General features: G+C 38.7%; 1 protein-coding gene and 1 long non-coding RNA gene across 5 annotated transcripts; one reads left to right on the plus strand and one right to left on the minus strand.

Annotated features, from left to right (window-relative positions):
• Nucleotides 1-14,894: 14,894 nt before the first annotated feature.
• On the minus strand, nt 14,895-44,938 carry IIL1 (isopropyl malate isomerase large subunit 1). The gene is made up of 15 exons (XM_010264157.3): nt 44,725-44,938; nt 44,482-44,613; nt 44,204-44,374; nt 43,760-43,912; nt 43,405-43,473; nt 43,195-43,311; nt 37,814-37,888; nt 36,807-36,884; nt 36,618-36,713; nt 36,406-36,455; nt 28,669-28,723; nt 28,385-28,516; nt 15,817-15,864; nt 15,523-15,681; nt 14,895-15,120 (listed from the first exon to the last, which is right to left on the minus strand). Exons 1-15 carry the CDS (start codon nt 44,770-44,772, stop codon nt 14,980-14,982), a joined length of 1,524 nt encoding a protein of 507 aa, XP_010262459.1. The 5' UTR covers nt 44,773-44,938; the 3' UTR covers nt 14,895-14,979.
• Nucleotides 44,939-54,363: 9,425 nt separating this feature from the next.
• On the plus strand, nt 54,364-60,758 carry LOC104600980 (uncharacterized). 4 transcript variants are annotated; one of them, XR_016083748.1, is made up of 4 exons: nt 54,364-56,132; nt 56,332-57,584; nt 57,663-58,068; nt 58,149-60,758. It is a non-coding gene; the product is annotated as an uncharacterized LOC104600980 (long non-coding RNA). The 4 variants fall into 4 exon arrangements; XR_016083749.1 differs by having other exon boundaries at nt 56,350-57,584; XR_735805.3 differs by having other exon boundaries at nt 54,370-56,395; nt 57,309-57,584; nt 58,149-60,757.
• The last annotated feature ends 11,331 nt before the right edge of the window (nt 60,759-72,089 follow it).

Here is a 72,089-nt window from a genome sequence, read left to right on the forward strand (position 1 = left end):
TACTAGACTTTGTCTCTGATTATATTTGATTATTCTCTCTTACATTTTTTCATTAATCAAATCAATAGATTGATATGAGGGAGATTAGTAGCTAAACCTCAAATCGTTTTAGGGCTTTGTGATTTTCTCTCTCTAGATTGAAATAGTAAAGTGTTTTGAGTATTCTAGAGAGTAAATCTGCATGTTTCAGGGTTTCATTTAATCCAAACAAGCGTCTGCTTGTTTTCATTTATGAAAATTTGGGCTTATTGAATGTTAATTTCTAATTATCTAGAACTAATTAAAGTGATTACCTTCTTGATAGAATAATTTTGGAACTTGGTTTAGCATTGTAACCCTATTGGATTGAATCAACTAAGCTTTTGGAATTAGCAGAGGAATGAAAAACAAGCCTCAGTTTCGGATATATGCAAGAGATATGTTCCCTTACCTTTTCTTTATTTTCACATTCGAAATGAGGGTTGTATTTGCTTTGTCTCAATGACTAAGTAAGATTGAGAAATTACGTAGTACAAATTTTCCAACTTGGATATGTAGGATGATTCGCATTTTAGAAGAAGAAAAGGTTGATTTTGTTTTAAGAAAACCTGTTCCTATTGTTTCATCTGATGATGATCCAGTGAATGTTATACATTTATATTAGAAATGGAAAAAGGACAATAGGAAAACTATATCATGCTTGTTAACCTTCAAAGGGAAAGAAGTTTTAGAAAAATAATAAATTTAAGTTCTCAGAATTTTAAGAAAACCAAAGGAAAAATTGCTATGAATGTGGGAAATCAGGCCATACAAAATATAACTTCTTGGAACTAAAGAAGAAAGAAAATGACAGGAATTATGGAAAGAAAGAAATTGCATGTGTTGTTTCTGAATCTTTTCATGTTGATACTAATTGTATGAATTGGTACATAGATCTATCTCTTCTTGTCATGGTTGCAATAATAAAGAAATTTCAGAGAGTTGAAAGAGATAAAAGTTGAAGAACATAGGGTATTTATGGGAAGTAAAACTTACTGTGATGTACTTAGCGTGGGAACAGTTAAAATTCCTATCAACAATGATACCATTTAACTTTAACAAATGTACTGTATGCTTTCAATATTAGGAAAAATCTATTATTTGTAGCTTCTCCTAGATGACAAGGGTTTTGATGTACACTTTTGAGGTGGGAGAGTATCTCTTGGAAAGCATGGGCGTGTATTGTTTTATGGGATAAGGGATGATGCGTTGCATTGCCTTAATATTAATAAATTTATGAATCTTTCTACTTATATTGAATGTGCAAATGTCTAGAATTCCTTTTGGTTAAAGGCAATGAAGTCATATTACCCGTTTTGGGCATATTACCTAATTAGAAGAAAACGGAAAGTGTTAGAAAAAGTTAAAAGAATATAAATTAGAAGTTGAAAATCAACTAGGTAGCAAAATCAAAATACTAAGAAGTCATAGAGGAGCTGAGAACATATCTGAATTATTTGAGAACCTCTACAAAGAAAATGGAATAATCCACCGATTTACTATGGTTTACACTCCCCAACAAAATGGGGTAGCAGAATGTAGAAACAAAACTCTACTGGGCATGGTTAGATCCATGTTAACTCACTCCAACTTAGGAACTAACTTTTGGTGAGAAGATTTAAGTACAACAATATAGATACTAAATAGAATTATTGCAAAAATTTTAAAAGAAAGCCCCTTATGAGCTCTATAGTGGAAGAAAACCAAATATATCAAATGTAAAAATTTAGGTGGCAATAGCTTATGTTAGGGTCCCTACACGGTTAAGAAACAAATTAGGCAACAAAAGTATAACATGTGTTTTTATAGGATACCCTAAAAGTAACAAGGATACAGGTTTACTAACCACAAATCTGTTGGAGGTGTAGAATTAATAGAAAGTAGAGATGCTATTTTTCAAGAGGATCAAATAGATCCTAAGAACAAGAACCAATTGAAGGAATTGTTTGAAATAGAATAGGAGAAAACTAATGATCCCCAAGTTGCTAAAGCCTTTACACCTCCAAAAAGAGACACTAACCAGATTACAAAGGGAAAGAATGCCATCATCTAGATTAAGAGACTACTATACTATGTTAATTGAAGAAATAGAAATGTCAAAAGACCCAAACGACTATGAACAGGCTATGCAAACTCCAAACAAGAATAAATGGGTAGAACCAATTAAAGAAGAGATAAACTAAATGAACAAGAATGAGGTTTGGGAATTGGTAGACTTGCTAAAAGGCAGAAAACTCATAGGCTGCTAGTGGGTCTTAAAGAAAAGGCTATAATTATATGGAAATATAGACAAATACAAGTAGGCTTATAGAAAAAGGGTTCATTCAAATAGAGGGAATTGAGTATGAAGAGACTTACTCCTCTATAGCTAGGTTCATCTCCATAAGCATAATAATGGCATTAGTTGAATATTTTGACTTAGAACTATACAAAATGGATGTAAAAAGAATATTCTTAAATGAAAAATTAAGTAAAGAACTTTATATGATACAACCAGAAGGATATATCTTAAAAGGAAATAAAAAAAGGTATATAAACTGAAGAAATCCTTATATGGTTTAAAGCAACTTGCTAGAATGTGGTATTATAGTATCTATGCTATTATTAAACTAGGTTTTGTTCCTAATCCTTTTTAGCACCGTGTATATTACATGAATACTAGGAGCTCCTTTTGTTATTTTGTCAATGTATGTGGACGATATACTAGTTGCTTGTAATGATTCAAAGATGGAAAATGAAACTAAAGAATGGTTAAAAAGGAATTTTGAAATAAGAGACATGGGTAATGCAGATTATGTTCTAGCTATAAAAATTAAAAGAGATAGAAAATCCAAGAGATTATGTCTTTCACAAGGAGATTGTATAGAAACCATCCTAAGAAGGTTTAACATGGGAAAATTTAAAGGCATTGAAACTACCATTTGCAAAGGAACAAAGCTAAATAAAAATATGTTTCCTAAAACAAAAGAAGTCTAAGCTGAAATGAATAAAATCCCATGTGCCCAAGCTATTAGTAGTCTAATGTATTTAATGATTTGTATAAGGCTTGACTTATCTTTTGCAACAAACCTCATTAGTTGTTTTCAGAGTAATCTAGGGAATTTCTTATTGGACACTAATTAAAAGAATATTGAGATACCTACAATTAATGAAGAATTTTAAGATAACCTATTGTTGTAATGGATTAGAATTAATATGTTATTGTGATACTAATTTTGAAAGAGATCTAGATGATAGAAAATCCACTACTATATCTATATTCTTGTTAGGAGGAGCAATCTCATAGGGTAGTAAGAAATAAGGATGTGTGGAAAAATACACAAAGTGAGCTAAATATATTGCTTGCAGCACTACAACAACTGAAGTGTTTGGATCAAGAGCTTCATAGAAAGCCTAAAAATAGATGGTGCACCACAAAGACCGATCACACTATTCAATGACAATCAAACAACAATTCACACCATCAAAAATGGTGAAATAGTGTAAGGCGGTATCGGGAATGAGAAATTTTTGTATTTGCTTATTGTGATATGGCGGTATTTATAATTACAAAAGAGGTGGTTGGTTGCGGTGTAACAACCCTACTAACCAACCAAACTACAAGTGGGCCATGTGGCTAAACCGCATGTGGGCTCAAGACTCTAATCCTAACACCCCCCCCCCCCTTAAGTTGGAGCATCAAAAGGCATCAAGATGCCCAACTTGGAGCAGAGATGACGAATTTTTTTTTGCAGGAAGAGCCTTTGTGAGGAGATCAGCTAGTTGATAAGATCTCAACAAGTGATGAGTCTATAAGGAGCCATTTTGCACTTGTTCACGGACGAAATAACAGTCGATTTCAATGTGTTTTGTTCTTTCTTGAGAAACTGGATTGACTACTATGTGAAGTGCTGCCTTGTTGTCACAATGCAGTTGCATAGGTGATGAAAGTTGAATGGTGAGATCAGCTAAGAGGCGTTGAAGCCAAACTAATTCAACTATGACGGAGGCCATAGCCCAATATTCTGCTTCTACCGAGGAGCGAGAAACAATTGATTGCTTGGTTTTCCAAGATAGAGGAGACGCGCTGAGTAAGGTGATGTAGCCAGTGGTTGATCGTCTGGTGACGAGGCAACTAGCTCAGTCGGAATCAAAGTATCCATTGAGAACTAGACTGCTATTGCTCGGAAGAGATATGCCATGTGATGGAGTGCCTTTGAGATACCGAACAATACATAAGGCAACATTAAAGTGCTCTTAACGAGGTTCATGCATATGTTGATTGAGATGGTTTACAGCAAATGAGAGGTTAGGCCTAGTTACTATGAGATAAACTAAATGTCCCACCAGTATTCGATATGACGTTGGATCAGACAGGATGGAGCTGGAAGTGTCATCAAAATGGCGTTGGGCCTCCATGGGTGTTGGTGATGGTTTGTAGTCTTGCATCCCAGTATCAAGGAAAATGTCACTGTTGTATTTATGTTGACTGAGAAATATGCCATCAACAAAACGGTGGACTTCAAGTCCCAAAAAATATTTTGAGGGGCCAAGACCTTTGATTTTGAACCTGTCGTCCATGATCTTCTTGAGAAATGTAGTTCATGTAGAATCATTTCCAGCAAGGAGAACGTCATCAACATATACTAGTGTGGCTATGAAAGAGTCACCCGATGTCAATGTAAAGAGAGAATAGTCGGCATGTGATTGCTTGAAGCCCAGAGAAAGAAGGGCTTGAGTAAACTTTCAAAACCACATGCATGATGCTTATTTGAGGCCATAGAGGAATTTTTACAATTTGCATAATTTGTGTTCTCCTTCACGAGCAAAACCTTGAGGAATGGTCATGTATACTTCCCTCATGAAGATCACCATGTAGAAAAGCATTATTAACATCGAATTGATGGATTTCCCAATTTCTTATTGCACCCATTGCCAATAGACACTGCATTGTGACTAATTTTGCTATTGGTGCAAAGGTATTATGGTAATCCAATCCTTCAACCTGGGTATAACCCTTAGCCACAAGACAAGCTTTGAACCTGTCGATAAAGCCATCCGCTTTATATTTAGATTTATACACCCATTTTGAACCAATTGGGTGCTTTCTTGGGGGTAAGTCCACAAGAATCCAAGTATTGTTGTGTTCTAAGGCTGAAATTTCATTTGCCATGGCTTTGCGCCATCGGGGATCCCTGTTGACTTGAGTGAAAATGGTTGGTTCAGATTCTATCTATGGAGAGATAGCCTAGGTCTGATGTGCCAAAGATGGTGGTAGGTTGATGACATAGTCTTGGAGGTAAGTGGGGTTTCTAATTAAGCACTTAGGTCGGGTATTGTGCTGAATATTATCAGCAGTAAACGGTTGGTTGTTGGCTATGGGTTGGGGATCAACGAATGTTGGACTGGGTAATATGATGGGTTGTGTTTGGTCAACTATGGGCTGGACTTCAATTTGTGGAGGTGATGGAGGTGGTGGAATAGGTGTGTCATCAAATGTGAGGTTAGGGGATGGAAAGAGGTGTGGTTCAAGAATGGTGGTGGGAGATTGTTGGTTTTTAAAAAAGAATTAAGACTCATAAAATATGACGTCCCATGCAGTAAACAGTTGGTGTGACTCAAGGTTATATAATTTGTATCCCTTTTAGCTATAAGGATATCCAACAAAGGCACATCGAATGGCTCTACTAGCAAATTTATCATGAGGTTTGGAGCGAACCTACACATAGCATAGACACCCAAAAGATTTCATGTGATCATAACAGGGTGGTTTTTGGAACAGGACTTCATATGGTGACTTGTTTGAGAGCAAAGGGGTTGGTAAGTGGTTGATAATGTAGACTGTAGTTTGTAAGCACTCACCCCAAAATGATATAGGCACGTGGACATGGAAGCGGAGGGTTCTGGCAACTTCTAGTAAATGGAAATATTTCCATTCAGCAACGCCATTCTATTGCGGTGTGTCAACACAGATGCGTTGGAGTTCAATCCCTTGTGCGACAAGGAATTCTTGCAAGGGGCATGAACGGAATTCAGACCCATTATCTAAACGGAGAACTTGGAGTGTGTATCCAAACTGCCAAAGCACCATTGCACAAAATAAAAAAAGAAAAGTTACAACATCTGATTATTTCGAAGTAGATAAACCCAAGTACATTTTTGCTAAAGTCATTGACCAATGTAAGAAAGTGTCGGGCTCCACTATGAGATGGTGTCTTATAACCTCCCCAAATATCGCAATGGACTAATTGAAAAGGCTGAGAAGACTTGGACGTAGGGAATGGTAGCCGTGTTTGTTTGGCTCTATGACAGGCGTCACAACAGTGCTTTGAAGAGACAAGAGGCATTCTGGAAATGAGTGACAGGTATTTGCGAGATGCATGTCCCAAGCGGTGGTGCCATGTTGCTGAATTTGTGGTGGAAGTAGCGTGGATAGATGCGTGTTGAGTTGTTGTGAATGAGAATCGGTAAAGTCCCCAATCACTGTCTTGGAGGCGAAGTCCTAGATGATGCAAGATGAAGAAGAGAAAATCACATCACAATTGAATTGTTGTGTTAGCTGACTAATGGACAAAAGATTGCAAGAAAATTCTGGTATGTAGAGCACATCAGGAATAATCAATGATCCTAAGGATATTGATCCTTGCATAGTGGCTGGAACCAATAGTCCATTTGGTAGCCGAACTGGTTTAGCAATATCTATGGAGGTGTAATCAATGAAATGACATGGTGACGAGATCATATGATCTGAAGCACCATTGTTAAGTATCCACTCGACATTAGAGATGGTCTTACCAACAACATTGGCAGATACAATATTGGTTGATTCTTTGCTCAGTAAAGAGAGAAGCTGAGTATATTGTTGAGGAGAAAGGCCAAATAATGAAAGGTTGCTTGAAGGAGTCTTGCTAAGAATCTGATATGTGGTTTATGAAACTGCACGAGAACTTGATCGTTGGTTCCCTTACTCGTTCTGTCGATTTGAATGAGATTTATCCTAGCCGGGTGGATATCCTACTAGTTCGTAGCAATGGTCCTTGGTGTGGCCATTGTGTTTGTAGTGCTCATAGTAATACTTCGATCTTGATTGCTGATTAGGTCCCATGGTACTTGAACGAGGCCCTTGTCGGGAGGAAACAGACATGGCTGATGCTTCTAGTGTAGGTCCTTGTAGAGAATACATTGCTAAGTGGCGTTCTTCTTGAAACACCAGAGCATAGGCCTTATTAAAAAATGGTAAGGGTTCCGATCCAAGAGTGTTTGAGTGGATGGTGTTGTACGACTCGATGAATCACATCAAGAATTGATGGAGTCATTCTTTTTCTTGTTCAACAATGAAAATCTTGGTTGTGCCTCCACAAGAACACTCAGGTAAGCTAGTGAGTGTGGCCAATTCATCCCAAATTATCTTTAATTTGGTGAAGAACAATGTTACGGTAAGGTCCGCTTGTTTGAGCATCGCCAAATCATGCTTGAGTTGTTGTGTTCTAGGAATATTTTTCTGAGAGAATCGCTCCTGAAATTCCAACAAAATTTCCAATGCAGATTCAATGAAGGCAACACTCCCGTACAGTTCCTTTGAGACAGAGTTGGAGATCCAAGAAGCAACCATCATGTTGCATTTGGACCAAGTGCTTTCTCCCGGCGATAATCTTCTAGTTGAGGCAGTGACCCATCAACAAAACACAGTTTATTCTTTGCTCGAAGTGTTGTTCTCATCGCCTACTGCCACACTGGGTAATTTTCTCCGATGAGCAGATAGGACACCAAGACCATTCTAGGATTGTCGGAGGCATGCAGAAACTACGGGGAGCTAGGATCCAAGAACAGGGACACCATGGAGTTGATGCTAGTTTCTGACGCCATGACAAGACTGAGACCGGTTGAGTTTCAAGAAATCCAATAATAGGGTTTCTTGAAAGAAAACCTTGGGGAAAAAATTGAGTTATGAAAAAGGTTAACCACACCCTACGAGTGTACGATGAAGTAAGGGTACTATGATAAAAAAAGGGTAACAAAATGCCATGGGCGAGCGATGAAGGAAAGGGAAAGAAAAAATTAATGAGAAAAACTACGATTAGGTTTGGCTTTGATACCATGTAATGCGATATCGGGAATGAAAAAGTTTTATATTTGCTTATTGTGATATGGTGGTATTTACAATTTCAAGAGAGGTGGTTGGTTGCAGTGTAACAACTATGCTAACCGACCAAACTACAAATGGGCCACATGGCTAATTAAACCACACATGGGTCCAAGACTCTAATCGTAACAAATAGGACCCAAAGGGAATCACATAGAGTTGCAGTATAGATTTTTTTGGATGTCTACCAACGGAAAGAGATAGCAATAGAATATGTGCCCACAAAGTATATGGTTGCCAATTCACTTACAAATTAAAGCCCATCGATGTGAAAGACTTCACACCCATCCTCAATGGGGCTGAAAGCACCTTGATCATCTCGAGCCTTGATGACCAAGTGGGAGATGAAGGAACAAGTGACTATAGCCCCTCGAGATCCATGGTTGGGAGTGGAAGTAATTTGGCCAATGTACACACACAACACAAAATGTTTCAAACTATTTTTTCTTATTTCAAATAAAATTGTTTTTAATTATAAATACATGTGTTTTGATTTAATCACATAAAGAAACAAGACTGTTTAAAGACTCTTGTGAAGCCAACATGAATCGGCTTGGCTTGGATAGAGTCAAGGACTAATGACAAGTTCTTAGAGGAAGCCTAGTCCTTAGAAACACTTGTAAGAGGGAGTGAACTAAGCCAAGAGACGTTCAGGTTAGTTGTGAACCCCAACTTTCCAACAAAGAAAACAATATAAATAGGGATCAAGGCCCATAACTCTCGTGCAAGTATATGGTCACATCACTCCAATCCTTGTTGTATCTGTATTAATTTGTCATTTTCATTTATTTTCCATTTACTAACATATGTTTTCAAGTCAAGACTTCTTGAAATTTCAAAAACCAAACCTTAAGGCTGTGTTTGGTTTAAAAGAAAAAGTAGGGAAAGGAAAGGAAAGGTAGGGAAACCCATACAAGGTTTGTAAAGGTTTCCCTGCCTTTCCCTTCCTTTCTCTACTTTTTCCTTTAAACCAAACACAGCATAATAGTTTGATCTCCACCCCTGAATCTTGTTTCTTCAATTGTCCTTGTACATGAAACTTGATGTAGAGCTACTGTCCCTATTTCAAATTGAAACAACTTTCACCAAATATTAAGGGTGAGCATGGGTCACTTTGGTTCGGTTCCATGGCAGAACCTAGAACATACCCTGTACTGTAGAGATCAGTTTCAAGTTTTCGGAACTGAAACCTACCTTCAGGGTCAATTCTGGCTGTGGTGGTTCATAGGTCGATTCCAGGGTCTACCTGTGGAACCTGTTCTTTCTAATGAGCAATGATAAATATGTAATTTTGTTTTCTTATTTAATGTTTATCATGAAATGACTCTTCTTTCTCATTTAATGCTTCTTACAAAGAAGGCACAAAACTCCATTATTTTCGTTCATAATTGTAAAACAAGCCAATGGCAAAAATGTTACTTAACATTCTCATTTAATGCTTGTTAGGAAAAACACACAAAAATCCCTCTTTTTGTTCAATAATTGGAAAACAAACAATGGCAATTGCTCAAACCTCCCTTGAAGTTTTTGACCATTGCACAAACTTCCCCCAAGTTTGGTAATTACAATCACCTCCCCTAAACTCCTTGGCACAATTGCAAATAGACCCCCTTTGTAAAATCCTCTAACAAGAGGCATGAAAATGTCCAAAATGCCCATGTAATTTTTATTAAGGTTGATTTATAAATAAAACAATATAAATGTTATTAACAACAAAAAAAGAGAGTTTAAAGTTGCAATTTTACCTTTGAGCAATTGATATGAAGGGAAAATTTAGAAAATACATCAATTCCGAAAAAGAGATTAGAAGGGTTGGGGTTAGGGATGTCAATTGTACTAGATTTGGTACAATCCAATCCAGTCCAATGTGAGTCCATTACAAATGGACCAGGTCCAATCCAATCCAATAAATAATTTGGACCATTTTGGACCGGTCCAATTCAAGGTTCGGACCATCCAATTTGTTCAAATTCATTTTAATTTAGATTGGTTTCAACCCAAACCCAGTCCATTGACACCTATATTCTTATCTTATATCAATGGACCAGATAATGGCTTAATTTAACCAAATCCAATATAAATTTATTATGGATGGACCAGGTCCAATCCAATCTAATAAATATTTTGGACCGGATTAGTCCAATCCACTATGTCTTTTTGGTCCATCCAATCCATTCAAATTGATTTTGGACTGAATGGGGTCCAGTCCAAAACCGGTCCATTGACACCCTTAATTGGGGTAGTGATTGATACGAAGAAAAAAATTGGAAAATAAATATTTTGGTCAAAAGTAACTACATGGGTATTTTGGACATTTTTTTGCTTTTTATTAGAAGATTCTAACAAAAGGGTCTACTTGTAACTGTGTCAAAAAGTTCATGGGAGGTGATTGCATTTACCAAACTTTAGGGGGTGTTCAGCAATGATCAAAAATTTTACAGGAGGTTTTAGCAATTTATCCTTTCATTTATTTAAATAAAAAAAAAAACTGAAAGTACATCTTATGCTCTAAATAGCCAATGTTGAACTACATTAACCACCATGAAGAGATTTCCAACTTGCAAATGGATGAGAAATTTATTCTTTAAACTATTTCTTGTTTTTTTAAAAACATATTTTCATTGGTTCAGTTCTTGATCATTAAGGTATCAAATGGTTTTCTCTTCTTTAGTTCCAACATATGGTGGATTAATTTTTCATTTTCATTACCTTAAATCCCACATCATTGGATGGCAAGATATCTGCAAGAGCAAGTGATATTTTTCATAGCAATTCATTATAAGGTTTTTAGCGATTGAAGAAGCTGAATTTGGATTTATCATATAGAAGTTAATTCTTTCAAAGGTAACGAGAATTCAAATAAAATTCTGATGAAGGTAATTGATCAAAATTATTAATTTTTTTTAATTTTGTTGATTTTATTAATGAACCATAATAAATAAGAATAATAAGAACTTTATTAATTCTCGTTACCTTTGCAAGATTTTTATTTGGACATATCTTTATATTAATGAACCATAATAAATGTGATAAATAAGAATAATTTTTATAGGTGTAGAAATAGTAAAAAAATTGCAAAACAATTCTGGAATTATATTATATACTATCAACATCACAAAATGTGTCATGTACGTACACAAATACTAGTAAAAAAAAAGGAAGCATGTTCTTTAAAAACTTGATTTTCAATAAATATATTATATAGTTTAAAATTTATATTATTGTTATTGATTAAACTGAGTAACTTAATATGTAGATTATCATTATATGTTCAAAAATTATAATTTAAACTTAAATTTTGTAAACATTACCTTTTACATTACTTATCATACACATTCAAATATTAAAATTAAAACAAATGATCAAATAACTTGCGTAACTCAATGGTCAAATGAGACAATGGCCTTTGTAACCATGAGCGCTTGGGTTCAAATCTTCACATCCCCAAAACTATATATTTTGGGGTTTATTTCAAGGCAAGTTCCACCAAGGCCAATCAAGGTCAGTTTGGGTAGGGTAAACCCCTAAACCTTGGAACCTACCAAGATGGGGGTCGGTTCCATGAATTTGGAACTATACTCTACCCTATAACAGATTGGGTTTCAAGGCCAGTTTGGGGTCAGTTCCATTCGGTTCTGGGTAGAACCTACCAAATATGATTTTTAACTGTTGGTCAAAAAGTCTTAGTGGGTGTTTGACAATGTAAATAGTTTTATTTTTTTAAAACAAAAAAAAACTACCAAATTAGCAAAAATATATTCATTTTTCTGACATGGCAGTTGTTTTTGTTTTAGAAAAGAAGACCATTCACATTGTCGAACACCCCCGTAATTTGACATTAGGAGTGGAACTTGGCTGAACTCAAGATGGTATTTTATTAAAATTAAGGTGAACACCCCTCCACCTAGAGTAAACTTAGGGGTAGGGGGTTCAACTGAAAAACAAGGATTAAAGATCTTAATATAATAGCTTTGAGGGATGAATATGGTGACATATAAACCACCATTTCATGACTGCAGGAAAGTAGAAATTAACAACTTTATCCTTCTATAAATTCAGTTCAATTGATTTTATTTGAAAATTATCCAAAAAAAATGGCTGAATTTGGACATATGGAACGAACCCTTCCTATCTAAACCAGTCACATTTGTGAGAAGGGTAAAGTTATCTATTTTCAATAGTAATTGAAATGATAATTTGCATTGCGTAATGTTTTGTACCCCCCCCCCCAAAAAAAAAAAAAAAAAAAGAAAAGAAAACAATTATTTTAAGAACCTGAACCTTTAAAAGCAATAAACCTTGAGGCAATATTTAATATAATTGTTCTCTTTTGGTAATTTCCCTCTTTTTCATTTTTCATTGGAAATTCTTCTCTCCAAGGAATTGTCCCAGAGTATCAAACCACTAAAAAAAGGAAAGTTTCACTGCATATTCTTTCTTTTGGCAAGGATAAAGATAGTCTTTGAGCATATTAATTGACCTTATGAAAAGAAAAAGGCACAAAGAAAAGATGAAACACAGGTTGTATCCTTATAAAGGAGCAAATATTCTTGTCTACCAAAAGAGTGAGCCCCAACTAACCAATTTGCCAAGGGAATAGTTTTTGGGCGCCCAGAGATAAAAAGAAATGAAAAGAAGAGAGAGAGAGAGAGAGAGAGAGAGAGAGAAAATCAATTGAGAGACAAGAATTGCAACTTTATAACAGATGCCCACTTTAACATTAAGTTGGGTTGGGGTGTTTGACTTTTTTTTTTTTTCAGATCGAAGATATCTGTGGTGTTTGATTTTTTTTTTTTTTTGGTATTTGCACTGTACATATTCGTATTTGTACTCTTTCCAAACTGAGACCAATGTGCTGATTATGGGATTTGATTCTGCATCAACACTGGAACAAACCAACTAACACACCAACGAGCCAGCCCTTGTTCTGTGGTGTTTGATGAGAACTGTATTTTGCAAGGATAAGTATAGATTCTTTCATTTGAAGAAAAATGCATTGGCTCTGTATCTGCATGGAAATGTTGGTAAATAAATAAAAAAGAAAAAGAAAAACATACAATACTGTCAAAAAACAAGAGAATAATTATCATTTTCAAAACATATATAAACCTTATATAGCTTTTCCTACCTTTCCCTTCTGTTCCTTACCTTTTCTTTCAAAACCAAACACAACCTAATAGATTTGGTCAGAACAAAAGGCAGTTCCAGCAAAGAAAAGAAAAAGAAAAAAAGAAATTAAAGTTGGATCAAGAGTCAGGTTGAGGATGAAAGGAACTTTAAAGGAATAAATGAAATTGATTAAACAAAAGGGTTTTCCACTAAATAAAAGTTTTGATCACTTGGACCGGACATAAAACCAGAATGTTCAATGAATCACGGTTTTACTGGTTAACTGGGCAATTAGTCCATCAAATCGTGAAAACCATCATTTAACCAGAATCCAGAAAATTCATTCAGCCACCGGTTCAACTGTCTAGTCTGGTCCAAGCCTTTCAACACCGAATATCAAATTATTTAAGTGTTCTCCAAACCAAAACTTCCTCGCAACAAATTTAGGGTTATCTTTGAATGTATAAAGCCGGTTTCTGATTTGTTAGACAATGAATCTCTTGCTCACATCTTGGGGGTGCTTACAGAAGTAAAAGCCACTTTTGATGAGCCACGAAAGGCTGTACATTAGCCGGGCTTTGCGCAGCCTGGCTTGGGCTTTTCTCATGCATGAATTAATCATATTTCTGCTCTGAATTGTGCAAATCATGGTGGCAAGCTCAGAGATAGCTTGGAAAGAATTTGTCAATCACGGGTTTTGCTCAGCTAGGTTGGCCCATCCATTCAAGCTCAACTAAAAATCTGAGTCCCAAAAGAAAATATTATTGGGGAAAACAAACAATAATAATTCATAATCTTATTTAATTGTATAAAATTATTAATTATATATAATATATATTATAATATTAGTCTAGTCAAGACTAAAGGCTAGAGCTAGTTGAATCCACTCAACATAATCTCAAGCGCTTTTACGCCAGGTTCAAAATATCACAAGGGCCGGTTTAAGGCCGATCTACCCCCTAAGCGCTTTTAGTCTAGTCAAGACTAAAGATCAGATTGTAGAAGCATCAAAACCCTTGGATCTTCATTGGAATGTTTAAATTACTATGAGCACGTAGCATGCATGACATAAATATGTTACTGGAAATGGTATTGGCATAAATATGATAAAATTTGTAAAACCTGTTTCGTAATTTTGTCCTCCAAACACTCGTTTTTGGTCTCATGACAGTGCAAAATGACCAACGGGTGTGTCTCCTGACTGCCTTATAAATAATAGTCAACTGGGTTGGAAAGATTTCTAAATTTATCATGGAAACCCACAAGCCAACACAAGAAATTGGAAAGAGTTTCAATTGAAATCAACTTCTTTTGGTCTTTTTCTGAACTCAAGCTTCTTTTGGGCTCTGGCTTTTAAGCATCTTGCCAAACTATGGAGAGCTTTCCTGCGCTTCATAAGGCTTTTAAGAGCCCATACACAGCCTAATCACACAAGGCCTTCGTTAATCAAAAGCCATCACATTATCTCATTATTCTCACACTAATATTATTTAATGTCATTCTACAAATATGTTCAGACTAATACATTCCTCCATTGACCAAATATATTACCCCTGTAAAATTTCAACAAAGAAACTAACATGTAGAACTAAACTGAAAACTCGATATTAACCCCCTCTCCCCCCCCCCCCCCCCCGCCCCCGACCCCCCAAAAAAAAATTATTTTTTTTGAAGTCCGACATAATTTTAGTAGTGCACAGTGATTATAACATATATTATCATTAAGTCAATTACTGCAAGAACTCTCTCGGATCTGTAACAAAGCCAGTCAAGGCAGATGCTGCAGCTGTATATGGAGAAGCAAGATATATTTGGCCTTCTTTATGCCCCATTCTGCCAGGAAAATTCCTATTTGTTGTTGAAACACAAACCTGCAATGTACAGTCGCATGTAAGAGTTTAAAAACCGAATATTATGTCAACGAGTCATGTAAGTCCATCCATGGTTCTCAAGTGCATCACAACAAAATAAAGAACTCTACAATATATATCAAACAAAAAAAAAAGAAAAGAAAAATATTTGGCTTCTCCCAAAAACCAGTCACTGGTTGAAGGTTATTAAGATGGGACGTTGAGCCACATGAAGATGATATTTCACTCATGAGACAATGAAACCAAAGCTCATCATTTCCTTGTGTGATGTCATGAATCTAACTTCATCTCCATTTTTTATATGCAATAGTAGTTTAGGTCCTTTAGGATGGAGAGGGTTCGATTTGTATCCATTTAATCAGCAGTAGTCCCTTTGAATCTTTAAGAAAAATGATAACTTGCCTGGGGTTCATTCATACGTGCATAAGTGTCTCTGGGACCACCTAAGCAAGCACCACAGCTAGGACTTGCAGGTGTATCACAACCAGCTTCTTCAAATATCTGGGAGCAAGTCTTCCCACCAGATCCTGGAACTGGAAGACTATATACATCCATCCAGACCTGGCAAATTTATAATAGATAGATACAAAAAGTCCATCAATTAGATTCATCTTTTAATTATAATATAAACTTCTTCTTTGATATATAAAACTGACCCCATTAACAACTTCATAACATGAAAGATGAGTCACTAACCTTTTGGGTAGCTGGTACAAGAAAAGTTGGCACCTTCACCTTCTTCCCCTGCATGGAAGGGGAGTTAGTTGAGAAAACAAACGAAAGATGTGTCAAGAAGCAATCAATTATTTATGCTTGTAAAAGCATGCATGCTTGTTTGGGAGTCCAGTGAAATAGCGTACAGTTTTTATGGATCAATAGTGAAATAGCCTACAATTAGGATGATAGAAGCTGCCATGAAAGATCTCTAGGTAGGTGTTCATTATACGGTCCAGACTGCCAAACCGAACAGAACCAAACTGAAATTGGTGGTTTGATTTGTCTTGGACTTTGAAATGTTTGGTTCAGTTTGAGATTCTTTTTAAGTTTTGGTTTACAGTTTCAGTTCAGTTTCCTGAACTTTAGAAACTAAACCAAACCAACCAAAACTCTCTAAACTCTCAAATAGTCCACGTTGAAACTAAGTCATTTGCGTGATTAATGGAATTGATCTTAAGGCCTTAAAAATATAATGTTCTAACCAAATTTGATGCTTGCATAGCAGAATCCAGATTTCCTCCTCAAAAAATGGTCCTCACAGCACTTGTAGCCAAGCATTGGGAGCATCTCCCACAAATGAAAACATACAAGTATGGGAGATGTTCCCAATGTGCAGCTGCAACGTGCTATGGAGGTGGGTGTGAGGAGGAAATCCAAACTCTACATAGCATACCAATTACGATGATTCAATGATTTTACGGTGACTAAATGACTACATTTGTCATTTATGCAAACATATATGTTTGGGGTTTCTAATTGGGTAAAGCCCAATAGAATGGCCCAAACCATATTAGAAACTGCACCAAACTGTAATAAAACAGTTTGGTTTGGTCTGAGAATTTCTCAGACCATATTTTACTAGTTTGGCTTGAGATCTCCAAACCGCACCGAACTGGACCGTGAACGCCCCTAGCTGTAGCAGCATATGGTATATGTCTTTTTAATGTCTTTTGTTAAATATATACTGGAGCCACATATTACCATGAATGGGTATATGTAAACAAAAACAAAATTGAAAAAACATGTAAGAGACCATAAAATCATATTTTGGCATTCTTAATAAAAAAATATAAAGCATAATGTTAAATAAATTCAATATAATATTGCATGAATAAGTCTTCCTAAAACCAGTGTTTTAAACGGTGTGGGAGGTGTACGCCTGGAGTGTTAAATGAATTCAATATAATATTGCATGAATAAGTCTTCCTAAAACCAGTGTTTTAAACGGTGTGGGAGGTGTACGCCTGGAGCCGTGCACTGCCAAAACGCCCTGAGGTGTATGCCAGAGGCGTTGACACCTCTGAGGCGTACGCCTCAGGTGCCTCGCCTCTTGTGCTTTTTTCATGAGGCATGCTAGAGGCATACGCCTGGAGGCGCACCTCCAGGTGAGGCGCACCTCCAGGTGAGGCGCACCTCCAGGTGAGGCGCTCCCAAAACGCCCTAAGGCGTATGCCAGAGGCGCTGGCACCGCTGAGGCGTACACCTCTTGTGCTTTTTTCATGAGGCGTATGCATGAGGCGTGCTAGAGGCATACGCCTCATGCGCTTCATGCACATCTGATATAAAAAGACAAAAAAAAAGAAAAAAGAAAAAAAAAGGAAAGGAAAGGAAAGGAAAAAAAAGGGAAGGGAAAGAAAAAGAAAGAGAAGAAAAAAAGAGAAAAGGAAAGATAAGGGGAAAGAAAGTGGTTTGCCTCGCGAGCTCGCCTCCGCTTCGACAAGACCCCCCCCTTTGAACTAATGTTATGCATCTTTATTCTTCTTAATATAAAAGATTTTTATTAAAAATAAAAAAAAAAGAGATCCCCCCATCCTCTTCATCCTCCTCCTAACCCCCTCCTCTCAAGGAGGCTTATGTTCGGGAGGCTTACGCCTCTTGCGTTCTGAACTACGACTCACGCCTCTAGGTAGTGGAACGCCTTGCGTAACGCCTCCGCATTTTAAAACATTGCCTAAAACAAACACAAAAACAGGGCCATGCTGGCTCAATCTGATTCAACATATGTTTTTTTTCTTTGACCTCAATTTACCCACCAACATCTAATAATCTAATTAGATCTGCCAAGAAAACCATAGAAGAATAGTGGAACAATCCTAAATTAATACACATATAATATATATTCTGTTTTAGTTAAAATCTACCACCTAGAATGAGAAAAAGAGTCAAAGTTTCAACCAGTACTATTTTATTTAGCAAAACTTCAATTTTGAGTAAATTTTCCAAAAAAAAAAACTATTCTACTTATGTTTATTGCTGACAAATCTGAGAATCTTCTCTAATATTATGTAGTTTCATCCACTCAATTTTCCTGAAACTTCGGATTTACCATCAAAATTGATAAAAATAAATTAGATAATTTGGAAAACAATAAAATATTAATAAGGTAACGGAAGTTCTCAATTTTGTCTGAAACTATGAAATGAATATATAACAAATTAATGTAAAACATACAGAATAAAAAATAACCAATGAATGAAATCGAAAACAACCACAAGATTTATAATATATAAAAGCTAAATGAGGAATATGATGTAGGATAAATGGAGAAAGTCCAATTGGGGATTTACATGGTTGGTAAAGAAAAAGAATTGAAGATCTGGATTACAAAAGAAAGGGATTCAGATCTAAATAGAAAAGAGAAAGAGAACAAAGAAAAAAAAAACATTGAATTTTAGAGGTGAAGAGGGAAGAAAGAGATTAAGAAAAAGATACACTCTTACAGGTAACTTCAGGAAAAACAAAAATTTATTCCATTAACTCAACTCTAACAGTTCAATTACAAATATTCTATTGATAGATTAAATACAAGGACGTAGACCTCCCTTCAGAGACTTCAAATTCAACCAGGAAACTGGTACGGAACAAACTTCAACTGTTACGTGACTAAAGGTGGACCTATAAGTAACCCATAGAGAAAATCAAATACTGCTCTACTGATCGTCTGATCCTACTATATACCAAACAACAAAACAATTCCAAAAGTGGCCTAAATAAATAGAAGACCCAAATCTCATCAGTCATCACAAACTGACAGTCAATCAGTGAAATGGTCCTGACTGACTCAAAGAAGCTGGGTAGACAAGATCTTGGCCTGTTAGATAACTCAATAACTTACTTGTTACATCAATATCACAAAAAACAAACAAGTTTTAATCCTTTTCTTTATTGATAGATAATAAGATTTCATTTCATAAATATAAACAGATAAGTACAAAGATTATCCAGAAAATGGGGTAGGATTACCCTTTGAAAGAGATTGAAATTGAACCCAGTACAAATGCACCTTATTTACCCCCTGTTTAGCTAAAGAATCAGCCAACCCATTCCCCGTCCTTGGCACTCACTGAATTGTGATTGCCATTTCCTTTGTTGACCATTTAATTTAATCATCTTAACAGCATCTATGTAAGTCCAGGCTACCTTCTCATCCTTTAGCCAATCAACCACCACTTGAGAGTCCCCTTCTATAGAGCCAACCACTCCGGATTCAAATCTTTTTCCTTTTGAATACCATAAAGTAAGCAAGAAATTCAGATCTAGTGGAGTCCCCAAGGCCAACCAGACCCCAGAACAAAGCTATAATACTCCCATCCTTATCCCTTAACACCCCTCCAATCCCCTAAACAAGTTTTAACCCTTGAAAAACAGGCTGAAAGATTGGATAAATGCTGGAAATTTCAGAATCTGGAACCATAGGCAACCCATGAGAGAAATACGAAGTCTCACAAGGGAAATTGAAGCAGAATTCAAATGGGTCAGAAGAATAGCCAATGGCTTGGCTGATGCATTAGCTAAGCAAGGAATAACCAAGGGTGAACTTTTTTGGGCTATATAGTAATAGTGGATATATGGGATCAACACTCCACTTTTTGGAGTGTGTGATATGTAATATGTTAATGAATTTTTGAATGAAAGTTACAGTTTCCAATCAGAAAAGATTAAAAAAAAAAAGATCTGAAAGAAAGGTGACATGATTGCATTTTCAACTTTTCAAAATTCTAAAACTGCTCTAATATGACTCAAACTACTATAACCCTTTAAGACAATTAACTTTATTCCTAAAGACAACAGAAAAATAGAAAATAACTCATCTCAGGGATAGAGCAGAGAAAAGGATGGGCTAGACACAGACATTTATGTATGACTGTCATTGCTGGATGTTAGACTTCTTAAATAGTGCTTCGTATGACTTTTTTTTTTTATCAATAACATCAATTTCATTAAATTAAGAGAATAGAGGGAAAGGAATACAGAGGGAGATAAAATAACTTAGCTCCCCAAGAAACAGAAAACTCAGGGAAAGCAAAGAAAATTAAAAACTAACCCAGAAAACAGCCTCCCTAGTCACTCCTTGCTTGGCCAACCCATCCGCAAATGAGTTGGCACTCCTCTTCACCCAGCTGTACTGAATCTCTATGTCCCTACCCAGCCATAAGAACTGTTTTTTCTCATTGTTAAAGTTCCACAAACCACTGTCCTCTGTCTTCAACCAATTAACCACCACCTTCGAGTCACCTTCCAGAATCAAACGGCTAATATTTTGATCTTTTGCTCTTCGAATTCCTTCAAGCGCTGCAAGGATCTCAGCCCTAAGAGAGTCACCTTCTCCAATAGGGCCAGAGAATAAAGCAGTAACAATCCCTTCCTCATTCCTGAAGACTCCTCCAATCCCAGAGGGCCCTGGATTCCTTACACTGCTGCCATCAAAATTCAGCTTTATAAAGCCCGAGGGGGGAAAGGACCAGAACGGACAAAGAGTCCTCTTGCATCTTGCAGTGGAAGCAATCTCTTTCCAGTTTCTTAGCAAGTCATCCATAGGACAATCTGAAAATGACTCAAAGATTTTAGCCAGTGGACCGCTCTTATAAGGATTCGGTCTAACAAGTCTTCCAAAGTTTTTTCCTTGTCAGAAAATATGTGTGAGTTTCTTTCTTCCCACAAAGACCAGCAAACCGCTGCCCTAATACACCTCCACATAGTCTTCCCTCGCTTCTTAGGCCAACTGAAAAAAGACGGGGAAAACAAACCTTGGACAGTCTCCGGAGGATACCAAGAACACCCAAAACGGGAGAAAACCCACTCCCAAACAGATTTAGCAACCTTACAAGAGACCATGAGGTGGTAGCCAGATTCCCCATTAGCTTTACAAAGAGCACATCTATTAGGAAGTAAACAATAGTTAGGTCTCTTTCTTTGGAGTAAGTCTAAAGTGTTGATTCTTTCCAGGAAAATTTCCCAACAAAAAAACCCCACCCAAGGAGGAATAGGTCTGCTCCAAATTTCCTTAACTGGAAAGGACAACCCCAGGGGGGTAGGAGGCTGAGTTAAAGTTTCAAAGAAAGAAGCACAAGAAAAGGTACCAGAGCTAGAAAGGGTCCAAAATCTGGTGTCTTCCTTAGCAGGGTTTAGGAAGACACCCTCAAGGGAGGGTAGCAGAGCTACCAGGCTATCCAAGTCCGTATCCCTACTTGCCCTACGCAGGCCAAGGTTCCAACCAAAGCCCGAAGTGGAAGCTAAAGGGACTAAGAAAGAAGAAATGGATTCATTTTTCAAGTCTGAAAGAGCATACAAGGAAGGAAACTTGTCTTTCAGAGGAGAATCCCCGACCCAAAGATGTTCCCAGAAATTTATTCGGTTACCAGAGTTTAGACCATACCTGATCCAAGGGGAGAAAACTGGAAGCAGATTGTGGATGGATTTCCAAGGAGAAGCTGTTGAAGCCCTTGCCAAGATTCCAGGATGCCAGCCATTGTCTTCCAACCCATAAATGCTAGCCACAATCTTAGTCCACAATTTATCCCTTTCCAAAGAGAACCTCCACAACCACTTCCCTAGAAGAGCCATGTTCCTTTTCTTGAAATTACCAATCCCTAGACCTCCTATTTACACCTAGAGACCACCTCCCAACTCACCCTATGATCTCTCCTCTCCTCTCCAGGCTCCCAGAGAAAGTTCCTTATTAATTTTTCCAAAAGGTTTGAAACCTTTGAGGGGATCTTAAACACTGACAAAAAGTAAACAGGAAGGTTAGCTAGGGTAGATTTAATGAGAGAGACTCTTCCACCTAAAGAAAGATAACTCCTCTTCCAGGCCGCTAGCCTCTTCTCAAACCTCTCCACTACCGGAGCCCAAAAGCTGACACTCTTAGGATTATCTCCTAAAGGAAGGCCCAAGTAAGTCAGGGGCCAATCCGTAATAGCACAACCTAGCTCATCTGCAGATTCCCTTAGGTCTCTTTCATTCACATTCACTCCCACCACACAACTCTTGTCGAAGTTTACCTTGAGGTTAGAAATCTGCTCGAAAAGTTGTATTGTCAACTTTAGATTCCGGATCCAACTGAGGTTCCCTCCTTCACAAAAAAGGATAGTATCATCTGCAAACTGAAAAAGAGTTAAGGGAACCTCCTCCCTTCCTACTCTCCACCCTCTTATCAGATTCCTCGAGTCTGCTCTATGGATCAATCGCCCAAACACATCAACAATAAGGGTGAAAAGAAAAGGGGAAAGAGGATCTCCTTGTCTTAGACCTCTCAACGCCGGAAAGAAGTCCACCACAGTCCCGTTCACCAAGATAGAATAATGGCAAGTCCTAACACAGCCCCAGATCCACTTGCACCACCTGTCACCAAAACCAAAACTCCTCAACACCTCCATCAAGAATGACCAATCAACCAAGTCGAAAGCCTTCTCCAGATCCAATTTGCAGACCACTCCCTTCTTCTTTGACTTTCTAAAGCTCTCCAAGCTCTCATTTGCAATGAGGATCTGATCGGTGATCTGTCTTCCCTCCACAAAAGCACTTTGGTTGGGTGCAATAATAAAGGGGAGCACCTTCTTTATCCTAAGAGACAGCACCTTAGCAATGATTTTGTACAAGCTAGTCACCAGACTAATAGGTCTAAAATCTTTTGGTTGGGAGGCATCTTTCTTCTTTGGGACTAAGGCAATGAAAGTTGAGTTCAATCCCAGGTTTATCACACCCCTCCTGTGGAACTCCTAAAAGACCGAAGCAAGATCATTCTCCAAGATATCCCAGCAATCTTGGTAAAAGGCCATTGTGAACCCATCTGGACCCGGAGCTTTTGTCCTATCCATAGAGAAAATTGCTTCCTTTACCTCCTCCATATCGAATCTTTTTTCTAGCCACTCTCGCTTCTCTGCACTAAGAGTCGGCCAGTCCAAACCCTCCAACCACACTCTCTCATTCGTAGGCCTTCTAAAAATAAACTTGAAGTGATTTACTAGGGCCTCTACAATTTCAACCGGGTGAGACAAGACTGCTCCATCGACTTCCAAGTTAGAGATGTAATTCTTCTTTCTCCTTCCATTTGCCACTGAATGGAAAAACCTTGTGTTTCTGTCTCCCTCCCTTAGCCACTTACACCTAGATTTTTGCCTCCAACTGATTTCCTCCTTGATCAGGATGTCCTCCAACTTCCTCCTTAAAACCCATCTCAACTTCCTTTCTTCCTCTCCAAAGGGGCCTCTCTCTTCCTTCAGTTCCAAATCCTCAATTTGCTCCACCAGAACTTGCTTTGTCTCTTCTAATCTTCCAAATTCCAACATATTCCACTCCTTTAATTGAGATTTTAGGTATTGGAGTTTCTTGTGGAACCTCATTCCCTCCCAATCAACTACCGGATTCGCTTGCTCTCACCACTCTCTGATTTTCTCAGTGAAACCCGGATGAGACAACCACATATTTTCAAACTTGAAAGGGGTAGGCCCTACTCCTCTTAATTCCTCCTTGACCAAAACTATTGGCCAGTGGTCTGAAGTGAGTCTAGGGAGAGCCCTAGAAGAAATGTTGCCCCAATGATCCTCCCAATCAATTGAAAACAAAAATCTGTCCAACTTAGAGCAAATTGGCTGAGATTGAAGGTTGGACCAAGTGAAGTTATTATATAGGAAGGGAAGTTCTTTGAGATTAAAAGAGTCCACAAATTAGTTGAACTTCCTCATACTTGTTGTCACTCTCTGTCTGGGGTTGTTGGTTTCCTCCATAAATCTCACTACATTAAAGTCCCCTCCCACACACCAGGGTCCATCCCAAAGGCCTCTAATGCCACTCAATTCTTCCCATAATTTCTCCCTTTGCCTATAATCATTGGGGCCATACACATTTGTTAGAACCCATTCATACCCATTGGCCACCTGTTTGAACTTCAGGGAGACGAAGTGATCTCCAATTAGCTCCTCCACACCTAAGAGAATCTCTTCTTTCCACAGGGTCACAATTCCTCCCGAGGAACCCCACGAAGGAGCAGCCACCCATTTAATACCTCTAGAACTCCACACTCCTTGCCCAGCTGCAATCAAAATCCATTCTTTTGGACTCTTGAAGCATAACCACGTCCGGATTGAACTTCTTAATTACCTTTTGATTGTTGCTCTCTTCTTAAAGCTGCCCAACCCCCTCACATTCCAACTTAGAATTCTCATTGAAAACTAAAGGCTTTAACCCTAATTCCTCCAAGAACTATTTAGACCCTTTTCTTCTAATCCCTTTCACTTCGAACTTCTTGTCCCCCTCAATATCTTTTTTTAATCTCTCCACTTCACTCAGCCTTCTGAACTTCATCTTGCTGTCCTCTTTATTTGGCATGTAGGCTTTTAGGTCATTCGGGTTCTTCAGGTTGCACCCCAACTTTTTCACAAACTCTGCAACTGACTCTTCCCCAAAAGTTTCCTCTTTCCCTAAAGAAGCACTCTCCTCACTCCTAGGAAGCTTCTTGTTCCTTCTCACTTTACCTCCGACCACAACCCTGTTTGTCCCCTCCAGGCTCCCTCTCTGCAAATTCTTCCTTTCCACTTCGCCCAAGAGGCTTTCTAAGATTTCCCTAATTAATGTCTCTCTGCATGATTCCTCACCCACTTCCCCCCCTTGTAGACTCAATGTGGCTTTCAGACTAGGGGCTTCTGACTCTTGGTTGGGAAGAGAATCTGGTACAAGAGATACAGAGCGCTCATCAGTATCCAAAACTGAATTGACAGAGTTGAGGGATTTACCTGAGGTAGAGAAGAGAGGAGAGAGCACAGGCGAAGGAGAGATAGTCACTTTCTTTTTTGGGAAAACAGAGCACTCTGTCTCCCAGAGATGGGGGAGGGAAATCCCTGTCACTGTATCAACACAAAGACCCCTTTCTGTACCCAAGTATGTACCTCTCTGTGAAGTACCCTTGTTCTGCTCTGAGAAGACCCGAGCAACCTCCTTTTCGGCCTCTTGCAAAGCACTAGAACTGAGGGGGGCTCAGCCAGTAATGGGTTAAAATCAAACACCCGCTCCTCCCCCTCCACCTTTCCTTCCCCCACCGAATCCCCTAAGAACAAACAGTCCAAGCTAAAAGAATCGCTGTTTTGATCTTTAGGTAGAGCTTCAACTGCCGCACTGCCTGAACTCCCACAGTCGTCTGAACTATCAACATGATCAGAATCTGAACCGCAGCTCAACCATCCTTGATCAGCATCTTCTTTCTCTTCTGGTCTACCTCTCGAATAGTGCGGGTTCGGGCGATCAGAAAGGTTGTGATTTTGCTTGTCGTCGGCTGCTCGTCGGACCCAGCACAGAGGCTGGCGCTCTCTAGCCTTGTTCGCAGATTTCGCCCCTCCACAGTCGAGAGGGCAAGACTTAGACAATGATAGATGAAAGAGGTCATCTATCATCGTCCCATGCCTGCCCCGCCCCACGTGATGACTTAAGTTGTCACGTGGGCTTTTAAATCCGCAAGTAAGTTCACCCACTGGCCCGACCGGCTCGACCATTCTTAGAGCCGGTTCGGAGAGAGACTTAGCGCGCGAACCGCTCTTTCCCAACTTAACCACGTCAGCATAGGATGGGCCACCCTCTTTACACAACCCTTCTTCAAAAAAAATTGAAAAAGAAGCCAAAATAGGAAGGCTTTGAGTCTTGGAACACCCCTGCCACTGTTCCCCTTCCTCTGTAAAACGCCCACACTCAACAGACTTACCCGCCAGCCCCTGAAGGCCACGTGTACACCCCCCTGCGAGCTTGTCAGATTCTTCAACCTCCGGTCGTCTTCCCCAAAGCAAAGCTAAAACTTCTGAAACTAGCCAGACCTTGTGCCAAGCTTCTTCTGAGAGGACTTCGAAGATCCGCGGCAAGTTCTCCGGATTGATCCCAGCAACCTTAAGTTCCACCGCTCTCAAGTTGCTTAAGTTAGCCTCCAACAGAACTCCACCCATTGCTCTAGCAATTTTCCCCAGAATAAGGTCATTCCAAAGGTTGAAGGGAAGACCAAGAAGTTTAATCCAAAAGCTACCGGCTCTGGGTTCAACTTCGTTGCAATCTAGAGCCCAATTCTGGACCTTAATCAGGCTTCCTTCTACAAGGAAAGAATTGAAGAACAAAGTCTTACTTCCAATATCTAGTAGGGCTTTCTTTTCAGCAAAAGGTAGCAACAAAACATCTTCCTCTGATCCCAACCTCTCTGTTAAAACTTCTAAAAATTTCGTCCAATCTTCTAACACCCTTTCTGCCACTAAAACCACCCTCTTCTCCCAGCTCCCTCTCCCTTCTTCCACTGCTACTCGTCGGATGACAGACGAGCTGGACACCAAAACTTCAGGGTGAAGCTTTGGGCGGAGCACAGAACAAACCTTCGAGCCAGGGGCCTCTTCTACTCTACCTACGACCTCCAAGAGAAAAGCCTGAAGATTAGAAGCGAAAGAAGCCCACCCTCTTCGCTTCAGACCTTCTGGAATACACATCACTTGCTTTTTGTTAAAACCAAAGAGTTCGGTGACCATAATGAACCACCCTTTTCCATTCCTTTTTAGCACAGCTTCGAACCTCTTGTTCTCACAGGTCAACGAGTTTCTCCAACCTTCTTCTCGAAAGGAATTTACAGCTCCATCTACAAAGCCTTTCAGCCACACACAGGCCTCCTCTGTTAGAAGAATCGACGCCCTGCTCCCTTCTCTGATTTTCAATAGTCTTCCCCTTTGTCCTTCCCTGCTCAAAGAGGAAAGATTTTGCTTCAATGGACAAATCCAGTCTCCATTTCCCCACCAGCTTGAACTTCCTCTCCTCTCCCATGCCTAACTCTGATGCTTCGTATGACTTTAGGTTACCCCAACATAGATATATAGGTACCCGAACTAAATTAATAGGTGGAAAAGCTTGCTGGAGGCCTGGATCTAGGTTAACTCATTTAACTGCTGGAAAGTCATAAATTAGTTGAAGAGCATATAGAAATCAATCTAATCAGGGTAGCACATTGGGTGCCAGCGACAGAAGTTTAAAGGAGTCTCTTTAAATGATTTATTAACGGGATGGAAAACAGTGGCTGGTTTCAAATTGAGCAAACAGAAAACTGTGCTAGCCTGGTCCCCTCCTAGGGTGCTAGTGACAGAAGTATAAAGGAGTCTCTTTAAATGACTTATTAAGGGGATGGCAAACAGTAGCTGGTTTCAAATTGAGTAAACAGAAAACTGTGCTAGCCTGGTCCCCTCCTGCAGCAGGTTAAATCAAGTTTAATTTTGACAGGTGTTGTTTTGGGAATCAGCATGGTAATATTATCTTCAGTTTCACAGGCCCAGCAGGACAAGGTAATTCCTTAAGAGTAGAATTGCTTGCATTAACTCAAAACTTGAAACTAATACGGCAACAAGGATGGAGAGATGTGATTGTTGAAGGGGACTGTCAGACTATAATACATTGGATGAAAGCACAAGATTACCTTCCCTGGGAATTTAGGTAGCTGGTGAGGGGAGCAGTAGCAACTGGAATATTGTTGAATGCCTCATTCAATTGGGTTCCTAGGTCTGCAAATGTGTTGGCAGATTCCTTAGCAAGAGCGGGGATAGGGAAAGAGATTTTAGTATGGGGCTGCCCAGGTCCGGGCTGTAATTTGTAATATCTTTGTTGTAGGGTCTTTTTTGAGTGGTGATCTTCTATATTATATTCTGTTTTGTGCTCCGCTTCTCTGTTTTGAGTAGTTGGAGTCTTTTTATTTAATATATATTCAGTTGCTCATCAAAAAAAGAAACTCATTTAACTGTTGGACTGCAAAACACCAGTTTATACTATATGAAGGAACAGATCAGAACAACTTCATCTCATATGATTATATTTCATATGCATGCATGTTTATTAACCACAAGCAGTTCTAGCATAGGCAGCATGCATTCTTTGTGCATGATCAATTTCAGCCAAAACATTACCATAGAAACTAGGTTCCTTGTCACATAACAGAGAAGTCATTGGCAAAGCACATTCAATTTTACAAACATCAAGCACAACTTTATAGGCTTTTTTTCCATATATGCCACTTTTATTTTTGACTGAGTTTATTGCATTAAACATAAACAGCAAAAAAATCACAAGAAATGGCAACAATGAAAAAGGAAAAGAAAATTTTATAAGAATAATAAAAAAAAACATGCTGATTAAATAAAATTGATGTATCAATAAAAGCCAAAAACAAATGCACGTAATGCACAACATTCTAAACTCAAAGGCATATGCCAAAAAGAAAATAGTTACTAAGAACAATAACAAGAATAAGACAACTTGAGTTCCTTACTGAAGCTAGAAAAACTTTGGCTGCAGACATAAAATCTTCAGTCTTTCCACCAGTACATGAGCCTATATACACTCTGTCTATTTTTACATCTTTGCATTCTCTTGCTAAAGCACGATTATCTGGAGAGTGAGGCTGCAGAATATGAAGAACGGAGATAGCTAAATGGATAGGCATTTTGATGAAGAACGGAGAAAACAAAGTTCATGAGACAATTTGCCAGATTATAACAGAAAGAATGTCTCATTTCAGGAGCCTGACATGAAAAGTAAAACTTAGAACCTCACCTTTGCCACCAAAGGTTCCAGTTTGGAGACATCAAACCTGTACTCACTTAAAAATCTAAAAAACAAGGTAATAACCTCATCAGTACAAGGTAAAATTTTGTAGGAAAAATAAATTGAATAGAACAAAGAGATTTTGAAAAAGGAGATAACTACTATTTGTCATTTTGTAAAGAAGTCAAGTTTTTTATAGCAAACAAATGTAAAGAGACTGGACCGAATGGGCCCTAACAGCCTCTCATGTGATATCCTTTATTTTATCTTTTATTTTATGTTGATGGGCCTCACTTAATGGGCCTGTTATTTGTTCTTATTTTACTTTCTTTATGTAACTGCCAAGCTGGCCGCCCACTTAAGGGTATACTTGTCATCATCAATTTTTTAGAGTTTAATAAAAAAATAGGGTTAGAGGAGAAGGGTAACTAATTTGACTTCTTCTTCTCTTACCTCTTCTCTCCGCCATCTTCCTCTCTTATACAGTTATTCAGATCTGTTCTATTCTGCTAATCACTAAATTTAATCTTGATATTGGAGGACTGATTTACATCTTGGTATCAGAGCGGGTTCAGTTCCTCTTTCTTCTTTTTTTCTTTGTTCATGTACACTCTAAAATCAAGAGAGTGTATGGAGAGATAGGTTCTCTATAGTATAGAGAATCACTTGCCCAGTTGGTAGAAGGGTTTGGAGAGTTTAGTTCTGGCCAGATTTTGCCAAGAAGTGATGCTGTTTTGCTGCTGCCCAAAACCCTAGCTGACTGGAGATTTTCGAGTTACCAGGAAAGGTGAAGCTTGGGTGTGGCGCTCTGTGCTTGGAAGGTGTCTTGTGACTGCTAAAGGAGGGCGGTTCAGGTTTGGAAGAGTTTGGGTTACTCTGGTAGGTGCGGCAGTGTCTTCTCTCTCCCGCCCATCTGCTAGACGGAGCAAAACCCTAGTTTTTCAAGCACCCAAGTTCTAGTTTGACTTCAAGTAAGTTTACATAGTCAAAATTTTCTGTTCTTTGATTTTCGTTTGATTAATGGAGACATACAGAAGTGAGTTCAAGCAGGTGCCAGCTTCTGGACCTACTCCAGTAGATTTCGTTTTGACGGGTGTTACCACAATTAAGCTAGATGGGACGAACTATCTTGCCTGGGCCCAGTCTATAAAAATCTATGTTTGTAGTAGAGGAAAACTCGGGTATCTCACAGGCAGCAAGGTGAAACCCGAAGAGACAGACCCTGAATTTGAAAGATGGATGCAAGAGAACTATACTGTTATAGGATGGTTAGTCAACTCTATGCAACCTCATATAAGCCAACACTATCTCTGGATGTCTTCGGCTAAGGAGATATGGGACAGTGTAACTGAGACCTATTCACAGAAACTAAATGTAGCCAGAGCATACAAATTGAAAAGTGATGTGAAGAACCTGAGACAGAGGGAGAAGAGTGTGGCAATCTACTACTCTATACTAAAGTCCCTATGGCAGGAAATTGATGTTATGGAAACAGTGGTATGGGAGAGTAAAAAGGATGCTGAAATGTATAGAAAGCTAGTGGAGAGAAATAGGGTGTTTGAGTTTCTCACTGGACTCAACCCTGAGTTTGATATTATCAGACATAACATTTTGGCCAGGGATGAGGTTACTCTTTCACAGGCATATGCTATGATAAGTAGTGAGGAGACTAGGCGGCAGGTGCAGTTGCAGAGTCCATCTACAGAACATTTTGCACATGCGGGAATAAAACCGAAGGGCCCTACTGAAAAAAGAGAGCAGTTATGTGAATATTGCAAGAAACCACGGCATACAAAGGACACCTGCTGGAAGCTTCATCCTGAACTTCTTCCTGATAGATTTAAGAACAATAATAACCCTAAGAAGGGCAGTCAAGTGGGAAAATCCAAGACTGCTAATGCTGCTACAGTGCCTGAAGGGGGAAGTAAGGAAAGCGAAGAAAATTCAACTATTGAGCAGTTGGCTGCAATGAAGCTGGATTTTGAGAAGTATGGGAGGCTCCTAAATCACCTGGAAGCTACAGTTTCTTCAACTCACCATTCCAATAGTACATCATCTTCATCGGCTTTTGCTCACTCAGGTACTCGTGCTTCTGCGAATCATGCTTTAGCTTTAGGTAATCGTAAAATCCCTTGGATTATTGATTCTGGAGCATCAGACCATATGACCAGCCTATCTAACCTGTTTTGCTCATATCACCTCCTCTCTGGGAAAGAGAAAATATCCCTTGCCGATGGGTCCCTTGCCCCCATCTCTGGTAAAGGTGATATAAAGACCTCTAACACCCTGTTCTTATCTTTTGTTCTTCATGTCCCTAAGCTTAACACAAACCTCTTATCTGTTAGTAGCTTAACAAAGTCAATGAATTGCAACATAACCTTCTTTCCCACTCATTGTGTTTTCTAGGACCTATAGTCTCAGAGGATGATTGGGAGTGGCCATGAGAACGGAATATACTTGCTGGACACACCAGATCAAGCTTTGGGACCACCTCATGGAGTTGCCTTAGAGTCAGTCGTGTCAGAGTCTGTTAACAAAATTTTATTATGTCATTTTCGGTTTGGTCACTTGTCCTTTTCTACTTTGAGTCATTTGTTCCTACATATGTTTAAAGGAGTGTCTTTATCGAGTCTTCATTGTGAATCATGTGAGCTGGCAAAGCATTGTAGACATTCCTATTCAATTAGCAATAAAAGATCATTTTCTCCTTTCCATATTGTTCACTCTGATGTGTGGGGGCCATATCACATGCTAACCATGGGGGGTTACAGGTACTTTATCCTTTTCATTGATGATTACTCACGTTACACTTGGATTTATCTCATGAAATCCAGGGATGAAGTACCAGCTATTGTGAAAAATTTTCATGAACTCATCCTCACCCAGTTTAATACCCGTATCAAAATATTCCGCTCTAACAATGCTAAGGAGTATTTTGAGAGAACCCTCTCCACCTATCTTGAAACTTTTGGGGTTATTCATCAAAGTTCTTGTTCCTACACTCCACAACAAAACGGGGTGGCGGAAAGAAAGAACAGGCATGTGGTTGAGGCTACTAGATCCCTTTTATTTGCATCCCATGTTCCTATAAAGTTTTGGGGAGATGTTCTTACTACTACCTTTCTGATCAACTGTATGCCCTCCCGGGTCCTTGGCTTTAAAACCCCTTTTAGTCTTCTCTTCCTCTCCGTGTGTTTGGGTGTACTTGCTATGTGCATATTCATAATCACCAAAGGCACAAGTTTAAACCCAAGGCTCATAAGTGCGTGTTTCTGGGATATGCTTCCACACAGAAGGGTTATTGCTACTTTGATCCGGTTCATGGCACCCGCTTTGTATCTCGAGATGTCACCTTTGCAGAGTTAACTCCCTTCTTTAGTATTCCTCCTGAGGGGGAGAAATCTGATGAGTACTTTGCTATGTCTCCAGCTGTTCCCCTTCCCATTCCTTTTGAGTCCGATCATGGGGTGTCCACCTCTTCCACTGGACTTACCCCTGATGTCCCTACTCCCCCTCCTGCTTCTGCTCTTGCTCTCCAGAGGTGGTACCAAAGGCGGAGATTCAGACATGTGCAGGTTGTTTCCACTCCTTCAGAAGAGCATCTTGCCACTCCCATCATTCCTGAGGAAACAGGTCAGCCCTCTACTGACCCATCTCTAACTGTTCCAGACCTTGACCTTCCTATTGCTCTTTGCAAGGACAAGTGGAAGTGTACAGCCCATTGTATATCCAAACACTTATCTTACAGCCTTCTCTCCCCTTCCTACTACTCTTTTCTTGCCTCTGTTTCTTCCCATGTGATACCCAGGTCTGCGGAAGCTTTATCTCAAGCTGAATGGAGGGATGCTATGATGACCGAACTTGATGCATTGCATAAGAATCATACCTAGGACATTGTGGACTTGCCGGAAGGAAAGGAACCAGTGGGTTGTAAATGGGTGTTTACTATTAAATATCACTCCGATGGCTCTGTTGAGAGGTTTAAGGCTCGGTTGGTTGCTAAGGGTTACACCCAAATGTATGGCATTGACTATCTGGAGACATTTGCTCCTGTAGCTAAGATAACTTCAGTCAGGGTTTTACTTTCTCTAGCAGCTACTTTTGACTAGCCCCTACACCAGTTTGATGTTAAGAATGCCTTCTTGAATGGAGAACAACATGAAGAGGTCTATATGTCTCTACCTCCAGAAGTGTATGGGAAAGAAATGAAAGGCAAGGTGTGTAAACTACACAAATCCCTTTATGGTCTCAAACAATCTCCTCGGGCTTGGTTTGAGAGATTTTGGGCTGCTCTTGTCTCCTTTGGCTACATTCAAACACAATCTGATCATACACTGTTCTTGAAGAGAAATGACTCTCTGGTGACCTTCTTGATTGTTTATGTTGATGATATTGTGATCACGGGTAATGACATTGAAGAGGCCAGTAAACTAAAAGCATTTCTCAACTCTGAATTTGACATCAAAGATTTTGGAGATCTTCGGTATTTCTTGGGCATTGAAGTTGCTCGATCTAAGGATGGAATATTCATATCTCAGCGCAAATATGTCCTTGATCTTCTTGCTGAAACTGAAAAACTTTGAGCTAAACCCATCTCCACTCCCATTGATCCTAATCATAAGCTTTCTGCCACAGATGGTGCACCTTTGTCTGATAAAGGAGTGTTTCAGAGACTGCTTGGGAAGTTGTTATTCCTTTGCATGACTCGGCCAGATATTTCCTATGCAGTAAGTGTTCTCAGTCAGTTTATGCATTCTCCCAAAGATACTCATCTAGCTGCTGCAGAAAGGGTTCTGTGCTACTTGAAAGGTACTCCAGGGAAAGGTATTCTATTTGCTAAGCATGGTCACATGAAGCTGGAAGCCTTTACTGATGCAAATTAGGCAGGATGTATTGATGACAGAAGGTCCACCTCTAGTTATTGTGCTCTGGTTGTTGGGAATATTGTGTCTTGGAGGAATAAGAAACAATCAGTAGTTGCTAGATCTTCAGCTGAAGCAGAATACAGGGCAATGGCTCATGGTGTGTCAGAATTACTATGGCTACGATCCCTTCTAGAGGAGTTGGGGGTGGACTACGAAAAACCAATGATGCTCTATTGTGACAACCAAGCTGCTATAAACACTGCACATAATCCTGTTCAGCATGACAGAACTAAGCACATTGAGGTTGATAGGCATTTCATAAGGGAAAGAGTCTCTTCAGGAGAAGTTTGTTTACCATTTATCACATCAGAAGAGCAACTGGCTGATATCTTGACCAAGGGAGTTCCCAGGGGGGAATTTACACACTATATAAGCAAGCTGGGCATGGTTGACATCTATGCTTAGCTTGAGGGGGAGTGTAAAGAGGCTGGGCTGAATGGGCCCTAACAGCCTCTCATGTGATATCCTTTATTTTATCTTTTATTTTATGTTGATGGGCCTCACTTAATGGGCCTGTTATTTGTTCTTATTTTACTTTCTTTATGTAACTGCCAAGCTGGCCGCCACTTAAGGGTATACTTGTCATCATCAATTTTTTAGAGATTAATAAAAAATAGGGTTAGAGGAGAAGGGTAATTAATTCGACTTCTTCTTCTCTTCGCCATCTTCCTCTCTTATACAGTTATTCAGATCTGTTCTATTCTGTTAATCACTAAATTTAATCTTGATATTAGAGGACTGATTTACATCTACAAAGATTAGTGGACAAAAGAGGAGAAAAGGAAAAAAACAAATCAATGAAGATTGAATATTAGTTGAGCAAAGAGTAACAATAAAAAGGAACCACACCCTGTCAATACCCAAACACTTAACAATGTGTCAATGCAAATGAACACAATTAACAGCCACAACCACCCCAGCTTGGTCAGATAGCACCATCAATTCAAGGAGATAATCCAACAGGTGAACTGAATAGTCTACTTAAGGCTTCTATGACATAAATGAATAGTAGGGGGATAGAGGATCCCATTCATTGACAAAACCAATGCAAAGCTATAGGTTCTTAGGAAGAGCTCCCTTGAAAGCCTTCTAGAGAACAACAATCAACAGCTCTTCTAGTTAGCTTACTTAAGACTTCTATGGCAAAATTAATAGTAGGGGGGATAGAGGATCACTTTGTCTCAATCGCCTAATGCTGAAAAACTTGACATGTGGAGAACTGTTATAAAAGAATTGAGAAGGTCAGAGTTGTAATACACCTTCATTCAAGCTCTCTACCTGTGCCCAAAATTCATTCTCATGATCATGTAATCCAGAAAATTCTAGTTCATGTGATCAAATGCTTTCTCCATATCAATCTTACATATTGCAACTTCCTGCCCACTGCTTTTCCTGGAGTCTATAAATACATTTGCAACCAAAACATCAGTTATCCATCTGCCTTCAACAAATTCCCCTTAATAGAGATGATTGAGTTTAATGTCTTTTCATTCTGTTTGCTAGCACTTTCGAAACAATTTTTTATACACTCCTAATTAAGCAGAGCAGCCAGTAGTCTTTCAGCTCCCTAGATCCTTTTTTCAGCGCAAGAGTTAACAAAGTCAAATTTAAACTTTCTTTCCAGGGATGCATTGTGATGAAATTCTTCAAACAGTTATAGAAGTGCAAACACTTCTTATAGAAGATCATCATGAATTCATCAGGGCCAGGAGCCTTACCACTATTCCTTTCCTTTTATGCACCAAGTACTGAGAAAATTTTCTCAAGCTCTACAGTGTCAGAAGCTTCATCTGAAATTTTATCAAAATACACACCTAGTAGGGGCATTCTGTTCCAATGGTCTTTGTATAGATTGGAGTAAAAGTCAACAATTGCATCCTTGATTCTGTTACCTTCTTCAAGCAGTAATCCATTGACAACTAATCTTTTGATGTTGTTCTCTCTATGTATTGCATTGGCCATTTTGTGGAAGAATCTAGTATTGTTGCTGCCTTCTCTAAGCAATAGGTTTCTGAAATGCCGCCTCCATTTCACCTCCTCTTGGTAGGATAATTTATCAAATCCCTGCTTTACTTTTACCATTATTTATCTGATTCATCATTGATCTATTCCCTTTCTTCATCCCTGTCCACTTCAACCATGGAGATGAAGCATTTTGCTTTTTAATTTCAACTGTTCTGAACATTTATTCTTCACCTTTTGATTCTTTCTTTCAACCCTATGAGATTTTTGAAAATATTATAGCTAGCAGAACTTTGAGATTGCATTGCACCTCACCAATGCTCCAGTAGATCAATGTAGCCCTCTTCTCTGAAATACATATGCTTGAATCTGGAAGTTGGTAGTTTGTGTGTAATTCCTCCACAATCAATCATCACCATGGTTTGATGATTAACTAGATAGACATTTATGTTCATTATTACCCATCTTGATTCCTTTCTAGAGCATTGTCACTAATCTGAACTCTAAAGTCCTAGACTCCCCTGCCCCTCTTGATTCCTGAATGCTTCACTGGGAGGGGGGCGGGGGGCAAGGGATTCTATATTTCAAAATTTCTTGTCAAAATAAGTTTGAAACATTCACAGCAAGTAACTTTGACAATTTGGAATTACTTTCTTTATGGTTGGCATTCCTTGGGTCAATCTTAAGGGCATCCAAAAGTTGCTCTAGCAAAGTGAAGGCCACTCCTAGAAAGAGGTGAAGCACCATGAAATGCTCATTCCTTGCTACTCTTTGGGTTTCTGGTACTATGGAAAGAAGAGAAACTAGTACCCATGAAGAATAAAATAAATGACAAACTAAAGAACATTTTTTGGTTTACCTTGCATTCTCATCACTGTAAACTGGTTCAAAGGCCACTGATGTCTTACCCTGTGCAGAACAACATCAGTGCAAGATTAAACCACTAAATGTATTTCATCATGCATAAAAAGAAAGGAAAACCAACTATTGCATCACAGGATCAAATACATATATTAGTTCAAAAAATAATATTGTCAATCCATAAATACTCGATGAACCAATTGCACTAACCTCAAGGTACTTATATGTGGTACTATCAACAGGAACAACACCATTCTTTCCCCCAGCTTCCACAACCATGTTACACAATGTCATCCTTTCTTCCATCTTTTGGGTGGAGAGAAAGAAAAACCAATTAAAAATCCATGCTTAATAAGTATAATGAAAAAGATATGTGCCACAAAATCATAGGGTACCTACAGTTAAGCTTTCAACTGTAGAGCCAACAAACTCCATGGACTTATATGTTGCACCAGAGACAGTTATTTCACCAATAATCTGCAAAATAAACTCCATTACATAAAGGTGTCTAGACAATTCTTAGTGAGAGTGGGATGCCTACTTGCCTAAGTAATAAGAATTTTATAAAATAAAAAACTAAACTTTGGTTAGCTCCCTAATTTTATATACCAATCAACATGCATACTAATTGGAAAAAAAGAACCGTTTCTCTTGATTAAGAACATTTAATTTACTCTTGAAACAATGCAAATCATCAAATCTAAAAGATAATAGTGTTTTAAATATATTAATTCAATATTTTCAAAAATAATAGTAATATGATTTTTTTGATAAATAAATAATAGTAGTAATATAATAAGTATCTAATAGAGAAATTTCATATCAAATTAGTAACCAAAGAAGGCAATAATTTATGATGAAAATTTTAGAGAGCCAGTGAAAGAGAAAAAGAATAAGGGTGAAGCTGATGTTTTATTTAATGTAAGGGAGAGAAAGAAAGAGCGAAAATAGAAAGAAAAGGAAAACAACTCTTTATCCTTCTCTCTTCTTTCTTTCTTTTTGTCTTCTCAAAACCCTTGGATCTTTTAAATGTCAATGGTAAAACTTTAAAATGAAGTATAAAATATATAGAGTATATAATAGAATGTATTGACACACATATCGGTAAGATGCAACCAAAGCAATGATATTATAACAAGGCATCTGCCTTGTAATTTTTGTCACCTAGGTGGGTTCATAGTCACCTAAACCGGCACCTTGTTGCTATAAGTCGAGGCATTATGGCAAGGCACTCAACCAAGGGCACCCAGTTGCCTAGGCAACACCTTGAGAACTATGGGGAAAAGATTACCAGAAATTTTTGTTTCTTTTTTTTTATTGGAGACAGTGACTTTCATTAATTAAAAAAAGATTAATGAAAGATTACCAGAACTCAAAGAACTCATATCTTAGAACTGCTGACTTACTTGCAAAATTAAGTCCTTGGCAAGCAAATAATTGGGCATTTCACCATCCATTACAAATCTCATTGTTGGGGGAACCTGCAATTTGAACATGTAAAAAATTACAAGTAGCTGATTAAACAGTAGAGAAAACATCCATATCCAAGTCTACTAACAAATACGCTCTTCTATTTTTTAAATGATACAGTTGAAATTTTATTAATTGTAAAATACTAATACAAGTACAGCATGTGCCAAGCAACCCAAGATATAGGTCAGCAGCTGCTACCTCACCCTTCCCCCTTTTACAAGTAATCATTTTAAAATCGTCACCAAAAAGTTGATCCTTGTACACCCCTTTTAGGCAGTGTCAGACAAGGTTACTAGTTCCCTGCCCAGATATCTTATCTCTCTCATTACATTTCTATATTGTCATGTAGGCTGACTAGAATTTCTATGCCATCACACTAGGCCATTACGGCTTCAGAGTCCGCTTCCACCACACAAATAGCCTCTTCTATTGAGAATAAAATTTCTGCAACACCTTTAAGATGTAGATAGTAATTACTTTTTTTATGGTAAGAATGGAGTATATATAGTTATATACTAACATATGGCACTAAACAGAAAGGAATGGCAAAACAAGATTCATGTAGCCAACCCTATATCATTAGGACAAGGCTTAGATGATGACAATGATATGCAAGATGGTAGATGGAACTATGAGTAATCACAAATCCTAAAAAGAACTAAATAGGCCCCCGTACAAAATCATGCATAAAGAAAGCCTAAACTCGGTAATGAAAAGCCCCAAAATGTATTACTCCTCAATGCTCTTTCCATTGTAATATTACCCACAAATGAATTGGCTGATCATGGAACCCAATGGAAGTAGCGGCTCACTCTAGATGCCAATGATCTTGCCTCAATTTTGGTAATATAATCTCCAAAGGCTAGGAACAAGGGACTCTTAATTGAAGAACCCAATATGTTTCTTTTCCTGGAATGGATATTAGTTGGTCTAGGGACATCTGGGCATCTTGTAATCTATCTTTCAGTGTTCCAGAATGACTACTCATCGCTGTTTGGAAAAAGAATGACCAGAATACCTGTTGGAAGTACTTGGAAGATTTATTACTTGACTCTAAAGAATAAATTGGATAGTTTTAACGATTTTCTAATTAATAGATCAGACCCAACTTGTACAGAACTATACAATAATAGAGGCTTCCATGTTGATTAGCAAGGAGCAGCTTTAACATTGTTTGTTTTACTTATGAAAGGTAATAGGAGCAAAAAGAAAAAACATGAATTAGGTGGTGTTTGATTGCACTTTTCAGATGTCTGAATCTAAAAACATTACTTTTCAGACGCCATCTTCGTTTGGTATGCCCTCTTATTACAGATCTGAAATTGGATTTCATATCTTAATTTCTAAGAGGTGGAAAGGCTGCTTAATGCGCTCAGACGTAATTCAGAGGTGCGTAAAAGATATAAATGCCCTCAAAGAAATTTTAATATTACATGTTTTTGTCCTTCATGTAACTCGAATCGAACCCTCACTGCAACCTAACGAAGCTCCACCGCCGTTGCACTATCTCTGTCTCTCTGTCTCTCTCTCTCCTGTATTCCCGCCACCACCGCTGCATTGCAGCGGCTCTCTCTCTCTCTCTCTCTCCTGTCTTCCCGCCACTGCCGCTGCAAGTTGCAACGGTGGCGGTTCCTTCTCTCTCTCTCTCTCTCCCTCCCTCCTATCTTCTCGCCACCGCCGCTACAACTTGCAGCGGCAATTCGTTGAGTAGTAATAATAATATTATTATTAATTATAAATTATTTTTATTAATTATTAATTATTTTAATATTTTTTGTTAAACACTAATTTTTTTATTAAACATTACAAATTATTAATTATTTTTATTAACTAGTTATTTTTAATTATTTCATTAATTTTTAAAAATTATTTTAATTTTTATTTGTGTAAATTATTAATTATTAATTATTTTAATATTTTTATAGTCATTAATTATTTTTAAATTTTAATCGTTTCATTTATTAATTAATAATTAGTAATTATTAATTTATTATTTATTATCTGTATTGTTTCAATGTTATTTTGAAGTTGAAAATTATTTTTTATGAGATAATGCAAAGGGAACTCAACATTTCCAAATAGTATGTTCTAGGAGTAAAATAGTAAAATCAGTAAATTTCAGATGGTAAAGGATTAATCCAACACAAACAAACTTGTGGATTCAGAGCCTCTAAAAAGTAAAAAAGCACATATACTTCTTTTCAGATTTCAGACACAAAAAATACCTTTTTAACTTTTCAGATCTGAAGTTTCAGATTTATCAAGCGCCACCTTAGTCTAACCATTTTCTAAATGAAATCATGAGATTACTTCATAATGCTAATTTGACATGGCTCAGTATGCAAATTAATCATGTATTTGCAAATCTACCCACTTAGGGATGGCAATTTCTACCCTACCCGGTGGGTACCCACCCCGACGGGGCGGATTTTTTTGCTTGAAAAAGGGATTTTGGGGTGGGGACGGGTTTTGGGATTTTACAACCCAGATATGGGTAGGGTACAGTTTTAGGCTAAACCCAACTCTCCCCAACCTGCAAATTGTTGAAAAGCAATGAACTTAGGTATTAGGTGTTGAATTTAATAATATTTCGACTTTTATGTTAAGGATAATTGATCGTTATGTCTTTTCTACATGTTTTAATCAAATAATTAGAAATTTTGATGTTTGTTCATGTTATTTTATTTGTTTATTGCTTATATATAACATAAAATGATAGGAAATTAGATGCGGGTTTTGGACCCAACCCACCCCACACTCAAATGCGGGGAGGGTAGGATAGGTGAGGGTTTTGCATTTTCATGTGTGGGGATGGTTTGGACTATGAAAACCCAACCCACTACGGGTTTTGGGGAGGATACGGATTAGGAGGTTTAGGGAGGCAAGTAGGGTCTAGAATTTACAAAACCCTTCCATCCCTATGCCCACTTTATAATATAAGCTTTGGAGGAATGACTTAATCAGTGTTGACTAGGCTCAAAGACCACCACTCCTCATTACTTCCAAATGACCTCAGGCATGGCTCAACTCTCTTCAGATACGAGAATATCGGATTATGCAACTGCCTCACCATTCTTTTGGTCAAAATATTAGATCATAATGGGAGGAAATACCAATAGAAGGGTGGCCAGTTTTTCAATTCATGGAAAGTCTTAAATATATTGATTATAGATCAGAAAAGTAAAAGGAAATAATCTTGATCGTATACAATTGAAACTTAAAAGTAGGAATCATGACTCTCTATATAAAGTAGAGGAAGGCCAAAGGCAGGAACATGGCTGAAGAAGAATATTGCTCAGTAGTAGGCTAGAGACCAACTATGAGAAAATTTTAAGGAGGGATGAGATAATTTTTTAGACAAAAGTCAAGTTTTAGTTGGATTAAAGAAGAAGATGGTATGTAAAATTCTTTCAATAGCATAATCAATGGATGACGAAGGAAAAACATTAGCAAAGTGTAAGGATTAATGATCAAGAGATTTAAAGCCTAGTGAAATTGGGGTTGGATCCTTTTTAGGTATGAGAGAAGTCAGTGGTTTAATAGAATTAATTATTATTGGGACCAAATTAGTTTGTCTATCAGTGATGATGCGTGGAAGGAGTAAAAGTTTGAAACCAATAGAATTTGAAAAGATGTGATTCTCCTTTTGAAGGGAAAATTGATAATTTCCTTCATGGTGGCTATTAGTTCTGCGACCCTAAAAAGTAGCCCTCTTTACCAGTTTTATATGTATTGGCTTCTTCTCCACCACCACACAGCAAATTAAGAAAAGAGGGTAGGTTTGAGGCAAGTCAAGAGTCAGTTAATCATCTTCTCATGTATTTGAGTTTACTGCCAGGATATGGAAGCATTATAGATCTCTGTTTGGAACCAGGTGACTTCTCCCCGCAAACATCCTAAGCCTGTTTGAAGATGGTCCTTTCCACACCACAGACCAAGAGAAATGAATTATGTGAAGGATCACCAGAGCTATTATTGTTTATACCATACCAAACCTCTAGGAATTATCATTGACCTTGTTACTATTATAAAGGCCCAATAGATATTGACAAGAGATGAATTCAAAGAAACTTTGCATAGTCATGGACACAAGATTTGGAATCTAACTATCTAAAATGTGCTGAAGAGTCTGACATGGCAAGATGAAAAATGTCAACCCTCAGCCAGTGTTTGCTACACATCTACAGAAAAGTATATACTATTAAAATAGTTAATATTTTTTTTGAATCCTAATATTATATAGATTATACATATAAAAACATCTAAAATGTTGTCTTTGTTACTCAGTAATGTTTTACAAGAACATAGACTACCTTATGTACAGTGAATGAATTTGACACATTTAAGACAGACATTTCATACACTTAGAAATGTCCTTGCAAAACTGGTTCAAAGGCATTGCTATGGATTCTGTGACTAGTTGTTGGTGAAGCTTTGGGGGAATGGACCACCCTGAAGGGCCTGAACACACTCCTGCTTATGCCATGAGCAACATATGTTGGGGGGAGGGGTCCTAATTGTGACTAGTTGATGGCCCAGACAGCTAGATGGGCTCTGCCCATTGAGGTACATTCTTAAGGACTCTGGAGCCTTGGCCTAAAGGCAATTCTATACTGATAAGTTGGCTAGGGAAGGGATTGGAGATGTGAGTTGTTCAAGGAATCCTCCCTTCTGAAACAGCATTGCTCTGTTGACTGAACCTTTTTTTGTACTTCTGTCTTAGAGCCCTACCTCAAAACTCTGGTCTTCTTTAACAGTATCATATTCTTTGATCTTTAATAAAATTTATTCATTTATCAAAGAAGAGGGAAAGCAAAAAAGAAATCTCAGATATATTGAAGACAAAAGGAGGCCGGTTGAGGAACTGATTAGAAGAACGATGGGATCCAAGCACTTATGCCTGTCTGTACAGGATTGATTCAAAGGTACTCCACACCATGCCCTTTTTGAGACCAGGACATTGTTCCCTTGATGGTTATGTCTTTGGCAATTGTTGCCATGTTGGGCCAGAATGGTCTCTGTATAGTGTCTCATACGTGAGTTGTAAATGGTGCTTTTAAGTTCTTTACGAATACAATACTTTCTCTCAAAAAGAAGAAAGGAGAAGGAAATGTAATGGTGCAATTGAAAGGAAATAATTGACACAAAATAAATGAATAAAAGATTTAAAATATGGGTTAAAAAAAAACTATTAAGGAACAATTATTGTCCATTTTCCTTGGTCTACAGGGACCGGACCAACATTGGGTAATGGCCTATTAGTAACTTCAAGGAAATGAGATGCTAGAGGACAGAAAAGTAAGTATTTGCAGACCTTAAGAAGGAGTTTCCCAGTTCCCATCACAAAACCTGCATCAGTGTTGCCAATTCCAGTAGCAAACTGTCCAAATGCTCCAGCATTGCAAGTATGGGAGTCTGTACCCAGAAGGACCTGATAGATGTTTTAAAAGTGTAAAACAATGGCGAAGGACAGCAATACATCCATAAATAATTAATTTTTGGTGACTGGTAAAAAAAGGTTCACCTCCCCTGGCCTGCAATGACCTTCTTGTGCAAGAGCTACATGGCATACACCTTTATAATCTGGATTCACCTACAAAATCATTAAAGAACATGAAGCTCAATGTAAAGGGGAAGCTGTTCACTAGGAAAGAGTTTGCCTAGGGCTGCATTGTCTCTTCATAAAATGGATGCAGATTATTTTTAAGCTGAAATATTTAAGTCATTATTTCAGCTTTGTTTCCATCCTTCCTTTATAATTTGTTTCATTGTAAAAGGACCAAAAATATAGCTCAAATATTTCAGCCTGAAATTTTTTCCTTCCATTTTAGATTCAAATGTAGCCTAAAAGAAAAACAGGGAATGATAGAGAGCCATGCCTTGAAGTTACTGAGATCCTTGATGTCATAGAAGTACTTGATATTTTGCTCCAAGCAGAAATCCCTCAAGATATCCACATTACGATTTGCACGTTCATCACTAGTGAATATATAATGGTCAGGTATAATGACAATCTTTTCACGATCCCAAACCTTTCATTTTGAATCAAGAACACAACTTATTAGCTCAAAGATAGTGTATAATCCGACGAACTCAAGTCACAGCATATATAAAAACTGAGAAAACCAAAAACAAAAAAAAAAACATTATGAAGTTATTAACATTAATCAGATTACTGATTACCATGGAAACAATGAGAATATTCATCAATTTAAACAAATAATTAATGGAAAGATAAAATCTCAATTCATCAACAACTTGAGTAAGAAAACTGCTACAATTTACATTTTGCCTAAAGAGATTGATCTGTAATGACTGCATACCTTCGCATCCTCGCCAAACTCTCTTTTGAAGATTCCGATCGTCCCCGGCCCACAGACATCATGTGTCATCAAGACATCCACATTAACCCAGATATTCTCTCCTGAGCTCAATTGGGTCTTCTCGGATGCCCTAGCTAAGATCTTCTCTGTCATTGTCATGGCGTTTTTCACCTGCAATCAATTTAAAAACCGAAAAAAAAAAGAAGAATTTAATAATGAACAGACAATAAAATTATGGAGTTGAAGATAAAGGAGCAGAAGGGTATAAGAAACCCAACCGAGCCAGTGGTCGAAGGTGGCCTCTGTGATTGGGGAGGCGCCATGACTGCGACAACTTTCGTAGAACCCTTTCTCTTGCATTTCTGAATGTAGAGCGGAAGTGAAGTAAAAGAAGATAGACCCACTTCTTTCTGAAATCAAATAACTATCAGGCATAGACTTCCAAAATCCCATGTAAAAATAGGAAAGGAGAAATAAATTTAAAGAACATATGGTAAGAGAGAGAGAGAGAGAGGAAGAACCTTTTTGAATAAATAAGTTGAGCTTGAAGCAATTGCAGAGGAAGCCATAGATGGGAGGTATCTGAATGGCTCTTCTCGTGGGCAGAACTGAAGAAGAGAGAACACGGCGGTCAAAGAATGAAGCTGGAAAGCCTGGAATTAGAGAGAAAATCAAAGTATGATGTCTGAATTCTGACCGTTTGATTCTCTGATACCATGTCTGGATTTTTCTGTATTAGACTTTTCAGTCTTTCATAGAACCTACTATTAACCAGGTTTAAGCGGTTAAGCCGGATGAAGTTTCATCGGTTCCAAGTGCACTCAGTAACTCGAACCGACCCATTTGCGATCCCAGAACTCACTCTCAACCACATGTTGCTTGCTGGACGCACAGAGAGATACAGGCATGCAGCATTAGCACCAGATGGTGGAGACGGACTAAAGGGACCATCCGATTTCTTCCTGATTGAAATCAAACAAACGTGTGGTTGATGGGTCACGAAGCCAAATTGTGGAATTATATACAATCCTATCCAAAATTTGACCAACTAGGAAAAATAAACACCCACGTTGTAATTTGTCATTTGTAGGGAACGGCATCTGCTCCTCACACAGGCACATTCACCGTGCATTGGGAACATCTCCCGTAAATAATAATTTATAAGTATGGGAGATGTTCCCATGAATAATAACTTATAAGTATGGGAGATGTTCCCAATACATGGTAAGATGTGCGTGTGAGATCGGTGTGAGGCGCCCTACGTGAGGAACAGATCCAGTCTCCATTTGTAAAATTGACAAAATCCAAATAAACCCCTATTCTATGGGTGTTCATTGGTCGTTTCAGTTCGATTGCAAGTTGTGTGGCCAATCAAACCAACCTAGTTGGATTAGAGAGTTGATCATCCAAAACCGATAAATCATTAATGAAAATCAACCAATTCGGGTTGTATTGATTTTGGTGGACTTTTGGTTTGGTTGGTTGGTTCAAAAGATTTGAATTAAAAAAAATTAAATTTAAATTTAAAAAACTATAACGGTATTATTAAAAATTAGGTTAAAATTTTTAAATTTACAATATAAAATATTATAGACTACAAAATATAGTAATTTTCCCACTTTTCCATATTAAAAAGTTAAATTTAAAATATAAAATACTAATAATATATATATATATATCAAGTTGTTTTGATCAATTTACAAACAATCAAACCAAAACCAACCCAACCTGATCAAGTTGGGAAAATTGTGAACCAAAGCTAACTGAAAATTCTAGAAAACTAACCAACTTGGATTGGTTAGTTTGGTTGTTTTCATTGGTTTGATGAACAGCCCTACGCTAGTCTATTTGTTTGTCACTAGCAAATTTCACACAAGCAGCTCCTATATCATTTACTAGTACAAGATTTCCATACTTACGAGTACCAAGATCATAACATATAAAGCATACTACGATTTAAACTTTATCACATTGTTTTCAACAGATGATTGACCTAGCCAATTGGACCATTTAACTTGTCATCCAATCATGATTTCATTTCAAGCTAGCCTCAAACTAACCTGTACTTAAAAATTGTTGACTTGGTCAATAACCTGCCAACCAAAGCAGTTGTACCATCAATTCACTTGACCCAATGAATGGGTCATGGGTTACAACTTACAAATTACCATATGTTTTTCTAGGGCTAAGGGCATGTTCGTTTCCTCTTAACTCTTATGTCTTAAGAGGAATATTTTAACTTTAAGAGAAAAATTGCTGTTCATTTCCTCTTATAATTTTTTGTTTTCCAATAATACCCCAAAAAGACAAACAAAAACTCTCATATATGGGGTTAAAATGGATATTTGATAATTTTCAAAATTCAAAATTCAGAATTCAGAACACAACATTTTCTACATTCAGAATTCAAAGGAAAGAAAAGTTCACCAACACCAATATACCTCTTAATGTAATTATTGCACTTTTAAATGTCACTTCAGAGCAAACGAATAGGCCCTAAGTTTGGAAGGAGTACAAATAAAAATATGTAGATTGCAAAACCTCGTATTTTCTATTATTTTGTTTGTATTTGCACGAGCAAAGGTTTAAATATTTGTAATAATACTTATATCTATATTAGTAAGTGTGCACGTGCTTTGTACGTGGCAATTCTATATGATGATAATTATAATAATAATGTATCCAAAATTTTCTACAAACTTTATATTTTATTTTTTGTTTATATACATAAACAAATCTGATTGCAAAATCCAAATCTTACTACATAAACACCTCATCCAAATACGTGATAGTCAGATCGAATTGTAAACTTTTAAGTATCATTGACAGGCCTACCTACTTGGCTAGACTCGCCTTTTTGTAGTGTTTTATCTTTTTGGTGTATCTTTCTTTTTTTGTTTATTTATAAAAAAACATGTAAGATTTAAATATAGGGAATTGAATGAGGTGAAAAGTAGTAGTTCAATTTACAATTTAACTCTTACATAATTAAATAGGGAATAAATTCAAAATTGGGTATTTTAGTAACTATATATTTTAAAAACTGGACTAGATCAAATGGTCAGATTGTTTGGCCTAGGAACCGGTCAGGTCACCAGTTCTGTTTTGGCCTTGAACTGTTATTTAAAAAAGCCATTGAAATGGTCAAAGAACCGTTGACCCATGCAGTTTAACCGTTAAAATGTTTAACCTTGTTAATGGTTCTCGGATTGCTTTCAAACTAATTCCAAAATTTTTATTTATTTTAAAATGGAAATTAAAAAAATAAAAATATTGAAGAAAGAAACCTTGATATCTCATAATCTTGTTCAGTTATTCCGAATGGCCAAAATTAGTTAGGGTTTTTAGTTTTTCCATTTTGATTTTGAGTTTTTTCATTTATGTGATTATTTTTAGGGCCCTTCTTTTTAAGTTGTAACACCAAAAAAATTACAACTCTCAAACAATCAATGCAAGAAATTAGAGATTAAACACCGATATTATATTAAAAATTTAATATATAAATGAAGCAAACTATATGGGATTTGTGAGAGATTTAAAGAGAGGAGAGATGTAAGAAGAGGGCAAATAGTTCCTTCTTCTTCTTCTTCTTTTTTCTCACTTATTAGCTTTAACCAGCCACCTCATTCTTAAAATTTCACACTCCTCTCTCATAATAATGTATATATACGGTGGACCAAGGTTTTTAAAGCTGAACCAGACAAGAACTATTTTGGGAACCAGTTCCTAGGTCGAAATGTCCAGTTTGAACAGATGGCATGTTTTGACTTATAAAACAAAAAAAAAAATGAAAAATACAGCCAAAATATTTGTCTTCCAAGTTAATGTTTCGACCACTTGGGTCAACAGGTCACCGACCAAATCAAGTGTTTTTGGCCAAAAAGTGGTTTTAGGGTGAAACGAAACGAGTTACCTTACCTATTTCCAGTTTTTCCGATCTAGTCTAGTTTTCAAAACCATGTGATGAACTTTAACCTAAGTCTAATTTAACTATCAAAATAAAAAGTTACATTATATTTTTACATCTTACCGGTTTGACCCACTCAAATTAGGCATTTGAACCGTTGACCCGAAACCAGAAGCCAAAGCATTCCACAATCTTATTCATATTTTTAGTAGTAGTGTAAATATAGAATTATAGATGCGTTCAATTTTTTTCTATATTTTTATGTAAAAATAATTCTGATATGTTACACTTATTTTTTTGTTTAGTATGATAAATATATTATATTATACATGTGCCTGAATGCTTTTTTTTGCAAAATTTATCTATTTTTCATTTTGTATTTTTATATTTTATTAATTTTTATTATTTATTTATGATATTAAAGGTTAACACATTTAACCCAAAAGTTGAATTATTTATTATTAATTTTTATATTTAATTATGTTTTCATTTTGATTATCATGAAAATAAGTATTGTTTATTACTTTTTTTTTAATTTGATTAAAAAAATATCATAAATGTGTCTAATTTTTTCTATATTTTTGTAATTTTCTATATTTATTTCTATTTTAAAAATTTTATTACCTAACTATGACTTCAAACGTTGATCAATTTGATTCAAATGGTTGAATTGCTTAGCCACCACTTGTATAAAGAATGGTTTTGTTTCTGAGTAAGTTTTAAAATATGAGTTTATATTGTTAAAAATATTGACATAGATCTTATTATTATCATTTATTAGTGAAAAATAACTTTAAAATATATGATTTAATAAGAGAAAATGGGTCTAATACCTTAAATATAAGACTTAATGGGAGAGGATTAAATGAAGTGGAAGGTAATAATTGAAATTACATTTTCAACCCTTACAATTAGAGATGGATTAAATACACAAATATGATAATTTTATTAGCCATTAAAGTTGGCATTAAAGCTATAATAAAATATCTTTTATACCCTTTCTCAAATAGGAAAATAGAGGGTAATTTTAGTTCAAAAAAAGTTTTGCACTACATTCACACTTTTATATATAGTATAGATATAGATATGTGGTGGCACTCATAAAATTATGCATTCATAAATGTATTATATGAGATTAGGCCATTCAAGCATAACTTCACATCTTATTGGCTATTCAAGCATTATGACCACTAGTTTTGAGGGGTATTTTTCACTTTTTTCTGCTTTTTTTGAGAAGCCCGAAGGCAAAATCATTGTTGCTTATCCTCTAGAAGTACATGCATAATAAAAGATGGGGCAATAGGCCAGGTATGCATTCTCGAAATATTACAAGCATATTTAGCAATGGAGTGAGCAACCCTAATTCCTGTATGGGGGGGGGGGGGGGTGAAGGATATAATTGGATTATCAAACTCGCTCAGTAGTCTCCAACAATCGGCGATGATAGAGCTTAAACGCTAGGGTACTACAGCTACTTGGTTGAGATCACTAACTAAGCATCTCCTTCGATGCAGAAAGAAGAGAGGCCTAGATTAACTACTAACAGGAGACCTCCTTAAGAGCTAAAGTTTCAACCACTACTTCAGGTGGATTTAACAGGGAAATGTACTGCTCAAGCAAACATAAACTCGCCCATTGGGGTGAAACTTCTAACCCTTCTCTACGTAGGGGTGGCAACAAGCTGAGCTTTTCACGAGCTGCTCGAGCTCGGCTCATGAAAAGCTCAGCTCAGCTTGGTTGAAGCCAAGCTCGATCTCGAGCCCAATTCAATGGTTCGATTATGAAACGAGCCAAGCTCGAGCCTAGTAGAGCTCAGCTCGTGAAGCTCGAATATATATATATATATATATAATAAAATTAAAGAAAATAATATATATATAATAAAAATATTATAATTATTAATTATTATAATTCTTAAATTTTTAAATATCAAATAAAAATATTATTTTTATATATAATTTTTTATTTTTATAAAATATTTTTCTTAAAATCGATCTCAAGCTTATAAATTTTTTACTCGAGCTGAGCTCGAACCTGGTACTATTTGGCTCGGCTCGGCTCGAATCCACCCCTACCTCTACGAGATGAGGCAGCCAAGGTTCATGGAGGATTCTCACCTCACTCCCCCATCCCCAATTAAATAACAGGCTCCTAGGCAAAGCAAATCTTTCCAATCGACCATGTTGCGCCAAATTCCAAAAATGAGAACTCCGGGCTTGTGAATTGCAATAATTTATAGAAATGAGAACACCATAGATTTGAAGGGTTCGAAATGGAGGGCCAGACTAGTTTCATTACCAAAGCTTTATTATTGAATTCCATAGCCTTAAATTAAACCAAGTCCCCCTACACGCTTCGGCTTTTTCATCGAAGACGAAGCTTTTAGATAGATATGTTTGCTTTCCGAAGAGAAGCCCCACCAGAAGTCTCGTGCAATAGTATCAATTTTCTGAGAAATTCCTTTGGGGATTTCTTGTATTGCCAATTTGCCATGAAATAGCAGAGATAGATGATTTGATATGAGTACTTACTGTCTTGCATGAGAGAGGCAAGCAGCTTCCTGTATTGCATGAGTGTGTTGATCTCTTGTGGAGAATGGTATGATGATAGGGGGCAACCTTGACAGAGGCCTCTCTCAGGCATGAAACTCTCCCCTAGGTGGCCATAGAAGAATATGAAAAGAACTAGTGGAAATACAGCAATGGATTAACTCATGGTTTTCAAAATTGGACCGGACCGGATGGTCAAACCGGGAAACCCGGAATTGGTTAGGTGACTGGTTCTGGTCATCCCCAAAATCGGATTTTCCATAAAAATCATTGATTTTGGTCAGCAAACAGCTGACCTAGGCCATTAACCGTTTGTACCATTTGAACGGTTTTGTCTAGTTTTTATTTTTTTTATTTTTTTTATTTTTTTGTTAGAACGGGCCGACCGTTCGGGTCGAATAGTCAGATCATTCGACCCGATAACCGGACCCCTGACCAGTTCAATCTCCGAATCGGTTTTAAAAACCATGAATCAACTTACAAAACTGGGGAGAGAAGCCACGTTGTCGTAAAACCCAATCCAAGGTGAGAAAACCTTTAGAGGCATAACTTTGCGCTCATTAAATGGGATTGGAGTGGTTTTTAACTTTTTTTTTTTAATTTGGGTAACTTTTTGCAATCCATGTAATGCAAGGTGTCTTGGGCTAATAAAATTGCCAAAAAAATTAAACTAGAATAAAAAACATATATTATATACACAATATAATTATATATTCTGAATATATATACCTACCACCTAGAGGGAATGAGTTAGCCTTCAAATCAATTTTTAAACACTGTTTTATCAAGGATATACAAACAAAATGGAAAATGATGGCAAAGTTTTTTAACAAGTACAAATAAAACCCCTAGAGAAATTCCAAAATTCATATATAAGAATATGTGATTTTTTGGTAATAAATAAAAAGATCATTGATTAAAGTTGTATTTGATACCTTTAGTAGTTGTTTATACTTAGAACATTTTGGGTTGATTAATACAAACTGGTGTTTCTACTTGAAAGTTAAATTTAATATTTTGACTATAATTGAGGCTTAGTTTGGGAAGAGTGTAAATAAAGATATGTACAATACAAAACCTTATATTGTATTTGCACTATACATATTTGTATATATACACTTCCAAAATTAAGCCTAAATGTCAATGATCAATCTCAAACATGCATTTTTCTAGTTGAAGTGAGTCTCATATGTGATATGACAACACATATTTTTCAGCAATTTGTATTGCTTAATCCAAAAATAAAAAAATTTTAAGTAGAATTGGCAATGGTACCAAACACAACCTAAGACATATGTCCAAATTTTCTAAAATCTTTCCATAAGGCTATGTTTGGTTTCAGGGAAAATTTTGGTGGAATGGGAAGGGATGAGAAAGGGAAAATAGGTGAAAAACTTTCACATTATATTGTTTGGTTGCAAAAAGCAAAAATTGTGGGAAAATCAACACCAATAATTATTACTAATTAATTAATTACTACTTAATATTTTTTATTATTTTATATTTTATTGTTAAGGGTCATTTATTAAAACACCCTCTATAGTTTCATGGATTTAATAAAATCTACCCTATAGTTTGTGTTTTACTAAAACAGCCCTATCGTTCGCAACCGATTTACTTAATCAACATTTCATTAGATGATAAAGGGAAATTATTGTTTTGACCCTAATGCCTATTTGAATAAATTTAATCAAAATAAACTAAAAATAAAAATACCATTTTTGCACCTAATAATACATGAGCAACCACTATATTTGGTCAATTTTGTTTCTGTATGAAGAAGTGTTTTTTTTTGTTCAAAAGCACAAATTTCATTAACTATACATTAGGAGAAAGAGGCAAGTCTTGCTCTACAAAAGCAAGGAACCAATTCTCAGATTCTACATGATATAGAAAGACCGGAGGCCTAAGCAAATGAAGTGCTATGAAGAAGTGCTTGGAGTACCATTGGAATAAATAATAAATCATGGGCCCATGCTCTGGAATGTTTTCCACTCGATCTAGGTGATCATGGTATGCTATTTTCAAATGGCAAAACAAAACTTCTTAGTGAAAGGTCAATTAAGTAAATAGGTTGAAAACTATAGGGGTGTTTTAGTAAAATGAAAATTATAGGGTAGGTTTTAGTAATTCCATAAAACTATAGGGGTGTTCTAGTAAATGACCCTATTACTTTTTTAATCAATTATTTAGTTAATTAATATTTTAATTTTAATATTTTATATTTTATTTCATTATTATTATTTATTATTATTATTATTATTATTATTATTATTATTATTATTATTAGTATTAGTATTAGTATTGTTGTTGTTGTTATTTACTTGATAATTTTTATATTTTAAAGTTAATTAATAATTATTAATATTGTTTTACTATTGAATATTTTATTAAGTATTAATTCTTGACATTATTTAATATTATGTTTTTTAGTTTTCCTTTTATTATTAATATTTATTAATAAGTAATAATTAATTATTAAATCATTATGTAATCAATTAGTATTTTTATTTAACCTTAATTAATTAATTACATTTTATTAAATAATTAATAATTTATTAACGAGTCACTAGTTGAATATTAACTCTTAAAAATACTATAAGGAAGGTGTTTTTTATGTTAAACTAGTATTCCCTTCCTTTGCCACTTTTTTTACACCAAAATGGTGTGATTTCACATCCCAAGAATTGAGAATGGTAATCTCACCTTTCTCCCATATCATCTCATCCCACAAACCAAACGTATAGGAAGGTAAGAATATTCAAAAATATTTATTTTTTCCCTTCCTAGCCCATAAACCTAGGGCTGCTGGGGCTAATTTTTTAAACTGAACTGAGGTTATCGGTTTTTCGAAAAATGGTAACCAAAACCGAATTGAAGCCGGCCGGTTAATCGATTGACTGGTTCAGTTAAGTGTCGGTTCGGTTTGTCGGTTTTTCAATTTTTTATTATTTACAATATTTATTATAGAAAAATATATAAATATATAATAAAATACTAGAAATATATATAATATTATATTTTAAATAATAAATACTATATAATATTATATATATATATATGTAATGCATATTTATTAATTTATAATGTATAAAAAATAAAAAATATATAATATATATAAATATACATAATATATATATAAATATATTATACCGGTTGGTTCGGTTAACCGCCGGTTTTCTAATTTGGTTAACCAAAACCAAATCGACTGGTTTGGTTAACTGAATTTTTTGTTTGATTTCAGTCGGTTCAGTTTTTTGTTTTTTTTGCTCACCCCTATATATGGGATATAAAATGCTTGTGTTGTTTGGGTCTATAGATGCAAAAGAGTCCTGAACTTAAATAGGTGAGAGAGCTAGTTGATCTATCACCATGCCAAAAAAAAAAAAAAGGAAAAATAAGAGTGGTAGTTTTGTGGTGACATCCTACAACAATTTCTCTTCTAGTAGTAGTGGCATCCAATGGCAGCAACGAAAAGTTTTTTTTTTTATGAAAGATCAACAAGAAGTTAATTGAAGTAGACACTCAATTTGGAAATGACTAGATTTAGCAACAACTTTAGAAGCAACAAAGTTGGGAAAAGGCGGATTACCAAAATAATAAAGGGTAAACTACAAAGACCCCCTGTACTATGGGGTCTATGACAAAGACCCCCCTGTACTATGGGGTCTATGACAAAAACCCCCCTATATTATGACTGACTGTGAGACAAAGACCCCCTTCTGTTAGTCTTATGTTGAAATCCGCCATTGCAATATTTTTTAATCCCCATACTACCCTTGTAGAGAAAAACATTATTCATCTTCCCCATACACAAATAGCGGCGGCAGCGGACTTCCTTAATCCTCCCTCTCTCTCTTCTTCCCCTTCCCCTTTCTTCTTCCTGATTTCCTCTATTTTCCATTTCTTGCAGATGGAGAGAGAGAGAAACTGTTTTCCGTTCCTCTCCAACATCTTGTCTCTCTGCTCTTGGGTGAATTTCGTCCAAAACCTCTTCTTTGATAGAATGGTTGTGAAGACTGTATAGATCCTCCAGGTGCATTGGACCGGTAGACATTGAGGTCCTCGCTTGACAACTCAGTTGCTTCGCCACCAATTCCACCACCCCCTCCGAAGGCCATCATCATGGGAGGAATTGACCCCGGTGACGGACTAGTAGGTAACCCCAGTTGAACTATAGCTGGGCATACTTGTATGTTTTTTTTTTGGTATAACCCTATAAAGATGTAGTTTTGTGAATTAGATATGACAAATTACTTCTCCGAATCCGGCCTATGCCCAGCAAATATGCGATGATAAAAATCTACCTCAGATTATGTGAAAATTAGCTCAAAACCCAGTTTTCTGCATACTTGGGCCGGCTCAAAACAAAGTAGCATCTATAAAATGCGCCTTCCAATCAGACCCATGTCCAATAACTCGGTATCTTTACAGTTCAATCAGCGACTTTGGCAACCATCGCCACTCTCATTTACTAAATGGAAAGGCAACTAGCCGAAGAAATCAAGTAAGTCATCTTACAGGATAAAATGAGAGAGAGAGATTTCAGGCTTTCAACTTTTGAGACGAAATGGTACCACCGGAAAGCTCTGCAAATTCTTTCCATTAAAAAATTATGAAAGGAGACTCAGGCCGCCGATGATCTCTTGGGTGCGATTCACGACTTTCCATTAAAAAATCACGAAAGGAGAATCTAAAGAGAAACTGTCCCCAGTTTTGTTAGATGCTTTGTTATTTCTCGTCAGCTTTTTGCAACATCATTGCCTAACGACCTAATCTATTCACAGCTCCACACTACAATTAAATGATCCTTCCTATTAGCAAGATTGTCGGCATGTCATGGTGTAATATAGTCAGTGACTCAGTGCCTCCGATCACGCCACCTTCCATGCCTACTACGGTCCCGGTGCCCAGTGTACCGGTGTCTTGACCAGTCAGGTGGTCTACTAGAATTGCGACCATAATCCCCTTCTGGGCTCAGAAAAATTCTGTCCGAACAGGTACTCTGGGGACCTCACTGGACTCTTCTCCGGGCTCCACATTTCAAGTTCTGGCTCACCGGCAAATTTGTTTGTCTCCCAGCGTGGACCAAGAGACATCAAGGGAGGCTGTACGACAAACGCATTATAATTGCTTTGGTTAGCGTGAACAAAGGGGATTGATACAGAACCCTGCCCATCCATTATGAATCGTCAAACGAGGACCTCAATGCGTACCAGTCCAATGCATCTGGGGGAAGAGAGAGCAGAAAGACAGTTTCTTTCTCTGTCATCAAGGAACGGAAAACAGAGGAAATCGAAAAGAAGAATGGGGAGGAGAGAAAGGGAAAGGAGAAGAAGAGAGATCTGGGGAGAGAGAGGGAGGACACGAAAAGCAAGAAATCAGATTTCGATACGTTGTGCTTTTTGTGCCTCTAACATTCAATATACTTCCTAACACGTGTGCTTCGACAACCATTGGAGTCGTATTCAAGGTCAACTCTCACCGCCCCTCGTAGTCAAATTGCATTTCCTCCCCATTTAATTTTCTAGTCATCTTCTTTGGTTAGTTCATCGGAAATAACTGTCATAACTTCATCGAATGTGGGAGACTCAGAGGAATGTTTTATTTTGTTTTTGTCTTTGTGTTATTTAATCCTGTAAGCCTACATTTGTTAACTCCTAACATTTTAGGGTTTCATCTCTGGATAGTGCGCCATAAACAACCGATCTTCACTGGACAAAAGTGACCATAAAGGTATGTTATCGCCCGGCCAATCATACTCTCTGGTTTCATTCGTAGAGCGTATCGAACTCAAAGAGTTTCCCCCGTTCGTAGCCTCCAGTAGTCCGTCGGTTTCAGGCCAAAATCTAGTCAGGCAATTCTGTCATTGCAACCTCACTGTGTGACTTTCTTTTCTCTTTTTTGGGTTTCATCGTCTTGTATCTTTCTATTGTATGGATCTGGGGAGAGGGAATGCTGATAGAGCCGGTGATGAAGTTCCACTGAACTGATTCCTCTAAGTTTGCTATCAGCCTTTTCTGGGTTTGAAGTCGCCTTTTTTTCTTCGGTTTTCTTTTTGGTGAGTTTGCCTTCTTATTCTTTTTCCTTTTGATTCTGTTTGTCATTTCCTTTAATATGTCTACCCTTAGCTTAGATAGTTTTCTAGACAGGAGTGGCGAGTCTGCTGGGGCCGAGGTGGGTATCTCGGCTTAGACCGTGGATCCTCGTCCTACCGAGGTGGACTCACCTCGGCGAGAGTGAAAGGCTTCTAGTAAATCAGCTTCCACCTCACACCAAGATCAACTACTAGATAATTTCGGCCCATCGATAATGACAACGGACAGACTCTTAGCCTTAGTATCCCGGTACAAACTCTCTAACGACCTTGTATATAGCATCCCCTTAGGCAGCTTTCCTTGGGATCATGATCACAACGAGATCGTGATCTTCGAGGAACAGCTCGTGGCCGGTCTGCATCTTCCACTTCACCCTCTTATAATCGAGATCGTTAAATTCTTTAACTTCACCATAGACCAGCTTCACCCGAACTCTATCCGTAACATCGTACGGACCATTTCTCTTTTCTACGATTACAACTGCCCCCTCGATCTTGACGTCTTCTCATTGTTCCTTTCAATTAAGAAAAACTCGTCCTGCGTTCTGCCAGGGCACAGGCGAACTGACTACTTGTCTTCACGTCCCGGGTACAAATTGCTGCACGAGCTCCCTAATAAGGTCCTGATCTAGAAGAGGCGTTACTTCATGGTCCGCAACACCGAGGAGTGGCCCTTTCCGACTCACTGGAGGGCAGCCATCCAAGACCCCGACGTTAGACTGGATCTGAAGACAAGGGAGGAGGTTCGATCTTGGGCAGAGCTCGGCCTGAAGTTCGAAAACTTCGTGACCGAGGAGAAGCTTGTGCAGGCCGGCTTAAATCCTCCTAGTAGGTCGCTATTTGTTGTACTTTTTCTATTTATTTCACTTCGGTACTATATCTGACTTAGCTCATTTTTTATCGCAGCTTCCATGGACGACATCCCTGCTGGCGAACTCTTCAGGAGTATGAAGGGGAAGAAGAATAAGAGAACCTCCAAAAAGGCTCGCGTCGAGGCCAAAGCAGCCACAGCTAAGGTTGCCTTTCCTAAGCCCAAACACCCACTAGTTGCCGAGCAGCCTTTCGTAATCAATCTGGTCGAGGAGGACTCGAGGAAGGCCACTCCACCCCCATGCCCGAGGAGGCTACATCTTCAGAGCCCGTCCCAACAACCACCACTTCTTCAGGCAGTGATGCTCCAATTCGGAGCATTTTGACACCGAAGTTCAACCTTCTCAAGAGCAAGGATGCGGTGTTCACTAAGGAGGTCACTCGTTGGGCCGACTTGCTAGTTGCTTAGCTCGGGGCCTAGGCGGCCACACACTGTATGGTGGTATGTTCTTGAACTTGTCTTTCAAATTGTCTACTACTTAGATTTTTTGTATACTGATACTCGTTTTCTTCTCTTGGCAGGTGAACTCCTCCATCCACACCTTGGCTTATTAGTCTGAAGTGAACCAAAAGCGGGCTCTCGAAGCTGAGGAGTCTTCCCGAAATGCCCACGCCGAACTGAACTTAGCTCGCAATGAAATCAACCAACTGAAGAACGACGCACGAGCTAAGAAGGAGCTACTAACTCTGTTGATGTCAGAGAAGAAGGAGCTCGAAGAGCGTGAAACGGCATCGAAGAGGGAGCTCGAGAACCTCGAGGCCCATGTGAAGGAACAAACCGAACTACTGATTCAGGCGATGGAGGAGGTGAAGATTAAGGTAGTTGAGGAGTACAAGTCCTCAGTGGAGCTTTGGGAAAGGTTGGTCGAGGCAAGGACAGTGGGTTATCGCAAGGGGTTCAAGCTCAGCCGGTGGATGACCCGACGTGAATTGCCCCACCTCGACCTCAGTGCCATAACCACGTCGAAGATCACCAAGGAGATGGCCGTCGAAGCTGCCAAGGACTCGAACTCCGAAGCGGAGAGTGATGACGACCTGCATGATGATGAGGAGGAGGAGACCGGTGCTGCCGAGGACCGTATGGAGACAGATCCTCCTACCAAAGTCTCCTATAAGGATGAAGAGCCCCGAACAGATTGAAGCCTCTTTTCTTGGACCCCCCTTCTTTTGTAATGCTCAACGTTTCGAGCCTCCGAGCTCGGTTAATTGTAATTGTAATATTTCTTCTTTTTTTTTTCTGTACTTGAAGCTCTTTATTAATGAAATACAAGTGTTTTGCAATTTTTGTGTGCAGGTTTTTTCTAAGTGTAGCTTTCTCCCGAGCTGGGGAGATAAACCGAATAGGAGTGGACTTTTTTTCTAAGTATAGAGTACTCTCGAGTTGGCGAGCTTGACACTAGTAGGACTAATCTAATCGCCATTGTATGCCAGGATGAACAAACACTATAGGGTACATACCCGACCTGTCTGTGCCTAAGTCACTTTGCTTTGCCTATGCCGAAGAGGCGACTAGGACTTTTGTCATGCCGAGGTCTGTTCTCAGCTCGGCACCGTAGCCCTTAGGCTTATGGGAGTGACTTTTGGTCATCTCTTCAGCTCGTTGTCTATTTGACCAGTTTGGTGATTTCATGAGTGACTTATACTTGGAGTTGTGGATTCATCCATAGTATCTTCTTAAGTTGACGATGTTCCATGGTCGAGGTACTAGCTTCCCTTCCAAAGTCTCAAGCTCATAAGTGCCTTCCCCGTACACCCATCTTATACAGTATGGAACTTCTCAGTTTGGTCCGAGCTTAGCCACGCCGGGCTCAGGTACCATAGCTTTTCGTCGAACTAGATCACCGACACAAAACTGGCGCTTCTTAACTCGAGCGTTATAGTACCGAGCTACTTTCTACTGGTATGCCACAGTCTGAATGTAGGCCAGGTCTCGTACCTCCTCTACAAGATCTAGGTTGGTACGTAGCTCGTCATTATTTGCTTCCTCATCAGCCTCAAGTCGTAACGTGGGCACTGCAATTTTTGCCCGGATTACCGCTTCTGTACCATATGTGAGGTTAAAGGGGATCTCACCCATCGCTGTCTTGATGGTAGTAGGCCCAAAGGACGTTGAGTAGCTCGTCCACCCACAACCCTTTAGCTCGTGCAAGACGAGCTTTTAGCCCACGAAGGATGTCAAGTCGGGAAATGGATCGAGATCGTTAAATTCTTTAACTTCACCATAGACCAGCTTCACCCGAACTCTATCTGTAACATCGTAGGGATCATTTCTCTTTTCTACGATTACAACCGCCCCCTCGATCTTGACGTCTTCTATTTGATCCTTTCAATTAAGAAAAACTCATCTTGCGTTCTGCGAGAGCACATACGAACTTACTACTTGTCTCCACGTCCCGGGTACAAACTGTTGCATGAGCTCCCTAATAAGGTCTCAGCCTGGAAGAGGCATTACTTCGTGGTCCGCAACACTGAGGAGCTGCCCTTTCTGACTCACTGGAGGGAAGCCATCCAAGACCCTGACGTTAGACTCGATCTGAAGACAAGGGAGGAGGTCCGATCTTGGGCAAAGCTCAACCTGAAGTTCGAAAACTTCGTGACCGAGGAGAAGCTCGTGTAGGCTGGCATAAATCCTCCTAGTAGGTCGCTATTTGCCGTACTTTTTGTATTTGTTTCACTTTGGTACTATATCTGACTTAGCTTGTTTTTTATCGCAGCTTCCATGGACGACATCCCTACTGACGAACTCTTCGGGAGTATGAAGGGGAAGAAGAAGAAGAGAGCCTCCAAAAAGGCTCGCGTCGAGGCCAAAGCTGCCACAACTAAGGCTGCCTTTCCTGAGCCCAAGCACCCACCAGTTGCCAAGCAGCCTTTCATAATTAATCTGGTCGAGGAGGACTCGGGGAAGGCCACTCCACCTCGCATGCCCGAGGAGGCTACATCTTCAAAGCCCGTTCCAACAACCACAACATCTTCAGGCAGTGATGCTCTAATTTGGAGCATTTTAACATCGAAGTTCAACCTTCTCAAGAGCAAAGATGTGGTGTTCACTAAGGAGGTCACTCGTTGGGCCGACTTGCTAGTTGTTTAGCTCGGGGCCTAGGCGGCCACACACTGTATGGTGGTATGTTCTTGAACTTGACTTTCAAATTGTCTACTACTTAGATTTTTCGTATACTGATACTTGTTTTCTTTTCTTGGCAGGTGAACTCTTCATCCACGCCATGGCTTATTAGTCCGAGGTGAACCTAAAGCGGGCTCTCGAAGCTAAGGAGTCTTCTTGAAATGCCCATGCCGAACTTAACTTAGCTCGCAACGAAATCAACCAACCGAAGAACGACGCACGGGCTAAGAAGGAGATACTAACTCTATTGATGTCAGAGAAGAAGGAGCTCGAAAAGCGTGAAACAACATTGAAGAGGGAGGTCGGGAACCTCGAGGCCCATGTGAAGGAACAAACTGAACTACTGCCTCAGGCGATGGAGGAGGCCAAGGTTAAGGTAATTGAGGAGTACAAGTCCTTAGTGGAGCTTTGAGAAAGGTTGGTCGAGGCAAGGACAGTGGGTTATCACAAGGGGTTCAAGCTCAGCCGATGGTTAACCCGACGCGAATTTCCCCACCTCGACCTCAGTGCCATAACCATGTCGAAGATCACCAAGGAGATAGTCATCGAAGCTGCCAAGGACTCGGACTCCGAAGTGGAGAGCGATGATGACCTGCTTGATGATGATGAGGAGGAGACCGGTGCTGCCGATGACCGTATGGAGACAAATCCTCCTACCAAAGTCTCCAATAAGGATGAAGAGCCCCAAACAGATTGAAGCCTCTTTTCTTGGACCCCCCTTCTTTTGTAATGCTCAACGTTTCGAGCCTCCGAGCTCGGTTAATTGTAATTGTAATATTTCTTCTTTTTTTTTTCTGTACTTGAAGCTCTTTATTAATGAAATACAAGTGTTTTGCAATTTTTGTGTGCAGGTTTTTTCTAAGTGTAGCTTTCTCCCGAGCTGGGGAGCTAAACCGAATAGGAGTGGACTTTTTTTCTAAGTATAGAGTACTCTCGAGTTGGCGAGCTTGACACTAGTAGGACTAATCTAATCGCCATTGTATGCCAGGATGAACAAACACTATAGGGTACATACCCGACCTGTCTGTGCCTAAGTCACTTTGCTTTGCCTATGCCGAAGAGGTGACTAGAACTTTTGTTGTGCCGATGTCTGTTCTCAGCTCGGCACCATAGCCCTAGGCTTATGGGAGTGACTTTTTGTCCTCTCTCCAACTCGTTGTCTATTTGACCAGTTTGGTGATTTCACGAGTGACTTATACTTGGAGTTGTGGATTCATACATAGTATTTTCTTAAGTTGACGATGTTCCATGGTCGAGGTAGTAGCTTCCCTTCCAAAGTCTCGAGCTCATAAGTGCCTTCCCCGTACACCCATCTTATACAGTATGGACCTTCCCAGTTCGGATTGAGCTTAGCCACGCCGGGCTCAAGTACCATAGCTTTTCGTCGGACTAGGTCGCCGACACAAAACGGGCGCTTCTTGACTCGGGCGTTATAGTACCGAGCTACTTTCTGCTGGTATGCCGCAGTCTGCATGTAGGCCAGGTCTCGTACCTCCTCTACAAGATCTAGGTTGGTATGTAGCTTGTCATTATTTGCTTCCTCATCACAAGCCTCAAGTCGTAACGTGGGCACTTCAATTTTTGCCCAGATCACCGCTTCTGTACCATATGTGAGGTTAAAGGGGATCTCACCCGTCGCTATTTTGATGGCAGTCCGGTAGGCCCAAAGGACGCTGGGTAGCTCGTCTACCCACAACCCTTTAGCTCATGCAAGATGAGCTTTCAGCCCACGAAGGATGGCTCTGTTCGTTACTTCGGCCTGCCCATTTGCTTGTGGATGTGCTACCAAAGTGAAGTTCTGCTGAATCTTCATCTTAGCGTACTAGTTCTGGAATTTAATATCTTCAAATTGTTTCCCGTTATTTGAAATCAAGATCTTGGGGAGTTCGAAATGGCATATGATGGTTTTCCAAAAGAAATTTTGCACGTTCCATGTTGTAATGCTTACTAGCGGTTCGACTTCCACTCACTTCGTGAAATAGTCTACCACCACGACTAAGAACTTTCTCTGTCCGATTGCCGAAGGAAATGGACCGAGGATGTCAAATCCCCACTGCACGAAGGGCCATGGGCTAGTAAGATACTTTAAATCGGTAGCAGATTGGAGGATGTTGGCATGCCTTTGACATTTGTCACATTTCTTGACGAGTTCGAGTGCGTCTACTTTCATTGTGGGCCAATAGTAGCCCTGCCTTAATGCCTTTTGGGCAAGGGCCCTACCCCCTAGGTGTCCTCCGCATAGACTTTCATGGATATTGCGTAGTACAAGCTTAGCTTCTGTGGGTCGCAGGCAACATAGGTAGGAGAGCATGAACGATCTCCTATATAGTCATTCGTCTATGAGGACGTACCTGGCCGATTGTCGCTCTACCCTATGAGCTGCATTGCATTCTGCAGGTAGGGTCTTGTGGAGCGGATAATCAACAAGCGGGTCAATCTAGCTCGATTCCGCTTGCAACACGAGAGCGGCATCTCCTACACCCCTGAGAATGCTGGGGAGAGGTAGGTCCTCTATGTACATAGTCCGCATTGTGTTGTCATTCATACTTGCTAGTCGTGATAGGGCATTGGCCTCAACATTCTTGGACCTCGGGATTTGCCTGATGAAGCAGGAGCAGAAGCTCGACAGGATCTCTCTGACTCTGGTTAAATAGGCTGCCATGGTTGGGTCACGAGTTTCGTAGTTACCATTGATTTGGTTAACTACCAGTTGAGAGTCGCTGCAAACGATGAGGTGATTCGTTCCCATCTCCTTTTCCAAGTTTAGCCCGACAATTAGTGCCTCATACTCTGCCTCGTTGTTCGATGCCTCGAATCCGAACCAGAGAGCATACTCCAGCTTCACCTCGCTCGGGCCGTACATTATCAGTCTCGCTCCGCTTCCTCACTGGTTAGACGAGCCGTTAACATGGAGGACCCAGGGCTCCTCATCCTAGGTCGGTACTACTATGATTGGGACCGGTGCCGCATTGGTTGTTGCCTTCGACGTGCGAATGGGTTCAGTCAGTTCAGGGGCCGGTGCGCGGAATGTGCATTCTGCTACGAAGTCTGCCAAGACTTGGGATTTTATCACTAGTCGTGGCTTGAACCGGAGGTCGTATTTTCTGAGCTTGATGGACACTTCATCAACCTCCCAGACACCTCGGGTTTAAGTAGGATGTGCCTCAGAGGTCTATCTGTAAGGACAACAATGGTATGAGCGTAATTTCCGAGCTGCCACCACTAGCGCGTATGCCATCTTTTCGATGTCTGGGTATCTGGTCTCTGCGTCTTGCAGTACCTTACTTACATAGTAGACGGGTCGTTGAACCCAGTCTACCTCCCTAATTAGTACCAAGCTGACTTCCTCGTCACTCGCTGAGAGGTACAGGTTCAAGACATCACCTTCCTCAGGTCGAGTTAAAACTGGGGCGGTACTTAGATACCTTTTGAGCTCGTCAAACGCGAGTGATTCCGAAGACACACTTATTCGGATTTAATTTCATATTATATTTTCTTAAAATTTGGAAAACAACTTCTAAATCATTAATTAAAGATTCAGATAACTGAGTCTTTACAACCATGTCATCAACATAACACTTCACTTTTCAGCGTTTTTCAAACCAAAGGGCATAATTTTATAGCAGCATAACCCTAGTTTGGTTACAAAGGCAATTTTGTCTTGGTCAGCCATGTCCATTCTAATATGATTGTAGCTAGAGTAGACGTCCATGAAACTCAACAACTCGTGCCCTGAGGTTGCATCTACCAGGCGGTCAATTCTAGGTAGGGGGAAGCAATCCTTTGGGCAAACTTTGTTCAGGTCAGTGTAGTTGACGCACATGCGCCACTTGCCATTGGCTTTCACGAGCACCGGGTTCGCGACCCAGCTTGGGTAATGGACCTCCCTGATGAAGTCTGTAGCGCGAGGAGCTTCCCGACCTCATCGACTACCCTCAATCATTCTAGGGCGAGGTTGCGTTTTCTTTGTCAGCTTGGGTAATGGACCTCCCTGATAAAGGGTCCACATTCAGTTTGTGAGTTATGACACGAGGGTCAATTCTGGGCATTTCTGCCATAGACTAGGCAAAAACATCTAAATTGTTAAGTAGAAAACTTACTAGTTTATTTTGTAGTGGTTTGCTTACGAGTGCTCTGATCTTGAGAGTCTTGGTCGGTTCGGTCTTGGACACCGGTATGTGGACCGTTTCTTCCATCGGGGCAGCTCGTTCTTCATTGTAGTCTACCGATCATTCCAGTTCGATGTCCTCTGCTATCTCTGCTTTTCTTTTAAGAGCAGCCACATAACAGCTCCGGGACTCGAGTTGGTTGCCTCGTACTACTCCCACTCCGCAATCCGTTGGGAACTTCATCGTGAGGTAGTAGGTCGACTCTACTGCGCATAAAACATGCGTAATAGGCCGACCTATGATTGCATTGTAAGGGAATGGGGTAGTGACCACCAAGAATGTGTGCTCAAACCCAACAATATTTGGCCACGTGCCCGCTTCCACCGGTTTTGTGACACGGCTTATAGGCCTAACTTCTTCTCTACTGAAGCCTACTGGTGGGGCGTCTGTCAGCGTTAGGTCGCTTTGTTGTAATTGTAGCTTGTCAAAGGTTTCCTTGAAGAGGATATTTGCCAATCTACCTGAGTCCACCAAGATCCACCTTTCTTCAAAATCATTAATAACCATCTGCATGGCCAGGGCATCGTCATGAGGATACTGGATCCCGCGGGCGTTGTCCTTGGTAAAGTAGATCGGTTCTTCAATCTGAGGTCGTTTGGTGGGTTTTCTGATTTGTTCTTTAGCTCTCGGAATGATGTTTTCCCAGACACCACTGTGCACCCCACTACAATAGATCCCCTAGTGATCATATTAATCACATCTCAGATCGGTCTCTCTTCTGGTAGCAGGCGAGGTGGCTATTTGTTCTGTTCGCTACTCTCTGGGGCGTCTTTTTTTCGGTCTCCTTATCGGTTCCCCTATTCCTTTTCTTTGTGTAGGCTGTACTTTTTCAAGTATCCACGACGGGTCAACTCTTCAATTTTGTCGCGGAGGTTTCTATAGTTTTCTGTGTTGTGACCCTGGTCTCGATGAAAGTGACAATAGACGTTCGGGTTCCTGGTCGTTGAGTCTCCGTGGAGTCTAGGTGGCCATCTGACGATAGGGGAATCCTTTATTGCCATTAGGATCTCTCCTCGCTTCGTGTTCAAAGGGGCGTAGTTCGTCCTCTCCACTAGAGGGGTCCTAGAATGCCGACCCGACCTGTAGCTTCACGAGGGGGATTTGCTTCTTTGCTTGGGGAACTTACTTTTCTTTCTTTTCTTGTTGCTCGTTCCCTCTTCCTCCCTCTTCATTTTTTCTCTTGGTAGGTTGTCAGTTTTCTGCTTTATTTCCTCTTCAGTGCTGATAAACTGGTCAGCCAACTAGAGGAACTCGGTGACATTTTTTGGTTTGTTGGCTACAACAAGCCACTTGAACTCCTTATGGGTGATTCCTTTGCGTGCTACAGTGAGACGTACTACTGGGTCAAGGTCTAGTATTTGCAGGCATGTCTCATTGAAGCGTTTGATATAGCTGCGGATTGACTCTCCCTCCCTCTGCACCACGTTCAAAAGGCTCTCTTGTGACTTTAGGCACTTCTTACTAGTGATGAAGTGGGCCGTGAACATGTCTGCGAACTACGCCCAACTTCCGATGGAACCTGACGCCAGGTTTCTGTACCAAGTCCGATCTACTCCTTTGAACGTGGTGGAGAAAGCCACACACATACAAGCCTCATCAGCCCTGACGAGGTGCATTTGGGACTAGAATGTGTCCACATGATCATTGGAGTCAAAGGTCCCATCATACTTGTCTAGTGGTGGGGCCTTGAAATCTTTTGGCATGGGGGATGCTAGAAGCTCGGGTGTCAGGGGAGAAGGTTGGCTCAAAAGAGTAGGCGTTGTTCTTGTGGCCGCTGAGCTCACCTCCTCTCTTCCCCGACCTTGGTCAGCTGGATGGTTGGGCTTTGCTCCTGGATCATTTCTTGTTGATGAGCGGCGAGTCTTGCGACGTCGCCTCTGTTGCTTTTTTGGTAGAGCGACATTAGTACTGTCGGCCTCTGTGTTGTCAGGCACTTTGATCTTACTCCGAATAGTAGGGCGAACTGGTTCAGAGATTCTTCTCACCGCCTCTTCCTCATCATGTGATTGATGCTGGCTGCTGTGAGGAACCGAGGGGTCTCTCCTGGAGCTCGCACCTTGGGCCTTGGATCGGTGCTACACATGGGAAATTTGCCAGCTGCGCCTCTCGGGCTGGCTTGGTTTAGGTCTATTTCTCGGGCTTTCTCTTCGTGAGGCAGGGGAGTACGCCGGTCACCTACAACACCCCGGGGCAAGGTGGACCCTGAATTGGGGGCCAGTACTTGCGAAGTTCTCTCCCTGCGAGGCGGGGATTGGTGTTGGTTGTTCGCCGACTGGTTTGGTTGCAATGGTGGGAACTGCTGCTGATACTGTTGATAAAAGTAATATTGCTGGAACTAATGAATCTGCTGCATCTGAATTTGCCTCGTTCGGACTCTCTGGACGAGGTCGTTGACCTGGGAGTGTCCAATCCCAGGGGGAATCACGGAAGGCTCCGAGAATGTGGTGCTCGCCTGGGGGAGCGGGACACACACCTGTTGGGCAGCGTGGGGTGCGGACAGTGATGGGACTCCAGATATGGTCAGAGGGATGGTGAATTGGCCGATTGTCACCGAGGGTCCTTGGGGAGCGACTATCTTTTGCTCTTGCCCCCCAGTGATGTTCACTTGTTGGGCACCGTTGTGGCTGGAAGACACAATTGAGGTTGAGACTGAGTTTGAAACTGTAAAGAAATTGGGATGACTTTTCGATCGTTATCCCTCAAACAACGCCAATTGATGGTGCGCGATCTAGAAGCTCCTACCTGGAGGATGATCTAGATCTTAGTCGTGTAGCAAGCTGGACCAAGCTGCAAGACAAAGGATTAGAGCACCCGGGGCGGTTAACCCGGCGAGGTCGCTTTGATGCTTAAGTCAGTACTATATTGAGATTGCGAGCTAGAATCTGAGTGCTAGAAAGCTTGGATGCAAGTAATCGCGCATACCTGGACCATGGAGGGATTGATGCCTTTATATAGTTGAGTTATTGCGGGTTTCCAAGAACAGTTCTGAGATCTGCGGCCTGAATGGACGAGATCCATTTCCGCTTTAGTCAAGGAGTAACGTATCAATCAATGAGCTTCATTTTCGCCACTCGATTCGGACGGGGAGAAGAAAAGGCTTGTCGTTATGCGGTATGATCCCGCAATATCCGAAGTATGCTGGGGAGCTACTAGGTTTTATTATGTGTCACTTCGGTTGCTGGGCCCCAAACTCAATTGGCGACTGAGGTGGTAATACGCCGTGGTGACTTGTTGTCGAAATGACTTTATGCTGAAGTGACTTTACACCGATCTCCGCATACCGGTGACTAGGCTCCCCTTACTCCTCATCAGGTATAATCAACCAACCAAACAAGAGAAAAACAAATGATTCTTCACATTCTGATGTGGATTCTATGTGGTGCCTATTTATGGGAAATCATCATTGATGCATGCCAAACATCACCATTATGCATTTCCTTCTTATGCACTCTAAAAAGGGGGTATTATTGCCTTCCTCCTTCTGTCCATAATCCATTGATTGAAAGACTCAAACATATTCTTGGCCAAATCATTGTTCTTCACCATTGGGTTAAATGCATGCCTACTCCAATATTTGGGATGCCCTTGATTCACCCATTCAATTCCCATGCAGGGACACTAAGGCCAAGTTTAGGAATGTTTATTTTAAAAAATAAGTTCTTAAAAAAGAACTTATTTTAAACAGGGATAGTATAAGGTATTTTTAGGATGATGTGGCAGGCCAAGATAGGCAAGAAAGAAAATAAGCACTTAAAAATAATCCCAAAATTTGGGTTTCTCAAATAAGTACTTATTCTCAGATTAAGCCCTTATTTTGGGCTTATTTCCCAAACGCAAATAAGTACTTATTGGTGTGGTCCTAGCCCAGAATAAGTGCTTATTTGAATAATCACTTATTTTTAAGCACACCCAAACTTAGCCTAAGAGCCTTCAATTTTTCCATGGCCACTCTAAAATCTTATAATGTGTATGTTGATGTGGCATTAAAAAACAACTATGTGGCATCAACGGTCCCAAACAATAAAAATTGTTTTTGAGAAAATGATGACATACCCATGTAGCACAATTTTTTGAGAAACGACACCAGCTCCAAACATGCCCTATACATACACAATAACAAACACATTAAAACCTTTTTGTTTGTTTAGTTTGTTTTCTTTTTTTTTTTATGGAGAGGAGATGAAAGAAGGGGATAGATACTTGTTGGTAGTTTTAAAAAGCTTTATTTTCTATGCCAGTGAAATGATTCTTATTATTTTAGATGGTTTCGTATGGAGAAAATGGAGGTGTTTTTGGTCAATTAGGGTTTAAGAGAAAAGGGCAAGAAAAAAGAGAATAAGGAAAGTTTAAGCAGGTATTCTAGTAATTTAACACATTCTATCATCTGACTTACGGTCAGGGGCTATTTGTCGCAAAGTAAAAGTTTAGGGGGTCTTCTTTATCACTAACCTATAGTACAAGGGGGTAATTGTAATTTACCCAAAATAAAAAAAAAGATGAAAAATGCACAAAAGTATAAAAATGCAAAAATTTATTTGAAAACATTTGGGCACATCTCCAATATTGTACATTTGTCATATTAAACAAAAATAAGTGTGACAAAAAAATTAATTTTTATACACATATATAAAAGTATAAAAAAATTGCAAAAGATTTTTGAAAACATATTATTCGTTATGATCATTATGATAAAAAGTTGCCACGTGCACACTTACTAGTGTTTGAACTATGCTTGGTCTATATGAATTAATGTTGTTCTAGAACAGAGCCTGTGAACATGAGTTGCTAGCTATTAGGTACGTGCAAAAGTTAAAATGGGTTGAGAGTTTGATGCACCAAAAGACATGAAGCGCTTTACAAAACATGGTTTGCTAATATGGGTGCAGATAATCACCATTTTCCAAATTTGGGGTGCAACCATTTCAAGTCTAGTTACAAAATTTACAGTTCTATTGCAGAATCATATCAGTGATGTGTCAAAATACAATTTGTATTTTTGAAAAATTGAGATTAAAATTTTCTACTACAGAGAGTCTAAAACTAAAATGTGTCAAAATACAAATGTTATTGTACCATATATATTAGGCAAAAATAATCCATCCCAAATTAAAATAAACCGCAATTGCTGATAAATGAGCATGACAAACTAAAGGCTTTGGGTTGTAGGAAACAATAGTAAGCCAAGATAATGTTTTGACTTTTATGGAGACTTACTGTTAAAAACATTATTATAACATGAAATCAGAACACTTTTAAGCTCCAAAGCACAAAACCTAAAAAATCGGATTATGTGCTCTTGGGCTTTGAAAGCAAAAATTCCGAAACTTATCCAAAGGGTGCAGCCTAATTATAAATCATTTTCTTTTTTTTTTTTTTTTTTGTATATAACCGTCGTTGGTAAGTGTTCAGGGAAAACTTGATGACCGAACAATAATTAATACATAGCTCCCTAGGCCTGTCAAACATAGCTGAGGTTGCAAAAGAGATCAACTCCTTGTTTGTGAATACTTGATGCGTAATCCAACCATATTAAATGTAGTGTTAAACTAACCAGATCGGACACAACCGTTTTAGCTACCGGTTTTCAGTTTAAATGGTCTGACCATTTGGTCAGAAAGAATGGACGGCCTTTTCTTATTTATAAAAATAAAAATGGCCAAAAATCATTGTTTGGATTAATGGGTCAACACTTTAACTGCTCAGGTCAGCAGATCGCTGACCAAATGACTTTTGGCTCAAGAATGATTTTAGAACCGACTGTTTAGACGTTCTCGGGGCAACTGGTCTGACCATCCGGTCTAATCCGGTCTGATTTTTAAAACCATGTGTAAAGCATTTACAGTTTTATAAAATATTATGTTACTAGAGCTCTATACCGTAGAAATTTCCATAAAGACATGTATATGTAAAAGTTTTGCGCTTTAACTCGATAATAGTTCTTTCGTATATGAATATGTGGATGTTTAGATAATTATCTTAAAGTAGTTTTAGTTTAACAATCTTTTGTAATTAAAAAAAAAGTATCCCATTTATCAGCCTTTGCTTATATATATGTGTGTCAAAAATTTGAATTTCTGAAATTTTTAGACAACAATGTATATATATCTCAAGTCTCCCAACCAACCAGAGGTCTAACCAAGTGTGTCATTTGACACTAAGGCTATGTTTGGTTTGAAGGAAAAGGTAGGGAAAGGAAGGGAAAGATATCAAAACCTATATAAGGTTTGTATAGGTTTTCTTGCCTTTCCTTTCCTCTCCCTACTTTTTCTTTCAAACCAAACATAGCCTAAGGTTTAAAGTATCAATACATATATTTTAGCAATATGATGTATATCTATTTTGAGGATTACTAAAATGCCAAATTGTTAAAGAATAAAAACTTATTCAGGGATCGACCTCACCTAGCAGGTTAAGCTTTTAGGTTGAATGGTTCCTTGAGACGGAAGCATAGCCTATTTGCTCAAGTTGTCTAGTGTTAGATTCTCACTGCCCCTATTATATAATTAATTAAATTTCAGCACAAGGTATGGGTGGGCCTATAAATAATTGCCCATGCTTCAAGCCCAATAGGCTTTCATGTGAAGGGATGTGTTAGAGAATAAAGACTTATTAAGAGACCTCACCTAACAATTTAAACTTTTAGGTTGAACGATTCCTAAAGAAAAATACTAAGATTCAAGTTCGTTAATAGATTTGAACATTAACATATTCATCTGAATGATATTATCTATATATGAATTATCAAAGTGAAAACATAAAGAAAACAAGAATATCAATTCTTTGAACCATGCTTTTCATATTCAGAGTGTGATACTCCCAACCATGCTTGACACCTTCTCTACATTAGTTTGTATGGATTTACTATATAGGTGTTTGGAACCAATGCCATTTTCTTGAAAAACGGTGCCACATCAGTGTCATATTTGAAATCTATTTTCTGAAGAAATGCTCACTATTTGATTAGGCATTAGAATTTTTCCAAAAAGTGTTTTCTCAATCCATGTCTTGAAAATTGAGAAAGGCATGAAATGAGAAAATTGTTCTTTTTTCTTTTTGATGTTTTCCTTTTTTTTTTTATATTTTAATTATTACTAGCAATAGTATGCTGATGTAACAGCAATGGTCCCAAGCAAGAAAAGAAAGTTGTTTTAGAGAAATGACCATTTTCTAAGA

The sequence above is a fragment of the Nelumbo nucifera genome, chromosome 3 (assembly GCF_055504915.1).
Source record: "Nelumbo nucifera cultivar China Antique chromosome 3, China Antique-T2T, whole genome shotgun sequence".
NCBI lineage: Eukaryota > Viridiplantae > Streptophyta > Magnoliopsida > Proteales > Nelumbonaceae > Nelumbo > Nelumbo nucifera.

What these genes read in the sequence shown, in the direction of transcription:
- IIL1 (XM_010264157.3), bottom strand. Translation starts at nt 44,772, where the DNA reads ATGGCTTCCTCTGCAATTGCTTCAAGCTCAACTTATTTATTCAAAAAG. An exon ending in AGGATCTCAGTAACTTCAAG is followed by an intron (nt 43,474 to 43,759) that starts GCATGGCTCTCT and finishes ATGATTTTGTAG; the next exon opens with GTGAATCCAGATTATAAAGG. An exon ending in TGGAACCTTTGGTGGCAAAG is followed by an intron (nt 28,517 to 28,668) that starts GTGAGGTTCTAA and finishes CATATTCTGCAG; the next exon opens with CCTCACTCTCCAGATAATCG.